The sequence below is a fragment of the Microtus oregoni genome, unplaced genomic scaffold, assembly GCF_018167655.1.
Source record: "Microtus oregoni isolate MIOR12 unplaced genomic scaffold, Mior012 000005F_ref0000423, whole genome shotgun sequence".
Taxonomy (NCBI): Eukaryota; Metazoa; Chordata; class Mammalia; order Rodentia; family Cricetidae; genus Microtus; species Microtus oregoni.
Window position 1 is genome coordinate 16,999,093 of NW_024543064.1, and position 70,286 is coordinate 17,069,378.

Here is a 70,286-nt window from a genome sequence, read left to right on the forward strand (position 1 = left end):
AGAGAGAGAGAACTAAAACTAGCTTCCAAGAAGGGGCTGCCTCTCGCAGTGACCACTAGATGGCAATAGTGCTCACCCTGGGTGAACAACTGCTGACCCAGCAACCAGGCGAAGATCTCCAGATAACATCCTCAGAGGGTGGCCTATAACTCTCCATCCTCCTGCCTCAGCCTCTGCAACCACACCTAGTTCCTAGTGGTCCTGTTCAGGAAGGGACCACGTACTTCTGAAAGGATGGGTGGCCTTGCTTAGTGCAACACAGACACCCGCCAACAGACCCAGCAGGTACCCTCCTGCTTCCACTCAGCTGGAGCCCTCTGAACTCTGCTGTGAGCGTCCATCTTGGTCCGTTTTCTGTAATTAACTGTAATTAAGCCGTCACGTTTCTGTTTTTTTTGTTTTGTTTTGTGTTTTTTTTTTTTTTCGAGACAGGGTTTCTCTGTAGCTTTTGGAACTAGCTCTTGTAGACCAGGCTGGCCTCAAACTCACAGAGATCCGCCTGCCTCTGCCTCCCGAGTGCTGGGATTAAAGGCGTGCGCCACCACTGCCCGGCCCATCACGTTTCTGTAAGGAGAGAAAATCTACGCACAGGAATGCACCCCTTATTGAAGATAATACCTTTTCACAGTCTCCAGGGCTGCGTTCAGAACCGAGGCTGCCTTGAAGTCCCACAGTGCAACCCTGACTGACTTGGCCAGAAACACCTTAGAGTTTTGTACTTTTTTTTTTTTTTTTTGGTTTTTCAAGACAGGGTTTCGTTGTGGCTTTGAAGCCTGTCCTGGAACTAGCTCTTGTAGACCAGGCTGGTCTCGAACTCACAGAGATTCACCTGCCTCTGCCTCCCGAGTGCTGGGATTAAAGGTGTGCGCCACCACCGCCCGGCTGTACATTTGGTTTTAAATTCATTTTTGGTCATCCACATCCAGAAACCTTTTACTGTTGCCCCCACCCCCACCCCCGCCTCTTGTGTGATTCCCCTCCAATCAGTGACAGCGTCCCACATAAAGTCTGTGCCAACCTACAAACTGTGTGGTTTGGATTAGAACTGGCTGTAAGCACCACGAAGGGAGGCACCTAACAGGTGCAGGCACATAGTAGGTACGCAGAAAATGTCTGTGAGTCTGGTGTGATTTGTGATCCCAGCTATTCTGCAACCTGAGGCAGGAGGATTACAAATTCAAAACCAGCATGGGCAATTTTTAGCAAGACTGGAAACAGTTGGGGAAAAAAAAAGATGGGGTGCCTGAGACTGTAAGTTAGTGCTCAAATGTTTGATTAGCGTGTGAGACCCTGGGTTTGAGTCCATATTCTGGAAAAAAAAAATTGCCTGACGGGTGGCACACACCTCTAATCCCAGCACTTGGGAAACAAAGGCAGGCAGATCTCTGTGAGTTTGAGACCAGCCTGGTCTACAAAGTGAGTTCCAGGACAGCCAAGGCTACACAGAAAAACCCTGTTTGGGGGTGGGGGCAAGAGGGGAAAAAAACCTCTAGGCTAAAGGAGCAACAATCTCACCCAGTTCTTGTTTGAAACTGGCGTCCGGCCTTGAACTCATGACCCTTCTGCCTCCACCCTCCAAGGGCTGGGATTATAGGCACGCACCACCTCACCCAGCCTGGTGTTTTGTTTTTCTGGTTTGGAGTATCTTACAATTTCATTTACTAAACATCTGAATAGAGACTTCACATGACACACTCTCTCCTCTGTGGCCTCCCAGCCTTGATTTAACACAGAGCTTTGGATACCTAAGGACTTCCCAGCTGAGGCTGATGTACAGACCAGGCTGTGGCCACTCTGCAAAGAGAAAGCAAAAGGCGGGCTGGAGAGATGGCTCAGTGGTAAAAAGCATTGCCTGTTCTTCCAAAGGTCATGAGTTCAATTCCCAGCAACCACATGGTGGCTCACAACCATCTGTAATGAGATTTAGTGCCCTCTTCTGGCCTGCGGACACACACACACAGAATATTGTATACATAATAAATAAATAAATATTTAAAAAAAAAATAAAGAGAAAGCAAAAGGCGAAAGCAGGTGCACAGTGTGGACCAGGAAGGAGACTTCTGACCCCACCCTGGCATGGCATAGATGCTCCATCCATAAATGTCCAATAAATGAACGACCCTTGCTCAAGAGAGCAAAGGGGCTAATCTCACAGGCCACATGGGCAAGCTGGCTGGTTTTTTTTCTTTTGTCATGAGGGAAGGTGCAGGCAGTGGAACCCAGGGTACTATTCTTGCTCGGGCTCTGCCACTGAACTATATACCCCAGCCCAATTCATTTGTTCATTCCACAAGAAAGGTGTGGAGTTTTCCAGTAAACATGCTGACGAATTCTTGGCATCCCTATCTCAATCTTACTTGGCTATGACTTCTTTTCCTTATTTTACAAAGCTATATTTAGTTGGTCAGTTTCTTTTTTTTAATATTTTAATGGTTTATTTAACTTTATTTTATGTGCATTGGTATGAAGGTGTCAGATCCCCTGGAAATAGATCTTCAGATAGTTGTGAGCTGCCATGTGGGTGCTGGGAATTGAACCTGGGTCCTCTGGAAGAACAGTCAGTGCTCTTAACCACTGAGCCATCTCTCCAGCCCCCAGTTGGTCAGTTTCTGTTTAGGATTTGTCTCAATGCTTCAAAGAATTGACCTACACAATTTTTGTGTCTCCCTTGATGGGCTGTACACCTTTGAGACACCTGCTTAAGGCATACAGTTTGGGGGTGTTCGAGGTACTCAGAGAGCTAAGTAGGATCCGGGAGGCAGTGACACACCCCATGTGGAGTAGGGGAGGGAGGCAGGTCACACTGCAGAGGTTGGCACCGCTGACTCCAAGCACACGGGATCAGCAACGAAGGGAAAGGACATTTGGGGACTGGGTACATCAGCTGGGCAAACATGGTCCTCACTCCCCAGTCAGGAAGCATAATGGGGTTGAGGTATAGTTTGAAGGTGAACATGTGTTTAACATGTATGAGGTCCTGGGTGGGATCCCCAGGGCGACAAAAAGAAAGGACACGGAGACGAAGCTTTAGAGCTGCCATTGTTTAATGCCCAATCATCACAACTGAAGAACACGCGCTGGAGTTCAAGGCAAGACTTTGGGTGAAACAAGGAGGTAGGTGACCCACATGGAGTCCCAGCTCAGAGACCCCAGACCCCCACCCCCAACACAAACAACATCATAAGACTTCATCTCTCCCAACAACCCGAGACTGGCCAGACTTGTGGCCACTATGGTCCCTAAAGGGCCTTGTGGGAGAATAGGGTACTTAAGTAAGATGGGGCCTCTGGGCACAATGACAGAAACCAAGAAACTGATTCTCATCCACCCCGAGGACTTCAAGCACACCAGAGCCATACAACAGCGGATGCTGGTTAGCAGAAGCAAAACCCCACAATGCTAACCTGTGCAGAAGGGAGGCTGAGAACACACACGGAGGGAAAACCAAGTCACACCCCCTCAAAGCTTATAAACTCCCACGGCTCATCAACATGCCGGCTGGCCATGTCACCATGGAGGGACCGACTCATCCCGACACCTTCATAGGCGCATTTCCAACGCTATTTACAAGTTTAATTCTGCTAAGTGCTCTTGGGGGCTTGCTGCTGAGGCTGGGACACCTCTCTGAAAAAAAGCATTCACCTCAAAAGAGACTGGCATCTCTCCCACCCTAGCATGAACGTTCCCATGGGGCCTAAGAGAAATACCGCTCAAAACGGTGTTCCAAATGGGGTATACCCCATTCTTTTAAAGCACTTTAAGGAACTTGGGGGGGGGGGGTCTCAAGTATCATTGGCAAGAAAGAGGCCTGAGTTTGTTTCCCACACTAGCCTGGGGCTTGTCCTGGGAGGTCCAGCCCCTTGACCAAGCAGGATTGAAGAGAGAGCCAGGAGAGCAAGAGGCAGCTGGTGGCAAGGCCTCTGTCCATCGCTGGGCTGGGCCTTAGGCAGCTGAATTTGAATTCTGAGCTGTGTTATTAGCCTCACTCCAGACAGGAACTACAGCCCTCTTCTACCCCCAGAACCTTAGCTCTCCATCCAGAGGCCAAGGCACGGAGGTCAGGCATCTCTGTTCTTGGAGTTGTCACATGGTTAATAGCAGAGACCTGAGAACTACAAAGCTGCCTCCAGCCCAGGTAACACCCTCACCACTCGAGGGTCACCTGCAGTTCTAGAGCACAATGTGTCCCTGGTGTCCGATTAAGCCCCTGTGTTTGGAAGCAGGTATGTCCAACCTGCAGCACAGGCCACAGATAGCTACAGACACAACCCAACATAAGACTGTAAACGTCCTCAAAACATCACGAGATTTCTTTTTTTGGTAACTTAACTGTGCGGTTCTTGAGTGTGAACTTTATAGACGACAAGGTCACATCGCAAGGTCGAAAGGTTAGACACGCGATGTAAAAGTATACAAATTCCAAGTGGGGCAGCTGTGAGACACCGACCACTCCTCGGAGGGGACTAACTTGGGGGCCCAAAAAGTTGAGCTAAGGATAAGACAAATTATCCCCAAATGGGCATCAGATCATATTAGCCCAGCATTTAAACTTCAAATGCCAGTCAGTCAGCTAGAAGCTACCTGGCAGAGTCAACTTCATCTTTTAAGTCAATTTAATGCTACAAACTTACAAAAAAAAAAAAAGTGCTGCCCTACTGAGCCCCTGAGAAACCCGAGCTCCCTGAAAGAGGGTAAGACCCTCCTTCTCCTGGGTGCACTTCTCCAGAACACATGGCCTTGGTTCAGCCCAGAGCACTCTCCATCCCAGGAAGGGCAACGAACACAGCAGACTCCTGTCCCCATCTGGACCACAGGGACCCTAGATGGTCAGCCCACAGGGAAATAGGCCCAAGGCTCTCCCAGATCCCCACACCATCTCCTCAGAAGCTGCTGAGACCTAGTCTGCAGTGAAGACCACCCCACCCCACCGGTTACCCCCTCAGCATTCCACTGCAGAAGGTGCAAACCTGCCCCCAAGTTCCTGTCAATTCGGACCTTGGATGTGGAGCGAGGGTTTGGGAAGGCTGGTCCTTAAGGAATCTCTCCCTCCAACAACCGCGACCAAGAAACAAAATAATCCTCCCAGGGGAGCATGGGCAGCTCCTGGGGTGTTTCTTCTCACACTTGTCTCAGCCTCCACCTCCCAGGTCTCTGACTAGGATGAAGCAGAGGCTCTAAGGAGGGTAACCTCCAGCAGCCAAGACTCGTGCCTCCTGCTTTTCCCAGGGGCTCTTCTGGCCTAGTTCCTGAAGGCCCGTATTTACTTTCTGAGGTTCAGGAGAGACAAGGGAACCAACCAGAAGCTAACCTTCTTGGCTACCTGCTCCTAGAGGGACCTCAATGCTACCTCCCCCAAGACAGCTACTGGAACCTTCTCTGGGAGGGAAGAGATGGAGAACCCTAAGCTGACGCCTTGGCTGGGCCCTGCACTTTAATAGAATTACAAGGCCTAAGTGCAATTAATATTCAAGCAAACTGGATAGTCTCCTCAAGACCCAGGTACCACTGTGGAAGAAGGACCAAGGATTGGCCCGGGGCCCCTGGAAGCTCAGGGGTTCCCTTAGACAGTAGACATGGGAGGGCCTGTCGGAGGAGAAACTAGAACAAATCTCCCTGCTAAAACTCAGGGCGGACGAACAAACAAACTTGAAATAAATACAAAGGCATTAAGTGCTTCTTGAAAAAGCCAGGGTCCAACTGCCCCTCAGAAGAAGGTGGCAGACCCTTTCCCTGAACATGGTCACCTGCACCTGTTGTCCTTCATGAAGGGATCAGAGGTCAGAAGAGGAGGATCAGGGCCCAGTCCCCGACACACTTCCTCACTCATGTCCTCCACATCTCCCCAGCTGGCCTACACCGGAAGGAAGGCTGGAAGGGGGCCACTTGCACGCAGGGGTTGACACCTAGTGTCCAGCATCCCCCATCTGGGCAGAGAGCCTGTCAATCTGTCTGTGAGGAGGTAGAGACAGAGGCAGGACTCTTCAATTGATCAACAGGTCCCCAAGGTCATAGGAGTCAAAGAGGTCACTAATACCCTCGCCCTCATCCATGCCCCATAGGTATTCGTCCTGGTCCAAGGGCGGGGAGAAGCTGATCAGAGGGGAGTTGGCAGTCAGGATCGGGGACAGGAACTGGTCCTCGGTCTGTTGCAGCAGTGGGTGCGACAGCTCCAGCATGTTGTCAGTGGTTTCCAAGGGGACAAGGGATGGTGCTGGTGGTGGCGGGACTGGCTGGGGCATCAGCACTGGTTTTGGAGACAAAAGGACAAGAGTCATGAGTGACCCTGAGCTCTCTGACTGGCCGGCCCCTCCTCCATCTCGTCCACGCCATGGCGTGGGGATACCTCTTCAGACACCAGTCACAGAAATCTCATGTTCCTCTCTCTCCTCTCTGCCGGGTGCAGTGGCCTGCCTGCTCCTGAAGCCGTTTGCTCATTCCGGCATTTCCAGTTTTCCTGACCCTCCTCTATTAGCACAACACACACCACCCCAACAATTCCTATCTTTAAAAAGCATCCTTCTGGGCTGAAGAGATGGCTCAGAGGTTCAGAGCACTGGCTGCTGAGTTCAATTCACAGCTACCACATGGTGGCTCGCAACCATCTATAATGAGATCTAGTGCCCTCTTCTGGCATGTAGGCATACATGCAGGCACTGTATACATAATAAATAAATAAATCTTTGAAAAAAAAAAAAAAGCATCTTCCCAGGCTGAAGAGGTGGCTCAGTGTTCTGTTCTTGCAGAGACCTGAGTTTGTTTCCCAGCGTCTACACCTGGCGGCTCACAGTGGGTAGCTCTAGATCCAGGAGATCTGATGCCTTCCTCTGGCCTCCTTAAGGCACCTGTATTCATATGCATGCACATGCCCACACACAAACAAATAATGAAAAATAAAATAAATCTTTTTTTTAAATGTCCATTAGTGTTTTGCCATGGGAAGTTTCGGTTCTCCTGAAACTGGAGTTACAGGCAGTTGTGAGCTGCCATGTGCGTGCTGGGAGTTGAACCTGGGTCCTCTAGAAGAGTAGTCAGTGCTGTTAGTTCCTGAGCCATCTCTCCAGCCAATCAATCTATTAAATTATTACAGAAAACCCTAGAATAAAAGTTTTGTGTCAAGGACTTCTACCCCTAATTCTGGCCCTTGGAAGGCACCCTAAGTTTGTTTGGTAGCCCATATTACTAGTGTGGGGTACAGAGCAAAATCCTGAAACAAAACAACAACAAACAAGGGCTGGGGAGACAGATTAGTGGCTGAGACCGCTTGCACTGCAAGTAGGGGGACCAGAGTTCAAATCTCCAGCACCTACCTAGAGGCGGGCATGGTTGCGAGTGCCTATAACCCTAGAAGTAGAAGACAGAGACACGTGGATCCTGAGAGCTCACAGACCAGCCAGTTTGGCCAAGTAATAGCAAGCTTCAGACCCAGCGACTCAGTCTTATGGCTACAACTCAGAGGGTGATGTCCTCCTCTGGCCTCTGCACATGTATGCATAGCCACACATGCATATGCATGCAAAACACACATACACACAACACATCAATTACAACTATCACTAAAGCTTGGGGCAACAGAGTATTTGCTTAGTGCACATAGGCCCCAGGTTCGACCCCCAGCACCCCACAATTTTAACACGCTGCTGAGATGACAGTCCGGGGCCTGACCGCAGGAAGAAGAGTGTGACCGCAAACCCCAGCCCTGCTTGTTATCAGCTGTGGACTCACTGTCCCAGCTTTCCTAGGAGGCTAAAGTAGAAACGACTCAGAATTTCGGGGAGTGGAAACTGAGGAAAGGCCTGTGGAAAACATGGGGTAGGGTGAACCTTGCTCTCCTTCCTGCTGCTGGGCATGGCCAGGCCGGAGCCATCCTTTGTAATACCTTTTGTTCCGTCCACTCTGAATAGCTCCAAACTACACTAGACCCTGCAGGGGTGAGGTGCTCAGTCTATATCAATTGTTTATAAAAACCATAGTCTGATAGTGTCAGCCCTGGGAATGGGGCCTGCAACTTTCATGAGAGAATCTTCTTCTTCTTCTTCTTCTTCTTCTTCTTCTTCTTCTTCTTCTTCTTCTTCTCCTCCTCCTCCTCCTCCTCCTCCTCTCCTCCTTCTCCTCCTCCTCCTCCTTCTTCTTTTTTAAGCCAGAATGCTACCCCTGAGCTCCACCCCAGCCTATGGGCTTCAGGTCTCACACTAGAGAGCTGCTGGGAAGTCTTTACCACTGTCTCCCCTAGAGGACAATGAACATGCAGGCAGTACTAACTTTGGAGAGCCATGTCACGTTGACACGCAGCCAGTACTAACTTTGGAGAGCCATGTACACGTTGACATGCAGCCAGTACTAACTTTGGAGAGCCGTGTACACGGTGACAGCTGAGTGAAGAGGGTAGAGTAACAGGAGGGATGACAGGGTGGGGCACAGGTCTGGGATCAAAGATAGGGCCTGGGGAGGTGCCCAAAGGGACAGATGGCTGGCACACAGAGAAGCTCTGGTCCCTGGGTGACACATACAGGAGGGATCCCCAGAGAAGAGCGAGGAGTCTGGGCTCTTGTCCCAGCTCTATCATCAACTTGTGAGACCTTAAAGCAGCCACTCTCTCTCTGGGCATTAACTTAATCCTGTAGAATGAGCCCGAGATGAATAAACTTCCGTAAGGGCCGGGCAGTGTTTTAGGTTTTATGGGACACATGTGGCCTCTGTGACACTGTGACTCTCTATCCAACTTGTCTTAAAAAAAATTTTTTTTTAGATTTATTTACTTTATGTGTCTGAGCATTTTGTCTGTAAGTATGCCACGAGCATGCAGTGCCAGCAGAGGTCAGAAGAGGGCATCAGATCACCAAAAACTGTAGATAGGAAGTCACCACAGGGGTGGCAGGAACAGAACTCAAGTCCTCTGCAAGAACAGCAAATGCTCCTCACAGCTGAGCCCCCTCTCTAGACCCCTCCCCAATGCTTGAAAAATGTAAAAACCAAGATACCAGCCGGTGATAGGGTGTGCCAAGTCCTGGGTTCAGTTCCCAGCACGACCATGAAAGACAAAGAAAAACGCGAGTTCAAAGCCATCATTAGCTTGTTGACCATACAAAAACAAGCCAGTTTTGACCTGCAAGGCTGGAGTGTGTCAACCTTTGCATCAGAGAAACAGAAGCAACCTATGTCCTGTAGAACAGCCACACCAGGCCTTGTCACTAGGCTAAGCTCAGTTCTGCCTTTCTTTAGACACAAAGGCTCTTGGGCTAAGCAAGATGGCTCACTGAGACAAGGCGCTTACAGCAGAGCCTGGTGACCCGCGTTCAACCCAGGACCTACATGGTGGGAGGAGAAAAACAACTCCTCCAAGTTGTGGGTGGCACGTGTACCACCACCAATAAATAAATGTAAAAAAAATAAACAAATAAAAAACTACCAGGGTTCTGCTTAAGGAAATCTGGATCCAAAAAACCAAATATGGAAGACGGTCTACAGACACTGAAAAACCTGTTCATGTGACCTGGGGCAGAATCCTAGCAGAAGGCAAGGCCATCAACTCATTAGCTGCACCCACCACCCGCTCCCCCACCCCTGGGCCAGGTGTGGGCCCTCCAGCCAGGGGCCCTTCCTGCTTGATCCTGTGCCTGAGGACACCGCCCTGGGCCCCTGTGGGCCAAGGGTAAAGTCACTGTGCTGTTCCCAGCTGCCTGTCCTTGGCTAAACTGCATCAAGTCTCCCTCTTGGGTTTCCATCACTAAACTCGTAGAGGTGAGTGAGACTCCTTCCAAGACGTGCTATAGGATGCCAGGGCCCAATATGGAGTCCTGGTGCAAAACAAAACAGAACAAAACCCTAGCTACTGTTAGCAGAGGAAGTGCTGAACGTCTTCTGGGAATCCAGAGTTAACCAGGTGTGGTAATCCTATCACTGGGGAGGTGAAGATAGAGGACTTCAACTTCCGGATCAGCTTGGGCTAGAGCCCTTGTGTCAAACAATTAAAATGACCTGGAGCCAGCAACATGGCTTTGCAGGTAAAGAGGCTTGCCACTAAGTCTGACCATCTGAGTTCAGTCCCTGGAACACACATGGTAGAAGGAAAAAAAACAAAACAAAATCCCCCAGGCACGGTGGCATATGCTGTTAATCTCAACACTCAAGAGACAGAGCTGGGCAGACCTCGTGAGATTGAGGCCAGCTTAGTCTACGGGTACTGAACAGAGCTAGAAAGGTCATCCTGTTTCTAGTCCTCTGGTTTTGGTGGTAGCTAAGTGCACAAACACATTCAGTGAGGAATCGAACGGGAAGCTCACAGCTTCAAAATGGATGTTTAAAAAAATTATATTCAGGCCGGGCGGTGGTGGTGCACGCCTTTAATCCCAGCACTGGGGAGGCAGAGGCAGGTGGATCTCTGTGAGTTCGAGGCCAGCCTGGTCTATGAGAGCTAGTTCCAGGACAGACTCCAACAGCTACAGAGAAACACTGTCTCGAAAAACCAAAAAAAAAATAAATAAATAATATTCGTGTTATGTATATGAATATTTTGCCTGTATGGATGAACCCGCATCACATGGGGCGTGCCCAAGAAAGGTATTGGCTCCTCTGGAACTCAATTACGGATGGCTGTAAGCTACCATGTGGGTGCTGGGGACTGCATCTGGCCCTTTCGTTCTCTTAGCCACTGAGCCATCTCTCTTTGGTCTTGGCTACTCAGTCCCCAACCCCCCAGTTTTGGTTGTTGCGTTTTTGTTTTTTAATGAGACAGGGTTTCTCTGAGTAGCCCTGGTTGGCCTCAAACTCGGAGATCCAGTTGCCTCTGCCTCCTGAGTGCTGGGATTAAAGGCATGGTATGTGCCACCACCACTCAGTGGCCTTGGCTATTCTAACAGTATAAAACAATATAAAAGTATATTGAGATATATAAACTTTGGATCTGGTTAATTTCAGTGTGTAATGTTTTTTTTTTTATTAACAAACTCTTTATGATAAAGTTTTAATTAAAAAAAAAAAAAACCACCCAGAGGCTGAGGATGTGGCTTGGGGTGAAGTGCTGGGAAGCATGAGCGTGATGTCCCGGGTTCAGCTCACATAACACATACGTGACATGACTTACTGTGGCTTATTGAGCGCCACGTGCTTGGCTGTGAGCCAACCACATAGCAATTGTGGCAGTAGAAATGACAGTAACAGCTTTTGCCAGGTCAAACACTCGGCTCACCTGAGTTCACTAATCCTTTTAATAACCTGAGAGTTAAACATTAACTACTCTTTGTCGAACCTACAGATAAGGAAACTGAAGCAGAAACTGAAGAAGGGCACACAGCAGAGGGATGAATGGCTGACCCCAGAGCAGCCCGGGCTCTCCCGGTGAGACAGGGATGCAAATACGTTTCGCAAAGCATGAAGCGCAGTTATCACACGTGGGGACACCGGGCTTATCTGTGGGGGATGCTGGGTATCCACCAAGTGCAAGCGGGGAAGAATTAGAGTCACTGCTCTGCTCACCTCCTCTCCCAAGGAACAGAGGGCCTACCTGAAGACGCTGTGGTCTCTGTGATCCCAGGGTCAGTGCTGCAGCTGGGCTCGGCGAAGTCAGGGATGGGGCTGAGGGTAGAGGCGGAGGGGAGGGCCTCCTGGGCAGGACTGTCTGGCTCCTGCACCTCCTCCGGGCACAGGTAGACTTCAATGGGCCCTTGAGTACTCTTTAGATATATCTGCAGGTTATCCTGGAGGAGGAAGAGAAACCATCTCACGATGCTGAACACAGATCCTCGGGATAGCCAGGATGACCGTCCATTCATACAGGTACATACAGGTAGTGCTACCCACGCAAGCAAGCTCAGCCCCTGAGCCTGGCACTGTCCTCCCTGACCTGCTGGGAAAGCATCACCAATCCATGGAACCACTTGCAAGTCCCCTTGGAGGGAGGACACCTTGATTGTCCCTTGGGTAAATAGGCCTGCCTTTCAATCCCTGCAGCATCACTTTCAAGGCAGCCAAGAGAGTCCAGGGTTACGTGGCTCCCTCAGGGTGTCACATGGCTGAGCTGCGGACACACGTGCTACTGCAGGCGGGGAGCCCACTTGAGAAGAGCAGAGAGATGTGGGCAGGGATAGAGAGCGCTGGACAGATGGGAAAATGGGAACCATGATTTGTGCCCCCGAATTAAACTTTGTCTCCAATCTCCAAAATCCTGGGCTTGTCACTTGGTCTCCTCACCATAGGCCTAAACAAGTTGGGCTTGGTTTCTCCACCCCTATCCCTTCCCACTGGATCCCTACACAGGCCACACACACACACACACACACACACACACACACACACACACAGTCCCAGGTCTCCACATAGCACTTCGCCCGGCAGGAGCTCTTGTAGTCTCTGAGACTCGGTTTACCTGTTCCCCCCCAGGATGCTTCCTTTGTCCTTTACAGAGATTTTCAGTCAAGAAGTAATAAACCCATTGCCGAGGTCCGGGGCTGAGGGGTGGGGCTTTCATTCCCTCTGCAGTATGGGTTACTTCAAACACTTCACCATTTCTGGGTCCCTCAAATATGTGCCACACCCTGACAGAAGTTGAGCAACTCATTCCTCTGTAAAGCATAAAAGCCTAACCGGGGCCCCGTCAGGCTCAGCTGGTGGAACACTTGCCTAGCAGGTAAGGCCCTGGTTCCATCCCAGCACTACCTAAACTAGCGTTCTCAGCATGCCTATAATCCCGGTATTACGGTATTCTGGAAGTAGAGGCAAGAGGATTCAATTTTCAAGATCATCTTTGGTTGCATAGTGAGTTTGTAAGGAATCCTCTCAAAGATAGGCCAGAGAGCTGAGATTTAGTGTGATTTAAAAAAAAAAAAATGAGAGAGAGAGAGGATCTAGTCTGGGGTTGAGGAAGGAAGTGACTCAGCCTTAGCTGAAACCTGAGGATGGCTAGCAGATCCACCAGGGATGAGGAAGTGCATTTGGCCTAGAGGGGACAGCGTGTGCAAAGGTCCTGCACCAAGGACCGAACTCACTGCAGAGACTGCAGACGGGCTGACGTGGCAAAGGGCAGGGAGATGAAGGGGGCTCAGAAGAGGGATCAGGCGGAGTCCTTTGGGCTCAGAGCACCAAAGGCTTTAGAGGGAGTATTACGGTTTTGGTTTGGAGTTGGAGACGCAGCCCAGTGGTTAAGAGCACTGGCTGTTAGCCGGGCGGTGGTGGCGCACGCCTTTAATCCCAGCACTCGGGAGGCAGAGGCAGGCAGATCTCTGTGAGTTCGAGACCAGCCTGGTCTACAGAGCTACTTCCAGGACAGGCTCCAAAGCCACAGAGAAACCCTGTCTCGAAAAACCAAAAAAAAAAAAAAAAAAAAAAAAGAGCACTGGCTGTTCTTCTAGAGTTAAATTCCCAGCACCCACACAGTGGCTCACAACCATCTTCCATAGGATCCAATTCCCTCTTCTGTCTGCCGTACAGGCATGCATGTTTATAAAAATAAACATGCATTTATTTATAAAAATAAATAAATCTTTAACCAGAAAACAAAACTTTTTTTTCTTTTATAATTTGATCTTATGTCAGGAATGGTGATGCCTGCCTCTAACACCAACATTTAGGAGGCAGAGGCAAGAAGAGCATGAATTTGGGGCTAGGCCGGGCAACACAGTGAGTTTAACACTAACCTGACCCACAGAGAGGCCCTGTCTCAAAAAGCCAAGGGTACAGGTAGAGCTCAGTCGTGGAGAATGTTCTAGCACATGCAAGGCACCAAGTTCCACCCTCAGCACTGAAGAAAAACCATTTCATCTTTCACCTTGTGCCTGTGAGAACATGGTCAGCTTGTAAGTAAGTGTTCTTGGAAGCCCTAATCTGGCTTCTGTGGGGACATAGTACACGCGCACAGTAACCCCTGAAGAGGGAATGCAAAGAAAAAAATCTCTGCCAAACCAGAGAAGTCCCCAGATCCAGAATGGACCAGTGCAGCTGGGGCTGGCAGTGCCAGGCAGACTCTACAGAGCTATCCAGGGACTTCCTACCCTGTCCTCCACCCAATGTTTCTCTTCTCACCTCCGCCCTGTCCGGTACTTCCAGCCTTGTCTGTGGAGGGGCCTTGACTGCGATCACCGTCTGCTCCTTGAAGTTGCCCACAGCACGAATGTCCTGGTAGGTCACATAGGCCAGTGTAGGGGCAGGAAAGTTAAGAAAAGCGAACACCTTGTCAAAACGCACAATCCGCCCAGCCTGCCAGGAAGCTTTTATCTTCTCTCCCAAGCCTCTGAATACCAATCACCTCCTCACACGACATACCGTTCAGAAAGACTGCAAGTGACCATAACCTGTTCTTTGACAAGCACAAGCGACCTTCCATCCCGAAGGAGAGAAAACAGGCTTCTAGTGTGGAAGACTGCAACCACAGGAAACCGGATCAGCCTAGATGCCCGTCAACAGACGAACAGATCCTGACAATACGGTACAGACGCAACAGAATAAAGGAAAAGGAAAATAGGAAATGTAGGAAAACAGTACATGAAGCCCCATAACCCAAACTTGGAAAGACAACACTGGCCAGGCAGTGGTGGTGCACGCCTGTAATCCAGCAATTGGGAGGCAGAGGCAGAGGCAAGTGGGTCCCTGTGAATATGAGGCCAGCCTGGTTTACAGAGCGAGTTCTAGGATCCAAAGTTACAGAGAAACCCTATCTCAACAAAAAGAAAAAAGAATAAAAACAAGAAAATAAAAACTGGGATGCAGTTCAGTTGGTTAACTGCTCGCTTAGCATACATGAAGCCCTGGGTTTGAACCCCAGGGCCACATAAATTGGGCACAGTGGTTAACACCTTTAACCCTTAACCCAACACAAAACAAAACCTACGGGCTGGTGAGATGCCTCAGAGTAAGGACGCTTGCCCTCAAGCATGGCAATTTGATCTTTGGGACCTCCCTGGTAGGAAGAAAGAACCAACTCTCACTAGCTAACTGTCCTGATCTCCACACATGTGCCCCCCCCCCAAAAAATACATGCAATTTAAAAAAGAAAAAGTGTAAAAACTAAACAGAAAATCATAAGGGAAATCTAGACTGTATCCAAACACCCATTCTAGCCCTTATCAACACGGTAGAGTGGGTACCAGGCATGGTACCTAAACCTCTGTGGTAACATCTCACAAAAGAAAAAGCAAAACAGGCTGGAGAGACGGTTAAGGGCATTGGCGGTTCTTCCAGAGATCCTGAGTTCAATTCCCAGCAACCACATGGTGGCTCACAACCATCTGTAGTGGGATCTGATGCCCACTTCTGGCATAATAAAGTTGTTCATGCAGATTGAGCACACACACACACACACACACACACACACACACACATATGTAAATCTTTTTTTAAAAAAAAAGAAAGAAAACAAAAACAAACCTCAAATTTCCCTACTTGAGGGAGACACAGACATGAGCGTCCCCCAGAGGGAGCTAGCCCCTATAAGGAGGTAAGAAAGCAACCGAGGGTGGAAGTCAACAGCCAGCTGCCTTGCCCCCTCCCCCATGTCCTCGCAGGAAGGATATTTCTTGTTGGCATTATCTTCGGTCAGGTGCTTAAAGCTCTGCGTGCAACTCTGAATGAGCTGGTCCAAGGCCTGCTCCGCGTTCATCAGCTCCTTCAGCTCCTGCCCCAGCTGCTGCTGCTTTGCAGGTCGGGTGGGGTCTTCAAATAGTCCCCTGCCTCTGGGAACAGAGCCGCCCCCATTGTCGGTGTGAGTCCATATTCGCGGTCCCTACCGTCAGGGCTGCCCTGCACAACTGCATGAGGGAGCTAGGGAAACCCCAAGCGAGAGCAAGTCTCCCCGTGCATGTCGTACAGATCGGTGGTGATGCCTAGCTCTCTGGGAACTGCCGTGGACAAACCCTTGAAGTTTGGCGGTAGGTTAGCAATAAGAAGCCCGAGCCCCATGGTCTACCTGTAGGCCCCAGCCTCCACCAGATGGAAGGGAACTATTGACTTTAGCCCTGGCTCGGCTCCTGGGTTTCCTTTAGGGTTCACGCCAGGGTTCTTTCAGACCTTGTAGTTGTGGAGAGGAGTCTGACCCACACCTGTGCAGCTCCCAGGGGGCTTTCCAAAGAGGGGAGATCCTAGGGACCCGGGACACAGGAGCTGGGGTGTTCTCAGGCCTTTACAACCCCTAGAACTCCACTTTGCCCGGTCCTTTTGCTCTTTCTACTGTATTATTCCAGCATTTAACACCTGTCCTACCCCACTCAAACACACTGGCCACGCCCCTCCCATTGGTTGGCTTTGGCCACCTACCATCACCATCCTGTACTTGGGAGGATTGCCTGTTTCTGGGGAGGGCACTCCAAAACTCACACCTATTGGCTACGGCTCCAGGCCCCGCCCCCAACAGTGCACCCATTGGATGGTGCCACGGCCCTGGCCCAGGCACTCACACCCACTGGATGTTGTTTTTGGACTTCTTGCGGATGAGTTGGATGCCCTCCAACACGTTGGTAATGTCATAGATGCGCCGCTTCTGCACTTCCAGCACTTCGGCTGCCCAGTTTAGGTCCAGGACCCCATCCTCGGACTCACTCAGGAGGTAAATGAATTTCTTGGTGAGCAGCCCCAGCGAGGTGTCATAGCGTGTCTTCTCCCCAGGAGACTTGGGGGCTGAGGAAGAAGATGTCTCACTCACACACTGCTCCGGGGGAGCCAGCCTGGGTTCTCTCCAGGAATTCAGCTCCATTAAGCAACACTTTCTACCAGCCTTCACGGAGCACTGTCCAGCGTGCATAGCACGCAGGCAGGGGGTTCTGCACTGTGACCCAGACCTGTAACCTCGGAGGAAAGAGACTTGCTCCAAGTCTCACCGCCAGGGGGCGCTGCAGAGACCGGAAGCCTAGTGTCGCGACTCCGGGTTCACCTTTCCACCAGAGCTCAGAGCAGACTTTGTACTGTTGGGAGGGTCACTGTTCTGGGCATTTACCTTAAGCGATTGCCCTGCAAGGTTGTGCAGAAGCACAGATTTTTACTACGTAATTTGTTTGTTTCACTCAGCAAGTGGCAAACTAGTATTCAAATGCGGGCAGTTTGGCTCCAGCTTTTCTCCTAAACCATCCTCTCCTGCCAATTATACCAGGAATTCGGAATTATGGTCGGGACGGAAGGGCAAGCCTGGATTTGAGTACATTTTTATAGATCCACATTCGCCTTGCCTTTCCATGTGTAGCCCAATAATTATCCGAAGGGAATCATCTAACATCAAACATCAAATGGACCAGGTTCGTGGAAAAGATCCCTTTCTCAATGAGGCTGTGATGTTGCAATACCACATCTCAGCTGCAGCGAATTAAACCACAAAGGAACTTTTGCAATCAAATGACTTTAAGTCGCATAGAAGTTGGTGGCCAAACTCATCATGGGAACCAAGTTTTAGTCACAAATCCCTCTAGAAGGGGACTTGAGAATCCCTTAACAGAGGCCAAGCATTTGGCACGCATGTTGATTAGTCCAGTCTTGCGTCCATGGCAGACATTAATAGTAAATCTATGTCTTAGCTGTAGTTCTACTGGGTGAGCTTTGGAATCCATCAGTCTTGGGTCTAGGTAACCTCTCTAATCAGCCAGCTGAAGATAAACTTTCTTCTCATCCTTATCTAGCTGTGTCTCATCTACATGAGCTAACAGGGGTTCACAGAAAAGAGTGAACCAGTCAAGGCACATGGAGCCCTTACCTGAACCCCCAGTTCCTGACCTTCATTTCATGCCCTCACTGAATCTCTGGGGAAATTCATACACCTCCTGGACACACTGGTTTTAATTCCCAGTTTAACCAGAATACTGACTGGAAATCTCAGCTGTAGGACTTCTTTCCAGCTTAGCTTTAGGAAGGCTCTAGCTAGACAGCCCCAAGATCGTCGGGTGGCACAGGCGAGATTATTCCAAGCTTCAGCTCCCTTTCATCAATCAGGGCTGTCTGCATGTGAGAGACAGACCCTGGTGAGCCGCTGACACCCCCCCCCCGCTCCGAGCTCTCTTTTAGAAAAAGTCAGATTGACCCATCTATGAAAACTTAAAAAAATATTAAGCTCCCAAATCAACACTTGCGATGGTGGTTAGCTCTGGGGAGCGGGTGCCTGATGGATAAGAAACGGCGTGAGCTAGTCCGGTTTCCACGGACTAGCTGTGTGACCTTGGCCAAGTCCTGAGCTCTTCCGAGCTACCTCACGAGTCAGCGGGGCACAATCCTACCCACTGGACATAATCAAGTGTGAGAATACACCAGAAACCTTGGGAAAGGAAACAGCCTGAAACAGACCCCTGGGCTGGCCACTTGGGTAGAGCTGTTGCCTCCTGTCCTGTGCCACCCTGCCGTAGGTGCCCACCAGAAACTCTTACTTTTGGGGCTTGGCAAACCATCCACTCGGATGCACTTCCCCTTGGGAGTCCGGAATTCAGACACTGCAGGCCTCCCAATGCCCTCCAGGTCCAGCTTCCTCTTGGCCTTTGACAGACAGGAGAGAGGGGAAGAGGAAGAGTTAGAGAATTGGGTCTTCCTTAGCTTGTTCCCTGAACTGCAGCCAGGGCAAGGAGCCCACCGGCAGCCTCTTCCCGTGTGTTTGCCATCAGCCCTTGGTACAGCGCGGCTGACTGAACCTGGGGAGAAAATGTCAGTGCCCAGTGAAGCGCACTAGTGCCATGTTTTCTGAGGGGCAATTAAATTCCCATCTCTGTGGATCAGCCCCTGGAGGCATCTACCCGATGAAACACACACACACACACACACACACACAACGCACACTTGAAGGAAGAAGTGGGCGGGACCTAAACCACATCAGGCTGAAGACCTGCCCCTTTCAGAAGCAGCTGGCCCAGACAGACCTGGTGCCCATCACAGCCCCACAGCTGGCCCTTATCAGGGTGGGACCAGCATCCGCCCAGGCCCAGGGGACTTCCTGGCTCAGTGCCACACCCCAGGGAGGTGCCCACATTGGGAAACAGTGCAAACACTCCCCCTTGCCATTTGGGCTCCAGTTTGAGGGTCCAGGGCCTCCTGAATGGAGGGCTTGTCACTCTCTTTGCCGAGACACAATGAGTCCTTCCCCGGTGTCTTAAGGACAAGCAGCTGAGGCCCTGCTGCCCCTCCCCGTTCCCGCCAAGCTTGGGAAACACCTGCTGGGGAAACCAAACCACAACCCATCTGCTCCTTTCTACCCAGACACCACCCACCACCACCACCACAGGGTTACATTCTAGCTGCATTGCCCGGAAAGGGCCTCCCTGATGGTTAGGGCTGGGCAGGGGTGGGGCAGAGGCACTAGGGCACTGGGGCACTGGGCAAAGAGCCAGCTGGAATCTCCAGCACCTTTGAAGGCTCACGGTGTGACCTAAGGTCATGTGCCACCATAGCTAAGAGCCTCAGTTTCCTGCTCCATAAAATGGGCAGAACACAGTGACCCGGAGAACTATGGCAAGGACTTGGAAGTAGCTTCTGTGGAGTTCCCAGGATGAGCTACCCAGTAGGGGCTCAGGAAATGCAGTCTATTCCCCAAACACGATCTCAACATCTTCCTGGACACACCCTCTGGGGCCATTGAGCCTGTTTCCTTCCTAGCCTGTCCCCCAGACACCCCCACCCACTTGAGAGATCTGTTTTAACACTTAGCGGTGAGGTCACGCTTGGTAGGGCTGAGCCTTCTAACTGCTGCTGAGCACAGCTGGCCTGACAGGTGTCGGCGCCCCCCCAACTCCTGCCCCCTCCAGGAAGTCTGCCTGGACTGGTGAAAGAGTCCTGCTCACTGCTCCCAGGAGCCCAAATACCGCTTCTCTTCCCCGCCCCATACCAAGGCTCGGACAGAATCCAAACATTTCCCTGCTTGTTCCCCTGCTGGTGTCTCCTGAGTAGCCCTCATCAGAGAATGGCCCAGTCAGTCACCCGCTGAGACCTCAGCACAATCCAAACCTATCTCCAGTGCCTGGCTCTAAGTGAGCCCCCAGCACTGCTAGCGCCCATTGCGCGGCCATTGTAATCAAGGCCAGGTGGGTTCCACGGACTTTGTCTTGATCAAAACGGTTCGCTCCGACCCCCTCCCACCATACACAAGGGCAGGGAAACAAGGAGATTGGTGAAGCCAAGTTCCAGCTCACCCCATCCTCCCAACCCCGCATCGGAAGGTCACTTGCCTCCTGCAAGGCAGGGGGCAGGAGAGAGCCCTGACCAGCTGATCACACTCTCAGTCCTGAAGTGGATCAGCACTGGCAGTCTGTCTTGATGGACAAGTGGATCCAGAGAGGTTAAGTTGCAGAGACGAAAGCAGAGCCAGGGCTTGAACCCGGATCTGTTCCAGATTAACACCAAAGTCACGGCCAGGCTACAAGAGCAGAGCATACACATTCCTCAGGAATGGCTAGAATGTGGGCTAAGGCCTGGCTGTGATCTGCTTCCATGACGTCACACTGTCTCTTCTCTCACTACGTCCTACACTCACTGCACTTCCCCACTAAGGACACCAGCCTAAACACCTTTGGTTGCTATCATGTGACTGGGTTGAGCCTGCAGAACCAGGTGGCAGAGGACAAGCACCAGGAGAGGCTGAGGACAGGCCTTGGGGTCAGACGGGGTCAAAGTTAGGCTTCTCCCTCCCCTTAGTCAGGTGAGCTGAGACCCACCTATAGAATTGGGCCAGTCTGCTCCAGCTGAGAGTCAATAAGCGTACCCTGTCCAGGCCCATGCGGGGCCTCCCGCCACTCAGGCATGGGTATGGGTGAAGTTCAAGGGTGAACGAAGAGGAGACAGCAGGGGCTAAGGAGAGCAAAGGTCTGTGACCACACCCAGAGGCCAGTGTGGGTCTAATCTGGACCCTTTGAAGCAGCCCCTTTTAAGTCCACCTGCCAAGCCCTTGAGGACAGAACACACCCCTTGCTCAGGCAGCCTTAGTGGAACAGAGGAGCCCATAGGGCAACCAAGTAATCATACCAGAGAGGGAAGTGACTTGTTCAAGGTCACACAGCAGGGGCCTGGGTCTCCTTTCCAACCTAGTCAAGCACTGGAGTGAGAACAAATTTAGGGTTCACTTAGCTGTCGGCTCCAAAGCCTGGGACTTGCCACCCTGTCCCTGAGCCTATCTGTCATATTCTGGCCTGGTGTCAGCAGAGTGTACACACACACACACACACACACACACACACACGCACGCATACACACACACACACACACGCACACACGCACACACACACACACGCACACACACACACGTACACACACGCGCGCACACACGTACACACGCACACACACGCACACAGTCCAAGCTATTGGAGAGGCTGAGGCAGGAGCCTGTTTATCTTGAAGCAGGGTATCACTATGCAGCCCTGGCTGTCCTAGACTAGGCTGATCTCAAACTCACAGAGATCCACCTGCTTCTGCCTGTGGAGTCCTGGAATCAAAGACCTAAATAAGCCACCACGACCAGCTGGATCCGGAATTTTCAACAATCTTTCTGCCTCAGTTTCCCCAGTGCTTAGGACGACGGGAGTGTGTGTTTACTCAGCCTAGCTGGATCATTTGAGCCTAGGCATTCAGGACCAGCCTGGCAATAGTGAGACCCTATCCCAACAATAACAACAACATCAACAAGAGTCAGGCATGGTGGCGCACGCCTTTAATCCCAGCATTTAGGAGGCAGAAGCTGGCAGATCTCTGAGTTCGAGGCCAGCCTAGTCTACAGAATGAGTTCCAGGACAGTAATGTGGACAGAACAGACAAATTAAGAGGCAAAGAAGAACACCAGAGAGCCCCCGCTGTCCTCACAGAAGCCAGTTTGTAGGGCTGGCCAGAGGTGAGACCCCACAAAGGGGTGACCCTCGGCCTTTTCTAGAGGACAGCAAGAACAGTGGCCTAGAAGCAAGGAGACCTGGGTCCTGGCCTTACTTCTGCAACCCAGCTTGGTTACCATCCCTTTAAAGGCCAGCTCCTCAACAAATCTTGCTCAGCCCACACTTTGCAGCCACAAAGCAGAAGGCCACACCCAAGGTTGGGTTTGGAGCAGCTCCAGGTCACACCCTTGTAAAATGAGTAAGCAGGGGGTTAGGCCTGCCCACGGGGCACTGGGGCCCCAGCATCTGGGGATGGACCAGAGATGGGCTCTGGGCCTGGCAAGCCTTTACTGAGTCTGATGCAAGGACACCCCACTCCTTGGCTTGTAACGTGGGCAAGTGACTTTACCTCTGCTCACTTTCCTTACCTGCAGAGTGCCTCATCCCGAGCATCTTAACCAGGATAACTGGTGAAGAGTGCCAAGCAGTACCTGGCATGCAAGAGCTGCTCTGGCTAAGATCCCTGAGCCCGCCCTGGGAGGGTAGAACAAGACAGATGCAAAGTTGGTGGGGAAGGCCCAAAGCAGCTCAAAACCCCAGCTGTTACTGACACTCTACATCCAAAAGCAGGTGGTCAAAGGAGAGACTAGCCTGCCACTGAGTCCCCTTTCCTGGGGCCACCTAGCTCCAAGACTGCATAGAGAGAGCTCACTTGTGGGTCAGATCACCAGACCCATCTCCCTGTATGACCTCTGACCCTCAGTTTTCCACCTCTACAACACAAAGCTTCTTCTTCAATCTGCTTTATAACCTACACAGATAAATGCATTGGGCCGGAAAGTGCTGAACATCAGACAAGGCAAGAGTTATCCTCATCATCTTGACCTGTAAAACAGGGATGACAACACAGCCCAGACACTTCCTGCACTCATAGGAAAGGGATCTGGGAAGGGAAAACACGGCTTGGCTCCAAAGGCTCTGCCTGTAGCCAGAGAGCTCCCAAGATTACTGAGCCCTGAGTTCGTCCTGGGAAGGCAGGACAGATGCACAGGTCACCCAGCAGGCCCAGGGGACATGGGGTGTTCTTATCCCCGTCCCTAGACTTATCACACACTACAAATATCATCTCCCCTCCCTGGCACCTGCTTCCAAAACCTGAGCTGGAAGCGACAGAGGAGACAAGCCAGGGAAGGTGCATTTTCTAGAAGAGGAAACATCGGCTGGCAAGGTGGCTCAGTGGGTAGAGGAGCTTGCCACCAAGCTCCCCAGCTTGAGTTTGAACCCCAGGACCCACTCAGAAGTAAAAAAAAAAACCCGACTCTGAAAGCTGTCCTCTGACCTCCACACACAATGTGGTACAAAGAGCACCCTCCTCCACAGGGATGTAAACTTAAAACTTTGGAAAGAGGAGACAGAGGCCCTGACTTATCCAAATATACAGTGAGGACCAGCAGCTGAAACGAAGCTCTCCAACCCTCGCTCCAACCCCCCAGGCCTTCTCCCACTCCACCTCCACTCTAAGGTTGCTCCTACTCCTATCGCGGGCGCCCTACCGCCCAAAGCCACCACACCGGTCCTCCTTGACAACAGATCCGCAGGTCTGAGGAGGACACAGTCCAAGCGAACAGGAACTCCGACAGACTGACTCCATTTGCATCTGCTACTGGCTATTTCGGAGGATGACCAGGCCGTGGGGAGGACCTGAGGACAACACTTGAGAAGGAGCTGGCTAGACCACTTTGTCCATACCAAGCCGGCCCAGAGACCTATGAGACTGTCAAACCAGGAAATCCCGCAGGCCAAGCCCCTGGCCTGACATAGCAGGTGCTGGTTTCTGGCATAAACAACGAAGAAATGAATGAGTTTTAGCAATGTCTATGCCTTGTGGACTCTCAAGGTCACACTGGCTCCGTGGACACTGGGCTGGGTCTCCAGGCTACAGTCCAGTGCCCATCACACTCCACAACAGCAGGTGAGATTATTTCACGCAGTAGGAAAACACAGCCAGTCACACTTCCCCACCTCAACCAGCTGTACTCAAAGTGAGCCCCAGGCGCCCTCCTTCCTTTTCCCCACCCAGACACACAGATGGGAAGCACCAGGGGGTCTCCAGCATTACCGGCAGCCGGCCTGCGGGCACACATCGCACAATCTGGCCCTCGGGTCCGTGGGGAGTGGCGTCGAGGCAGGTGCCCAGAGCCGCAGTGGAAGGCACCGTCTGCGTGCAAAGCGAAGTGTAGTAGGTGGTGGTGTTGGCCGGACAGAGCTGGGGGCTGCTGAGACCTGGAGGCCACAGCTCGGTGGGGTTCAACGCGGGCAAGCTCTTTGTGGGTTGCGCGGCTGTGGCCGGAGCCAGGATCCGCGGCGCGCGCAGCATGGCGAGTGCGGCGCCCCCTACCCACCCGGGTCTGGCGCGCGCGCGGGGCACCTGCGGGCTTTGCAGCCGGCTGCGCCGCGGACGCCGGGAGCAGCCGCCAATGGACGCCCGCGGGGCAAGGCCGGACCCTCCCCTCCTGGCCCGCCGCCCAGCGCTGCCGAGCTCGGAGATCACCGCTCGGAGATCGCGTGGCGCGGGTGACACTGCCAGGGGCTGGCCCGGCCTGCGCCCCGAATGTCTGGGCACCCGGGATCGCACCGGCGCGGGAAAGCGTCCCGGGAATCCCACGGACTCCGCGGACACGCGTGTGCTCTGACCCGCGAGGGGTGTCCTGCACGCCCTGCTGAGCTCTCCGCTTGCCCTCTGGTTCCCGGCCCTTGGTCGGTCTCCTTTTTTTTCCCTTTCTTTCTTTCTTTTTCTTCCTTTCTTTTTTTTTTTTTCTTTTTCTTTTTTTAGCGCCAAACTACGTGCCGCCAAATTCGGATCTCCCGCGGAAAATGCCGCGCTTCGATTGGCTGCTACAACACATTCAGGCTCCACCCACCCACCCGCCCCCGGAAAGGCGCTGTTTCTCAGTTTAAGAAACAACGATTACAACAGGAGCTTACAGGCTTAAAGGGGCCGCGACATCTGTTGACTGCAGCGCCCTCTTGGCTCTAACAGCCAGCGAAACTGAGGCGGGAGGTGCACCTGGGACTCCCAGTATTGCGACCGACAGAACAGTGAATAGCGCAGAGGAATGGGCCCCGGTGCCTTGAAGGCGGGGACCAAACACTGGAGGGAAGTCAGAGACTGAACCTGAGTCTTGACCCTCAGTGCCTTTTCCTGGCCACAGGAGCTTTTGTTTGTATTGTTGCTTAGCTAGATTATATTCATTTATTAATATATTAATTAATATAGCCAATATATCTCCCTTTCTCTTCAAATGAAAGCCAGACACCTGTTTCTTTAATTGGCAGAGGGGCAGAAAAGAAAGGGTGGAGTCTCCCTTTTATATTTCTTCAGGAAGAGCTAACTAACATCTATGGAGTGCCTACTGTACCCGGTACAGTACACCAAGATTAGACTATAACCTGTGTTATGTTGTTTAATTTATCCCACCAATCCTGAGCAGGGGGATAGGTAAGACTAGAGAGTCGGAGGGGCGGGGTAATTTGCAGTTTGCCCAGGGTCATTCACAGATTTGCTGATCAAAGTGTTGGCAGTCAAATCTAGGGCAGTCCAGCTTGGGTGTCCTTGTTTGTTCTAGAGAAAGCTCGGCCCGGACTCTCCCAAGCTCTGGTGTAGCCCTGGCAGGCACAGCGGGGGCGAGGGTCCAGAGTCTGCTGGTGGGGGTGGAGAGGGGACAATCATTTTCCCGGAACCCAGCACTCTTACTGGGTTAAACACCTCCAGGTTTCTCCTGAACATTTATTTCACCTCAACAGTCTTCCTTATTCATAACCGTGCCTTGCACAGCTCACATCTCTCCAGTTGAAGAGGCTGAGAGAGTATTGGATGGCTAGTGACAGGGGCATCAGCAGGTGCTGGCCTATTCAAGGTCAGCTGTGTGGGGTTTTTTTATTTTTGTTTTTGTTTTTAAGTTTGGCACTCAAAGCCCTTCAGAGTGAGTCTCCAGATTAAAACATCGTTCAGTCATCAGGAATTAGGCAGCCCAGGTTTTGTCCCCAGCTTTCTGAATTTCACCCCTTTAACCCTTTGCCCAAGCTGTTTGACAAGATTTCTCAACTCTCTGGGTCTTGTTTTTTCATCCCTAATGATACTTCATAGGATCACAGAGAAATCTCAGGAGAAAATGTGCAGACTCTTCTGCACAGGGCCTGCCCCACAGAGCCTCAGGAATCGGCAGCTGTGGCTACATCAGACATTGTCTCTGGAACACAGACATCTTTAGTCCACGGCGGTATCTCGCCGGGCACTGGTGGCCCATGTTTCTAATCCTAGCAGAGGCAGAGGCAGGCAGATCTCTGGGTTCAAGGCCAGCCTGGTCTACAGATTGAGTTCCAGGGCAACCAGGGCTACACAGAGAAACCATGTCTTGAAAAAAACAAATAATAATAATAATAATAATAATAAAATTTTAAAACATTCTAAGTATCTCACTGGTCCTTCCATGCCCAGTTTAAACCTCTCCTCCTCCAGGAAGCCTCCCTTGCCTGTTTCCTCTCTTTCATCCAGAAGGCCTTTTACTTTCAATGTTTATTATGTTCTGCCTCAAGCAAGGCTTCGCCTTCTTGCCTTGTAAATCGTATTGTAAGCACTTGCAATGATCACTGTCAAATCTCTCTTTGAATGGGACTTGGTATGACATGCAGAAGGTAAATAATAAATATTGATTATGACTTGTTCGTGTTTCCGACAAAGAGAGGCAGTAGTAAGATTTGAACTCAGAAAGTCTGGGGGCGGGGTCGCTCACAAAGTCCTGCCCCCTACTTCCTGCTGAATAACTGTGGGCAGCGTTGCCCGACCCCTCAGAACTCCATTCCTTCAGCCACCGCGTACAGATAAAGCTGCCACTCCCACTGGGCTTGTGGCTAAGGTCTTCAAAGGCACCATTCATCAGACGTTGGTAGCAATGGTCCCTGGTCTGTCGCTAGAAGTCACTCGGTACACTTCACCTCAGCGTCTCCTCTGGTCCCCGCAGCACACTGCACTGTTATTATCCCCATTCTACAGATGAGGGAACCTGGAAGGAATTGTGGCTGAGCAGGTTTGAAACAGAAGCGAGCCCCAGGGCCAGGGAGGGAAGTGGAGGTGGCAGGGTGGGGCTGGGAGAAAAGGAGGGAGCCAGCAGCCAGAGAGGGGGGCCGAGAGCCAGTTCTCTGTGGTGGAGTTTCGGGTAGTCAGGGCTGGCTTTGGAGTTTCACTGCCTGGGAACGGATGGATTCCTGCGGGAGGTGTGGGTGCTGAGCTCAAGCAGGTCTTCCTCGGCTTGAATCCTTGCCCTAGCTATGCTTCAGGCTGCCATCTCGGTCAGGATGCTGGCCCTCCCAGCTTTGCCTCTTACACCTTTGAAGCTGGGGACAAAGTGGCCCCTCCATTCATTTTCTGGGACACACCATTGGTTGAATACGGAATCCACAGAATGGTGTCCGGTGCTCAAACACCCGGCTGTGCGGTGCATAAACACCGGGCTGTGTGGCGCTTACCTGCTTATTTTGTTGTTTGGTTACGGTGGCACTTTTGAGATAAGGTCTTGCTTGCTATGTAGCCCTGGCTAGCCTCTAACTCGCCAGACAGACCAGGCTAGCCTTCCACTCAGAGATCCGCCTGCCCGCTGCCTCCCAAGTGCTGGGATTAAAACCGTGTGTCCTCAACCAGGCAAAGTGGTCAAAGCCTTTAACCTCAGCGGGTGGCAGGCAGAGGCAGGTGGGTCTCAGAGAGTTCAAAGTCAGCTTGATCTATCTAGTGAGTTCTAGGACTGCATTGTGAGACCCCGTTTCAAAAAATAAAACACAAAAAAGCATGGTCTACCATTTTTGTTTAGCAGAAGCCTCCCAATTACCTTATAACAGGAACAATATGAGCAAGTGAAACTGAGGGTGAACGCTGTCAGTCAGGGGTTCCAGCCTTCCTAGTGCTATACCCTTCAGTAGAGTTCCTCGTGTGGTGGTGACTGCCCAATCATAAAATTATTTTTGTTGCTACTTGAAAACTAATTTTGCCATTGTTATGAATAATAACATAAACATCTGTGGTTTGCAGTGGTCTTAGGTGACCCCCGTGAAAGGATCGTTTGTTCCACCCCCAAAGATTGGGAACTGCTTAGTGAAAAAAGATTTGACAAAAAGCTGCTTAGAGACGAAATCGGTGCAAACTTGAATCTCTGTCTCCCAAGGCACTAAGGTCTTTCTTTTTAAAGATGTATTTATTTTATGTGTATGACTGCTTTGCTGGCATATATGTCTGTGTGCCACGTGCATGCTTGGTGCCCAAGGAGGTCAGAAGAGGGCATCCGGTCTCCTGGAACTGGAGTTACTGATGCTTGTGAGTCTCCATATGGGTGCTGGGAATCGAACCTGGGTCCTTTGCAAGAGCAAAAAGTGCTTTTGACCACTGAGCCATCTCTCCAGAGCCATACACGAAGGACACTGAATGAAGCTCCTGTCTTGGAAATCCTTGCCTTGCACATGAGCCAGGGATCCCTGGGCTACAGATGTTGCTGGCAGTGGAAAGCATGCACGCAGGCCGGAAGTGGTGTTTTACATCTGCAGTCACAGAGGATGGAAGGTGGAGGCAAGAGCCGTGATTGGGGGCAGCCTCAACTACATAGCTTTAGGCCAACCTGGACTATATGAGACCTTGCCAAATAAATAAACAAATAAATAAATATGCTCACAACTGGGTGAGTCCAGGATGCTTCGGGCCATTTTCCAGGTGGTGAAGGGTGACTCCTGCATGAAGGACTGCCTGAGACACAGAGCTGATAACGAAGTCCTTTTCCCAGCCAGGCACAAAGAGCCTTGGAAAATTCCCCAAGCCAATGCAAACTTCCATTCCCCACATCTGTCATCCCTGGTGTGTCTTCTGAAGAAATATCTCTGACAGATGCCTCTGCTCAAAATCCTGTTTATCAAAGCCTAAAATAATTGGTGCAGGTTTCCCAGATTCACACCTGCAGTCCTGGCACCCAGCAGGCTAAAATGGGGGGAGGGGGGCTTGTGTCAAGGTCACCCTGGGCTTCAGAGCAAATATCAAGCTAGCCAGGGCTACAGAACAAGATTCTGTCTCTGTCTCTCTCACTCACACACACACAGAGAAAGCATGAGCGAGATAAACAATGGAATTGGAGAGATGGCTCAGTAGTTAAGAGCACTGAGTGTTCTTGCAGTGGACAGAACTCAGACTTGGTTCCCGTCATCTGCACGTTGGCTCACAACTGCCTGCAACTCCAGTTCCTGTATGCACATGGTACAAAAAAAAAAAAAAAATCACACAGGCACACACACACATATAAATGAAAATAAACTCAGGAGGCAGAGGCAGGTGGATCTCTGTGAATTTGAGGCTAGCCTGGTCTATAGAGCAAGTTCCAGAACAGCCATGGCCACACAGAGACACCCTGTTAAAAAAAGAAAAAGAAAAAGAAAAAAATTGTTAGTCCCTCGGTAGATAGCGAACTGCTATGACATTCTGCTTCCCACTGGCATGGCCATCTTGAGAGAGATGGACACAAGCAAGTGTTGGCCAGGAAGTGGGGAAATCCGAGCTCCTGCATGGCTGGAAGAAAAGAGTTAGTGCAGCTGCTTCGTAAACAATTTGGCAGTTTCTCAAAAAGCCACACACAGAGAGAGAAGGCCTGTAATCTCAGGACTCAAGCTCCACAGTATGTCCAGGTCTTATTCCACCAAATCCATACATAGATAGACAAATAAAACAAAGTCTGGGCATGGTGGCATGCACCTTTAATCACAGCACTTGGGAGGTGGGTAGATCTCTATGTGTTCAAGGCCATCCTAGTGAGATTCAGGCCAGTCATGGCTACATATTGAGACCTTGTCTCAAAAACAAAAAAGCAAAATACATATATGCAAACAACTACAGTATGATCTAGTAATAGTAATCCTGCCTCTAAACTTCAGAGAATTGAAAACCCTGTTAAGATCATGATGTGCGCTAGGCAGTGGTAGCAAGCATCTTTAATCACAGCTCTTGGGAGGCAGAGACACGCAAATCCCCAAGTTCAAGGCTAGCCTGGTCTATAGAGTAGGTTTCAGGGCTACACAGAGAAACCCTATCTCAGCCGGGCGGCGGTGGCTCACGTCTTTAATCCCAGCACTCGGGAGGCAGAGGCAGAGGCAGGCGGATCTCTGTGAGTTCGAGACCAGCCTGGTCTACAAGAGCTAGTTCCAGAACAGGCTCCAAAACCACAGAGAAACCCTGTCTCAAAAAACCAAAAAAAAAGGGCTGGAGAGATGGCTCAGTGGTTAAGAGCATTGCCTGCTCTTCCAAAGGTCCTGAGTTCAATTCCCAGCAACCACATGGTGGCTCACAACCATCTATAAAGACGTCTGGCGCCCTCATCTGGCCTTCAGGCATACAGACAGAATATTGTATACATAATAAATAAATAAATATTTAAAAAAAAAAGAGAGAGAGAGAGAAACCCTATCTCAGAAAAAAGAAAGAAAGAAAAAGGAAGAAATGAAGGAAAGAAGGAAGGGAGGGAGGGAGAGAAGGAAGGAAGGAAGGAAATTGCCTCTCTACACAAAAGCGTATTCACAGACTAGACCTGTGGCACATGTCCTTGGTTCTAGCCTTTAATTCTAGCACTCAGTGGGACAGAGACAGGCAGGTCTCTGAAGTTCCAAGCCAGTCGTGGCTATGTAAGTGAGACCCTTATGTGCACATTAGTGTTCATAGCGAAGGTATGTTTAATGACTCCAGAGTAAAAATAACCCAGGTGTCATCAACTGATAAGCAGATACATAAAGAAAAGTTGTAGTCTTACAACTGGTGTATGTGTGTGTGCGTTTCTCTATATACCTCTCTGGCTGTCCTGGACTTCACTCTGTATACCAGACTGGCCTTGAACTCACAGAGATTCGCCTGCCTTGCCTCTGAGGGCTGGGATTATAGGCGTGGGTCCCCATGTGTGGTCTATGCTTTTTGCCATAAAAAGCAAAGAAGAACCAATTATACCCCAACATGGATGAGCCTTGAAAATATTTCGCCAAGTGGAAGAAACCAGATACGGAAGGCCACATATTATAAGATCCAGTTTATGTGAAATACTCGAAGAATCCCGGCGTGGACAGGTCTATATAGCGCAGAAAACCAGCCTAGCATTTGCTGGGGATACCTCAGTCTCCATTATAGATAGGGAAGAGGAGCAGATAAAAGGCAAATGGCCCTATGCCCACCATTCTGAGTGATTTTAAATCTTTGCTTTCTCGGGTGCAAGGGCGATGCTCTGCTGAGGACGCCTCTGTGAGCACGGTGAACTTGCTCGTAAGCAGTGGTGATTCAAACCCTTTGGCGCCAGACTCCGTTCTCTCGGCCTCTGAATGGAGGCTGCCGGGGCGAAAGGGAAAGGGTGCCATCTAGAGGTCAGCTGGCGCATCTGCCGCGGAGCGTCTCATCGATCCCCTTGGCGCGTGCGTGCTAAGACAGGGAGCAAAGGATGCAGCCCTGGTGGGAAAGCCTAGGCGACCAATTTGGTCAGATTCTTTCCAGATGTTTCTAGACGCTGAAGATGTTTTTCACAGATGCTGGGACCTGTGAAGATGACCCCACGTGAAAGGGTACCATCCATCTGCGGGTATAGCTCAGTTATAGAGGCCTTGGTGAGGTGTTTGCTACAATCTCCAGAATTGAGGGGAAAATGATGTTCTGGGGCGCGCGGGGTGGGGGTGGGGCGGAGTGGGAGGACAAGAGTGGGAAGTAGATAAAAGAATGGGAGAAAGGGTAATCAAAAGGCATAACATACATGCATGAAATTATCAACGAATAAATTTAACTTAAACATTAGCTAGGGGCTGGAGAGATGGCTCAGAGGTTAAGAGTACTGCCTGCTCTTCCAGAGGTCCTGAGTTCAATTCCCAGGAACCACATGGTGAGTCACAACCATCTATAGTGAGATCTGGCGCCCTCTTCTGGCGTTCGTTCAGGCAAACATGCAGACAGAACACTGTTTACATAAATAAAATAAAATAAATCTTTTTTTTTTTTTTCTTTTTGGTTTTTCGAGACAGGGTTTCTCTGTGGTTTTGGAGCCTGTCCTGGAACTAGCTCTTGTAGACCAGGCTGGTCTCGAACTCACAGAGATCCGCCTGCCTCTGCCTCCCGAGTGCTGGGATTAAAGGCGTGCGCCACCACCGCCCGGCTAATAAATCTTTTTTTTAATATTTATTTATTTATTATGTATACAATATTCTGTCTGTGTATATGCCAGGAGGCCAGAAGAGGGCGCCAGACCCCATTACAGATGGGTGTGAGCCACCATGTGGTTGCTGGGAATTGAACTCAGGACCTTCGGAAGAGCAGGCAATGCTCTTAACCTCTGAGCCATCTCTCCAGCCCCTAAAATAAATCTTTAAAAAAAAAATTCAATTTAAAATCACCTTTAAAAAAGGAGTTGGGCAGTGATGTCACACACTTTACAGTCCCTGCACTCCGTAGACAGAGGCAGACAGATCTCTGTGAGATTGAGGCTAGCCTGGTCTACAAAGTGAGTTTCAGGACAGCCAGAACTGGTACACAGAGAAAAACAAACAAACAAACAATAAAACATTTACTGCTGGTCTAGTACAGTTCCCCCCCCCCCCCCCCCCGCTGGGTTTAGTGGCCCATATCCATAATCCCAGCACTTGGGAGGATAAGGCAGGGAGGAGGATTGCCAATAGCTCAAGACCAGAATAGAGGAAGACACAGAGAGAAAAACACTGGAGGTATTTAGGGCAGTTTGGGGGAGTGCCACCCATATCAGTTTTCCCCACCTATTCCCTAGGGCACCCTGCCTTTCACTCTCTGGCTAAAGATCCAGCAAGCCGCACCCCTGCCCTCCAGCACCTCTAATCTCCAGTCTCTTCACACAGGGGCCTAGAGTTCTGATCAACACGGCTCTGCCTGACCCCTCTGCTCCCCGAGGACCCAAGGTGTTCTACTTAAATGTCCTTCTTCAACTCCTGCCCCGGGAAACCATCCTGCTTGCTTCCCCCCCCCCCCCCCCCCCGCAACTCTCTCTCTCTCTCCCCCCTCTCTTATTTTAAGATAAGAACTCAGGTAGTCCAGGCTGGCTTCCCATTTTCTCTGTAGCCAAGGACAGCTGTGAACTCTTGATCCCTCTGCCTCCATCTCCTGAATGCTGGAATTACAGGTGTCTATCACCAAGCTCCGTTTCTTGGTTTTTGGATAAGGCATCACTGTGAAGTCCAGGCTGACCTCAAGCTCAGCCCCTGCCCTGAGCACTAGGATACTGGGATTACAGGTAGCTTCACCAGGCCTCCTCCCTTTCTGTTAACCAGTTAAGTCACTGAGAATGACATGCATTCTATATTCATTCCTGATTCAAAGAACTCCCAATTAAAAAAAAAAGTGTGTCTTAATGCTTCAGACCAATAGAAGTGAAATTTTGGAGCAAAGTCAGGAATCCAGACTAAGCTGAGAAGTAATGGCAGGAAGGTACCTTAGGCAGACCTGCTAAGAGGTCACTCCACACAACAGATCTAAGGTAAGAGGTTTACTGGGGGAGGGAGGAGAGCAAAAGGCAATCTTGGAGTGGGGACATGAGAAAGACAGAGACAGGCAGACAGAGAGACTAGGAGACCAGAGAGCAGGAGGGGGGTCGTTTAAAGGAGATCACGTGACCGGGCAGAGTCTGGCAATAAAGCAAGCAGCTGCATGCTGCTGTCTCTGAGCGCAGCATCTAATTTACAGCAGCCTGGCCCGCACAGCGCCCCGGGACGGTGTCGAGGGACGGTGTCGAATATAGCATTTGCCTCGGCAGACCTTTGTGTTGGCTCTCTACCACAAAACCAAAACGGACCTGGGACCCCAGTAGCGCTTGGTCTTAGGCAAAGGGCTCAGCAGGGCTTAGGTCAAGGGTTAAGATGGGAAAACAAGACCAGAGCCCTTTGGTTTTAAACCAGGCATAGTGTTGCACACGCTTCATCCCAGCCCTTGGAGGTGGAGGTGGAGGTGGAGGCAGAGGCAGGCAGATCTCCGTGAATTTGAGGTCAGCCTGGTCTACAGAGCGAGTTCCAGGACAGTGGGTCTCTGGAATCTTGCTGGTGTGGGGTGGTGACGGCTGGTGTCCAACCTCAGCTGCTGACTTGACCCCAGTTCCTGCCATCTCATGTCAGTCCAGCGTCAACTCCATGGTAATCAGGACTGTTTTTACTCCCCACCTGCCCCGTTGGATTAAAAGTGCTCCTTGTCCAGCCCGGAGCCCCTGAAAGGGTTAATCTCCATCTGAGGTGTGTGAAGTCCTTGGCCGGTCACTCGGCCCCTCCCTGGGAACAGTTTCAGGCCACTGACACAGTCTCTGGATCTTTGTGTCTGGGGAAATCCTATCAGTGGGCTGTGAGGTCAGAGAGGTCTAGGTCACCTCAGAGGCTAACACCGTTCCCTTTGTCCTGCCCCCCCCCCCCCCCCCGAGAAAGAAGCATAGCTTTTCCCTCCAGCCCACTTCCCCCTTGTACTCCTCCACTCAACGTGGCCATTTCCTCTCACCCAGCCAATCAGAAACTTATTTCTAATCAGTAAGAGAGATAGAGTGGGAACCTCGTGCATGCTGGGCAAAGCTTTGGACACTGACACTATCACCATGATCACAGTGGTTCTTCACCTTCCTAACGCTGCAACCCTTTAATACAGTTCCTCATGGTGTGACCCCCCCCACCCAGCTGTAAAATTACTTTCACAACTGTGATTTTTTTTTTTTACTGTTATGAATCGTCATGTAAAGATCTATTCAGGATACCTGATGTGAAACCCCCCAGGAAAGGGTCATTCAACCCCAAAGGGGTCGTGACCCACAGATTGAGAACCTCTGCCTACCAGGACATTCCAACACCAGACCCATGTGATAAGGTGCAGTCAAAGTGAAGGTCCAAGGGTTGAGCTGGGGGGAGGGAGGCAGCTCAGTGACACATCACTTGCCTAACAGGTAAGTCCTGTTATACCAATGAACTTTATGTTTAGATTTGGGTCCCAGGGGCACGCTATCTCATCACGCATATACAAATATGCTTACGTGGTGTGCTATCCAAGCGTTTTGGATAAGGGATGCTCTACCTGTGATCCACCCAGAAGCTCTCCAGAATCAAAGCAGCCATGTGACTCGAGGCCAGGGAACGCTCAATGAAACGCCCCAGGATGCGTTTCCTCTCTACACATGCGGGTCAGCTTCCTGAAGGCTTAGAAACATCCACCTGTGGTCTTCCTGATTCTTATAACACCATAATAAATGGAGAAATGAGGGGGGGGGCTGGAGAGTTGGCTCAGCGGTTAAGAGCACTAGCTGCCTTTCCAGAGGACCTGGGTTCAAACACTCCCAGCACCCACATGGTAGCTTACAACTGTCTATAACTGGATGGGGAAATCTAACACTGTCACACCAATATGCATAAAATTAAAAAAAAATATTTATAAAAAAACAGATGGAGAAACAGATTGAGAGGGTATGCTGGCTAGCTTATGTGCCAACTTGTCTCAACCCACAGTCACTTGGGAAGAGGGTACTAATGAGGGATTATCTAGGGCTGGACGGTTGGCTCCGTGGTTAAGAGCACTGCCTGAAGGTCCTGAGTTCAATTCCCAGCAACCACCTGGTAGCTCACAACCATCTGTAATGGGATCTATGCCCTCTTCTGGATAGCAGGCATACATGCAGGCAGAACACTGTATACATAATAAATAAATAATATCTATTTTTTAAATATTTATTTATTTATTATGTATACAATATTCTGTGTGTATGTCTGCAGGCCAGAAGAGGGCACCAGACCTCATTACAGATGGTTGTGAGCCACATGTGGTTGCTGGGAATTAAACTCAGGACCTTGGGAAGAGCAGGCAATGCTCTTAACCGCTGAGCCATCTCTCCAGCCCTAATATCTATTTTTTTTTAAGGAGGATTATCTAGATCAGGTTGCTGTGGGCAGGTCTATCAGGGATTGTCATGCTCGCAGGAAGAAGCAGCCTACTGTGGGCAGCACCATTCCCCAGGCAGGGGGTCCACAGTAGTCTAAGAGAAGAGGAGAAATCTCACTGAAGGCAAGCAAGCAAAGAACCATGCATTTATTCTCTCTTTGCTCTTGACTGTGGGTATGATGCTTCAAGTTCCTGCCTTGACTTCCCCAAAGTAACGGTCTAACCTGGGGTTGTAAGCTGAATAAACTCTTTCTTCCATAAGTTGTTATTTTGGTCATAGCAACAGCAGTGAACAGAGAATTGAACAGAGTTTGATCATTTCCCCAAGGCCTTGAGGCAGATGATGGCAGGTATTTTGAGTTAATGCTGCCTAGGTTAGCCCTCCTAACAGCCGGCTTTTTTTACCTCGCGATGTTCTCTGGAAGCCTCTGCTTAAGCATTCCTAAGTAGGATAGGAACTCCCAACAAACAGGGTGACGATTAGTTAGAACATGCGCGAGCATGTGAAACACAGTAGTTACATAGCCAGGAAGATAGTTCTCTCCTGCAGTGCGGCAGCTGACAGTTGCAGCAACTGGCCACAAGAGGGCAGTCACATGCCGAAAATCTGCGCTGTCACTGTTTCTACGGTGGCGGATTCTCTTGAACCTTTTCTCCCTTGACCCTGGGATCAAGGGCATTTTGCAACGCCTAAGAACCTTAAACTGACCTGCCAGGTTTAGAGCTTAAGGCCTAGGGACCCTTTAGCAGTTTCAGTTCTGTTGGAGGAGGGGGTTTAAGGGTGATCCAGCTGTGTCCCATTTGGAGGTGGCAGTGGTTGGGGAGGCGGCAATTACCAACAGTTCCCCTCCCGCTGGGGGCTGGGACACAGCTGCAGGGTGTGTGTGTGTGGGGGGGGGTTGACGGGAGGGCTTTGGAATTGTCTCCCTAGGGGTTTCCATGGCTACAGATTGATGCAAGCAGCCCACTAGGCTGGGTCCTTTATCTATATTGTCTCTGGGGTAGACAATGGGCCTTGGGGGTTGTTTGGCTGTATGTATAGATCATGGCTGCAGCATGCCCTTGTGTGCCCTCTGCGTGAGCCCCCTGACCCCAGATGCTGAGGCTGAGGGAGGTGGGTGAGGGGGGCAGTCTTGGTAGTCAACCTTGCTTTGGGGTGCCAGATGGAGGTTCCCTAACAACAAAGCCCAAAGGCCTCCAGGCACTAAATAAAAGGCTGGAGGGAACTAGCTTTGACACACTCCTGCCGCTGTCCCTTCCTGGCTGTGTGGCTTGGGCAAGTTATTTCATCTACCAGAGTCACAACACCCTCAACACATGAAGACACCTGTTTTATTAAATTGCTGAGGAAGATGTCAGGCCAAAAGCCCACATACAAGGTCCTCAGGGTGAATGAGCTCAGAGAAGTTGAGGCATGCCTTGGGACGTGGGCCTCAGGTGCCCATCTGTGGCTTGCAGACTTAGAAAGGATGAAATGTAATGATGAATTTACAAAAAATTTTGGACAGGCGGTGGTGGCTCACATCTTTAATCCAACACTTGGGTGACAGAGGCAGGAGGATCTCTGTGAGTTCGAGGCCAGCCTGGTCTATAAAGCCAATGCCAGGACAGCCAGGACTTTACACAGAGAAACCCTGCCTCAAAAAAACAAAAACAAAAACAAAAACAAAACAAAAAAATTCTTAAAAGGTTGAAGATGTAATTGAGTTTCAGATTGCCTAGCAAGCACAAGTTTTTTGTTTTTTTGTTTCGTTTTGTTTCAAGATTTACTTGTTATATATACAGTGCTCTGTCTGCATGTATCCCTGCAGGCCAGAAGAAGGCAGATCTCATTACAGATGGTTGTGAACCATCAAGTGGTTTCTGATAATTGAACTCAGTATCTCTGGAAGACCAACTACTCTTAACCTCTGAACTATCTCTCCAGCCCCAAGCACCAGGTCTTATTTTGATATCCAGCAACAAAATAATAGCAATAATGTTCGTTGAGGCAGGATTTCTGTGTAGCCCTGGCTGTCCTAGAAGTCACTCTGTAGACCAGGTTGGCCTCGAACTCAGAGATCTACTTGTCTCTGCCTCCTAAATGCTAGGATTAAACATAGGCATGCACCACCACCACCACCAAACTAATTTCTCTCTCTCCCTCCCCCCCCCTCTCTCATCTGTCTCTGTGTGTGTAGAGGTCAGTGGTTGACAATGAGTGTTTTTCTCAGTCACCAACATTTTTTCTTAAGTTTTCGATTTTTAAGTTGTATTTGATGTGTGAGTGTTCTGCCTTTATGAATGTATGTGCATAGCATGAAACTTGACGCCTGCAGAGGTCAGAAGAGAGCGTGGGATCCCCTGGAAGAGTTAAGAGCTGACAAACTCAGGTCCTCTGCGAGCACAGCAGCGACTCTAAACCACTGAGCGTCTCTCCACCCACACACATTGGTTTTGAAAGTGAGTCTCTCATTGAACCTGGAGCTCACTGACTCTGTCGAACTACAGGTGGCCACCAAGCTCCAGGGACCCCCAGTGAGCCCAGTGAGAAGACAAGGGTGCTGCCCTGGCCTTACCTGGGTGCTGGGGATTGAATTGGGTCTTCATGTTTGCCCAGCAGGTGCCTGTCCAAATGAGCCATCCTGTCAGTCCAAGTCTGGTCTGTTTGCTGGTTTGTTTTTATTTCTTTTTCTCCTTCTTCCTCAACAGGGTATCACTGTGCAGCCTGGCTGGCCTGAAACTCACCAGTCTGGTTTCACACTCATAGACATCCATCCTCCTGTGCTCCTGAGTGCTGGGATTAAAGGTGAGTGCCGCCACACCCTGATCTCTTAAGTGTGTGTGTGTAATTGTTTTAAATCATGTGAATGTGTCTGTGTGTACCCACAGAGGCCAGAGGTTGGCTGTTGAGGTACAGGCAATTTCCTGTGAGTACTGGGAACTGAACTCAGGTCTGCATGAGCGGTAATGGCGCTCTTGACCACTGAGTGATCTCTCCAGGTTTCCGTCTCTGTCTCTCTCCTGCTTGGTACTAACAAGCTTTACACGGCATTGGAAGATGCAACACATGGTCAGGGCACCACGGGACGCTCATAGTGGTCAAGGTGCTCACAGTGGTCAAGCCTTCGGTGACGTGGAAGCTCAGGGACCTTTTTCTGAAGAGGGTGGGCTTGAGCAGCTGGTTGAGGGTCTCAGAATGGGGGAAGCATTGCAGAAGGAGCTGCAGCGCTGTGTGAGGGAGAAGAGCAGTTCCAAGGGCTTTGTCCCTAGCTGACCAAATCTCAGAGGGTCACTGCTCCCTCTGCAACAGATGGTGCATGAGAGAGGAGGGAAGGAAGAGTGGGGGAAGCTATTATCACTAGGACCCATTTCTGGGACTCCATTATATGAGGCCAGTTGATCTTTAATCCACGTATAATAAGGATGTACAGATGTGTCAGTGGGATGCTGAATACGAGCTGGGCAAGCACAGCTCCTACCACACGGCCAACCCACACTGCCATGCTGCTTTCCAGCTGATTTGGCCCCAGATGCCTAAGGATCAGAATTAAAATGACCTCATCTGCATGTGAGAAACACATAAAGAAAAAGTAGAGGGGGCTGGAGAGATGGCTCAGAGGTTAAGAGAACTGACTGCTGTTCCAGAGGTCCTGAGTTCAATTCCCAGCAACCACATGTTAGCTCACAACCATCTATAATGAGATCTGGTGCCCAGAACAATATATATATATACATAATAAATAAATTTTAAAAAAGTAGAACAGATATTTTTTGTATTTAAAAAAACAATACAGGGGCTGGAGAGATGGCTCAGTGACTAAAAGCACTGGCTGCTCTTCCAGAGGACCCAGGTTCAATTCCCAGCACCCATATGACAGATCACAACTGTCTGTAACTCCATAATCTGACACCCTCACACAGACACACATGCAGGAAAAACACCAATGCACATAAAATAAAGATAAATAACTATATATAAAAAACCAACACGATACAAATGGAGCTTCAGTGTTTAGGGAGCATGAATGAAGCCCTAGGTTTGATCGTCAGCACTTCATAACCCTGTGGTGTTATAACCCTGTAATCCCAGCGCTCCTGTACAGGAAGGAGGATTAGAAGTTCACGGTCATCCCTGACTACACATTAACTTCAAGGATAGCCTAGGCTACGTGAGCCTCTGAAAACAAAACAAAAAACAACACTGCAGGAAGTGGAACATGGTGATGGCTCAGACCTCTAATCCCAGCAATTGAGAGTCAAAACAGAAAGATTGCTGAGGATGAGGCTAGACTGGCCACATAAGTTCCAGGCTAGCTTAGACTCGAGTGAGAACCCGTCTAAGAGAAACAAAAGCAGCCTGTGGTGGTGCCTGCTCACACCTGTAATCCCAGCACTTGGGAGGTGGAAGCAGGCAGGAGGCCAGCCTGGTCTACAAAGCCATAGAGTTCCATAGCCAGAATTGTTACAAAGAGAAACCCTGTCTCAAAAACCAAACCAAACCAACAACAAAAACACACAAAAATATTTTAGATATGGAATCAACCAAGAACATTTAAATGCTTCCCATTTAAAGATAAAAGACTTTCAAGAAAATGCTCTCAAAGTTCACTGAGCATCCTTAGTTTCTGAATATCAATTTGGTTGTTGTGACAATGCACACATGAAGGGCAGAAGACAGATTTCAGGGGGCTTTTCTGTTCTTGGTTTTTGTTTTGTTTGTTTGTTTTTTGTTTTTCTAGACAGGGTTTCTCTGTCGCTTTGGAGCCTGTCCTGGAACTAGCTTTTGTAGATCAGGCTGGTCTCGAACTCACAAAGATCTGCCTGTCTCTGCCTCCCGAGTGCTGGGATCAAAGGCGTGCGCCACCACCGCCTGGCTTTTTTCCTTTCTGTTCTTTCATTGTGGGCTCTAGGACTCCAACTCAGGTCATCAGGATGGCACAGCAGGCACACTTAGGATGGAACCATGTTGCCAAGCCCAATGTGTGTGTAGCACAGATCTTGTACAACAATGAATGTTGCCACTGTTAGTGTTATTGAGTTTATCACTACACCACCAACGCTGAGGCCCAAGGGTAAGCAACCATGTCCTATCTTTGAGAATGTCAACGTGTGTGTGTGTGTGTGTGTGTGAGAGAGAGAGAGAGAGAGAGAGAGAGAGAAAGAGACAGAGACACACACACATACACACACACACAGAGAGAGAGAGAGAGAGAGAGAGAGAAAGAGAGCTAGAGACACACACACAGAGAGAGAGAGAGAGAGAGAGAGAGAGAGAGATAGAGATCTGGCTTGTCCCACATCTTTACATATACCACCTCAGTGAGTTCTCAAAATAATCTTGGTTTTGCTTTGCCCTGGTTGGTTGAGACAGATTCTTGCTACGTAGCTCAGGCTAAACTTTTTACTGATCTTCCTGCCTGCAACCTCTGAGTGATAGGATTGCAGAGTGCACAGCTGTGCTGGGTTCAGAATTACTGGGTGGGGGGCCACTAGGGTGATAGCAAGCACACCAGAGTCCCTGGGTTCAATTCCCAGTACCATAGACAACAAAATAAAAAAAAAAATACGTAAAGTTATTAGCTATTTAATAACACACACACCCCTCAGGAGAATGGTCCTTCTCTTTTTTGTCCCATGTTAGAGTGAAAACCCAATCTCAGTGGTCTTCACCCTTCATTCTCTTGTCCACACATACTTAATCTCTTATTCATATTTGAAGATGAAATAAAATAAGTTTATAGGGAAAGACTTTCATTGGCTTAACTTGGGTGTTAAAAGGTAATAAGTAAATCTATTTATGTAAGGCACAAAGGCTTTAGTTCATTTCCTTAAAATGATTTTTACTCAACAGAAAACAAGCCGGGTGTCTAAGAACTCTCATTGCTGGACACTTGGCAGTAACGCTCTTTCAGAAACTTTCTACACTTTCTGTAGACTTTGTAAGAACCTGGAAAGGACTGGAGATGTGGCTTGGTGGAAGACACTTGCTTAGCATGCACGAAGCTGTGGGTTCAGTTCCCAGCACTATACAAAGAACCCCAAAATGTAGAGATGCTGACCCCCTTTCACAGGAGAGACGAGAAAGCTGAGTCTGAGGGAGGTGATGATCTCTGCAGAGTCGCAGGGCAAGAGGGGGACCGAGCCAGGACTGGTGGTGGTCATGCCTCCCTCAGAGCCTGCTGGGGAGAGTGGAGAGCAGCCTTCAGCTCCTTGTAGCCCCTTTCCAGCCCTTCTGGAAAGAAGCCATGGCTTGTGTGCTCACGTAGGCACATGTGTGGCTGGGTGAAGCTGGCGTGGTGCCTGGCCTCACAAAACCATGTGATAAAAATCTGGTACATCTTCCTGAGATGTCAATTCAACTTAAAGAACAAAATAGGAAAGAGATGCCACATTTTTACACGAAGGCACAGATGCCTACAGAATGTACGAGAACAGTGACTTCTCAGGGCACATGGGGATGATGAGGGACAGCTAGGTGGCGGGAGGGTACCACATGCTAACTGATTCTCAAAACTGTCCGTGGGAAAAACCACTGTCGCTCCCATTACATAGCTATAGATGCTGGGGCCAGAAACAGTTAAGTCCAAATCCACATAGCCAGCGAGTGGGAAAGCCTGTAACTCACAGGCGTGTAATAGGCGGATATTAGAATATCTGTATTAGCCATCACTTGTTCAAACGGAAATTTTACCAGAATCGTGTATGAGAGTGATCATTTAAAGCAGAGACAGAAGGAACAGTTGGTAGAGCGCTTGCCTAGCAACACCCAACATTGTACACTAGGCACTGGGCAGTAAGATGGCCTGTCACCAAGACCAATGCCTTGAGCTCAATCCTTAGGACTCACTTGGTGGAAGAGAACTGACTTCTGCAAGTTGTCCTCTGATGTCCCTCCACAGGCTGTGGCCTATAAGTGCCCAAAATGCACACAAGATTTTGATAATAATAATAATAAATTATGACATTAAAGCTAGGTGTGGTGGTACATGTCTATGATTCCAGCACTTAGGAGGTAGAGGCAGGAGGGTTAAAAGTTCAAGGTCAGGCCACAAAGATGGTTCAGCTCTTCCAGAGGACTCAGGTTGGATTTCTAGTACCCATGGGGCAGCTGAAAACCAGCTATAACTCCCATTTCAGGGGCTCCGTCGCCCTCTTCTGGCCGCCTCAGACACTACATGCATGTGTTGTACAGACTTACATGTGGCAAAACAGTCATACACAAAAAGTAAAAATAAATAGGCCTTTTTTAAAAAGCTCAAATTTAATCCCGACACTAGGGAGGCAGAGGCAGGCAGATCTCTGTGAGTTCAAGGCCAGCCTGGGCTACAGAATGAGTTCTAGGAAAGCCAGGGCTACACAGAAAAACCGTCTCAAAAAGAAAAAGAAAAAGAAAATGTTCAAGGTCAAAGGCTACATAGAAGTCGGGCGGTGGTGGCGCCTGCCTTTAATCCCAGCACTGGGGAGGCAGAGGCAGGCGGATGTCTGTGAGTTCGAGGCCAGCCTGATCTACAAGAGCTAGTTCCAGGACAAGAACCAAAAAGGCTACGGAGAAACCCTGTCTCGAAAAATCAAAAAAAAAAAAAAAAAAAAAAAGGCTATATAGAGAGTTGAAGAGCAGCTTAGAAGGAAAAAAGGGAAGGGGGACGAGGGAGGGGAGAGCAAGACAGAGAGGAGGGACAAGTGGCCTCTCTTGGCCTCCCTTTGGCTAGATAGATAATGGCTGTCCACAGAACAGTCACCTAGACCATGCGACCATGCACGCTGCTGCTGTGTGACCCCTAAAGTTGGGCTTTTATTTTTTATTATGTATACAATATTCTGTCTGTGTATATGCCTGCAGGTCAGAAGATGGCACCAGACCCCATTACAGATGTCTGTGAGCCACCATGTGGTTGCTGGGAATTGAACTCAGGACCTTTGGAAGAGCAGGCAATGCTCTTAACCTCTGAGCCATCTCTCCAGCCCGGGCTTTTTTTTTTTTTTAAAGGAAGATTTTTATTTTATTTTTGGTGAACTTTTTTTTTTTTGGTAAGCTTTACTTGTTTATTATGTGCATAGTGTTCTGCCTGCTTGTATGCCTGCTGGCCAGAAGAGAGCACCAGATCTCACTATAGATGGTTGTGAGCCACCATGTGGTTGCTGGGAATTGAACTGAGGACCTCTGGAAGAGCAGCCAGTGCTCTTAACCTCTGAGCCATCTCTCCAGCCCCCCAAGTTGGGCTTTTTTTTTTTTTTTAAGACAAGGTTTCTTTTTTTGTTTGTTTGCTTTTGTTTTTGTCTTTCAAGACAGGGTTTCTCTGCAGCTTTGGAGCCTGTCCTAGAACTTGCTTTGTCGACCAGGCTGATCTCGAACTCACTGAGATCCACCTGTCTCTGCCTCCCAAGTGTTCGGCAAGTGTCAGGAGTCTGGCTTTTTATTTCCAGGTCTGTGAGTACTTCTTTTCCATATGACCTTGTGTAAGTCACTTCTCCACCCTGGGACTCAGTTTCTTCTCGCAGGATGGCAGAGAGGAACCACAGACACAGAGACGTTAAGAGGTTTGTCCATGCTGGCACTGCTGAGGAGCGGAATCCAGCCTGAGGCTTCCCTGCACGGCTCATTCCTTAAGTGCCAGCGTGCCCTCCTGGATGGGCTGTGAAGAATACAAACACCGGGTAGGTGGTCCCGAGGTGCTGCCATGTGCTGCCAACGGTAGTGCCTAAGAACCTGGGAATGTGACACTAGGCCTAAGCAGACTCCCCGGTGGGGGTCACCCAGGGCCGAGCCAGTGCCAGGAGCTTTACACGTGTCATCAAATGTAATCATCATGTCAATCCAGCGAGGCTCGGGGAGGATAAACGGCTTACCTGTGCTGGCAGAGCTGATAAATGTCAAAGCCTGGGTTCCCGTCAGCTGTGTCTGCTTCCCAGACCCACACAAGCAAAACCAGCTCCAGGAGAGCTGCTGCGGCTGGGGCCATTGTGGGCTGTGTGGGGCTGGTATGTGTTCTCAGGGGTTTCTCTCTGTATGTGTGTGCCCAGGTGTGCACAGGGCCCGTAGGCGGGTAAGCCAGAGGCCAATGTCCACCATCTTCGATTGTTCTTCTCCGTGTATGTTGAGACAGGGTTTGTCACTGACTCAGGAAGAATGACTTGCCGGTAACTCCCAGGATCCTCCTGTCTCCCTCCCCAGCACTGGGATTACAGACATGTGCTCCTGCACACAGCCTTCTCAGGCCCTCATGCCTGCAATTCAGGCTCCTTCCTAACTGAGCTGCCTTCCTCGTCTCAACGTCTTAAGTAAAGCATTCTTTTCCCTCTGCTTGAAGATGCCAGGAATGGGGTTCAGGACCTAACACACTGTGCTCAGCTATGGCCCCAAGCTGTGCAAAAGTTCCTAACGTGGCAGATGGCAAACACACTGGTCACTCTAACTTAGCTTTTCTTAAGACCCCTAACAGCTTAGGGTCACAGGACTGAGAGAGAAGACCCCTCCCTTCCAGACGGTGTGGCCCTGTAGGCGCTGCGCATTTTTAAAGGACTCATCGGAACAAGATCTTGCTGCTCTTGTCTATGCAGATGATTGACAGGTTGTAGGACCCCCCACCAGGATAAGTCCTGGGAGAAAACCAAGAGCTCATGAATGGTGCAGTTTGTCACACATGTGGACCCACTGACCAATCTACAGGACCTCTGGCCCCAGTGAGAATGGGGGACAAGTTGGGGAGAAAGCAGTTGTCTGTATTGGTGGCCCCCGAGGCTCCTGAATAACTTACAGGGGATTGGAACAGGGTACAGGGGCCTTTTTCTCGAAATTGTTTGGATGCTAGAAAGAACAGAGACTGAAAACTACACAAGGCTTAGCCGGAGCCAGGGTCAGGGAATGGGAGACACATCCTGGGGAGTCAGCTGGGCCTTAAGCACCTCCTGCCACAGAACACACACTTTGCGCCCCAAACCCATCCACTGCCAGCTGGCCAGCGACCACCTTGATGTAGGGTAATGGGTTCCGTATGTGTCTCTAGGAACCCAGTTAAGCTGCCCCAGCAGTTCTCAGAGCCTTCTCTCCCTCCCGGCTTTCAGCTCCTACTTGGTCACCCTTCCTCCATTTGTTCCTGGCAACGGTGGCAGGGAAGGGATTGGGCAGGGACAAGAGACAAGGCTTCCGGGAGGTGCCATCCCAACTGCCCTTTTCCAGAGCCTCTGGGTAGGGCTGTGCTTTCCAGCAGTCTCTGTGTAAGAGCAGTGGGTGAGGTCTGAGGATTGGCAAGACTCCAGCCTACCCCATCCCCAAAGCGGGAATAATACTCCTGCTGGCTTCGGGAGAGCTCAGTCGGTGAAGAGAGAATGAACGCGATGGGAATCCAGGAGGTTTAAGCTCAAACTTTGTCTTTTACGTTTAGATATTTCAGTTTTTCTGTTTATCTGCTGTTCTTCCCTAGCATTTTGAGATGGAGTCTAATGCTGCTCAGATTGGCCTCCAACTTCATAAAATTTCTTTTTCTTTTTTCTTTTTTTTTTCGAGACAGGGTTTCTCTGTAGCTTTGGAGCCTGTCCTGGCACTAGCTCTTGTAGACCAGGCTGGCCTCGAACTCAGAGATCCGCCTGCCTCTGCCTCCCGAGTGCTGGGATTAAAGGCGTGCGCCACCACCGCCCGGCTTCATAAAATTTCTTATGTGTGTGTGTATGGGGGGGGGGTGCACATGCATACTGCAGTATGCATGTAAGGACAACTGTGGAAGTCCCTTCTCTCCACTATGTAGGCTCTGGGGTTTGAACTCGGGTCATCAGGCTTGGCACAGCTACCTCCATTAATTTTCAATGTAGTGGAAGATCGCCTTTGAATTCTTGATCTTTCTGCCTCTACCTTCCAAGTATAGGGATTACATACAGACAGGTATTTGCCACCATGCCTGGCTCCATCCATCCATCCATCCATCCGTTTAGTTTTGAAGACAGGGTTTCTCGATGCAGTCCCAGAACTTGCTCTGCAGACCACACTGGCCTCAGAGATTCCCCTGCCTCTGCCTCCTGCGAGCTGGGATTATAGATATTTGCCGCCACCACCAGATCCACCCATTTCTTTTAGAGATTATTTTCATTGTTTTTATTAGTGTGTGTATGCCACGCGCATGGAGACCAGAAGTGGGCACTGGAAGCCGTGGAACTGATGTGGGTGCTGGGAACCAAACTTTGGTCCTCTGGAAGAGCCACGGGTGCTCTTAACCTCTGAGCCATCTCTGCAGCCCCTTATCCAGTTTTAAGACTAGTTCTTGCTATGTATCCTAGGCTGGTCTCAAACTCAGGATCCTCCTGCCTCAGAGTCCTGAGTACAAGCACATGCTATCACACCCTACTTACGAGTCTTGTCTTGACCACTAGCTTGCTGGATGTCTCTGAACAGGCCACATGTGTGAGGCCTGGGGGGTCCTCCCATCCCTGACAGGGGATTTGTGAACAAATGGGAAAAGGTACTGGGAGGAACAACAGCTCTCTGCTAAACACATTTGGTTCTTGGGTGCTGCCCCTCCCTACCCTGGCCAACATGGGTTTCTATTCACAACAGGGCTTCAGGCCCAAGGAGGCTTCTGCCTATGACATTTGGCTCAGAAGAGCAGAGTGCTGGTGGAAAGTGGGTGTCTCCAGCAGGAAGGCTAAGATGATGGTGAGGCCCCCACCCGGGAGGGATGTGTGAGCTGGGGGAGGGGCTTACAGAAAGCTGCCCCTCCTTACAGAGCTTGTCAAAGGCAACCCCCAAACCTTGGTCTCTAAGTCTCCTTATCGTGACCCCACATCTAGTCCATGAGGCCAGGAGACAAGTAAAGGAGACTAGTAAGGAACCCCAGTTCGGGCCATGCAGCAGACCGACCCCATCATAATTTCACAACGACCTCCTAGCCTTGCCTCGGACTGAAGTCTTAACTGGAGGGAGAATAATCAGAGAACTCTAGAGTAAAGTAGGGCGTCACCGCCAGCTTCGGGCGGGGTGGGAAGGGAGGGCAGGGAAGCCTGGTGGCTCGAGGCCACTCTCGGAAGGTCGGCGAGGCCTTGTGCAGGGCACGTCGCAGGCACCCGAGGAATGCGCGTTGCCTGAAAGAATGAAGGAAGGAAGGAGCGGGGTGCGAGGCAGGCAGCCGCCGGGCCGAGTCAGGAAGCGGGGTGGGGGCGCCGCTAGGCTGCAGCGGCCCGAGCGCCGATGGGGGCAGCGCAAGAGCAGTGGGGTCAGCGACTCGGCCGGGTGTGGGGGGGCTCACCCAGGCCGGGAGGTTGGGAGCTGCAGGCCGCGCTGCTGGCAGAAGCGGCGGGGGCGCCGCGAGGCTCCGGATGGGCTACGAGCCCCGCCCGCAGGCTGCGGAGGGAGCCGGAGCCAGAGTGGAGCCAGAGCTCAGACATCCGGGCGCCAGCGAACACCTGCGAGCGGCCCCCAGGGCCCGCGGGGGGCGGGAGAGCGCGGGCGCCCGGCCGGGGGTGGGGCCGAGCTAGGGGCGGGGCCTGGAGCTCCGCCCTCCCAGGCCCAGGGCCACGTGGGTCGAGACTGTCTGCCCTGCCCAGGCGCCGCGAAGCCGCTTCTTCTTGCCTGGAGGCCGGCTTTGGGGTAGGGGAGGGCAGTCTTATGGGAATGTGATCGACAGAAGTTTTAAAGGTGTAGCCGGGGGAGCCTGGGGGAAAGAGTGGCGGCCAGGGACAGCTGTAACGATTCGGAAGACAAAATTGAAGAGTGTCCCACGGTGTGTAGAGAGTCAGGTGAACTGCCTTCTTGGAAGGCCACCAAGTGTCAAGGATATGAGTTTGAATCCCTGCTTTGTCACTTAGAAACTGTGTGGCCACGAGCTAATAGAGAATATATATATATATATATATATATATATAGCGCAAATGTTTGTGCTTCAGAGCTAAGAGATCAATCAGCTCAAGACCCTCAAATGTATATATAGCTCAAGGAGCCAGGGAGATGTTTTATGTGTGGTCTTTTGTCCGAACCATAAAACTGCAAGGGAGGTATGTACCATCATCTTATTTCCTACAGAACTGGGGTAAACCTTCATGTTTTGTTGTTTGTTGTTTTTCCAACAAGCTCTAACTGGGCTCCAAATTTGTGCCCCACTCGTGGTGTGGCAGGGAAAAGAGAAGTCTGAAGTAGAGGTGAGGATGCGGGCTTTGAAGCTAGAGGAAGCTGAACTACTTAAACTTCTTCTCCGACTTCCATGCTGTGACCTTGATAAACCTATTCCCAGAGACCCACCTTGCTGATTAGAAAAAAAGATTAAGACGAGCTGGACTCAGCGCACCTGGTAGGCACTCCCCTTAATGGCTGCAACAGCAGACTTATTCCAGAGGTTTCTGACCTGGGGCTAAATTGCTTTCACTCTCTAATGACTAAGGGATTGGCGGGATGGTCTAGGCTTTTGTCCTGGCCACCTGAACTGCTCAGCCCTGGGAGTCTTGACAAGCAATTTCCTTGGAATTAGCTTAATAATGCCTCGTAGGTGTGTGATGCATTTCAAAGAACTTTCCCATCATTATCTTTGGTCCTAGCGAGGCAGCTGGGCTCAGAAAGAAGTGGCTCGCTCCAGGTCACAGGGACACAAGCCTGCAGCTTTTCCTCCTATGAAGAAGGCCGACTACTGGGCTAGGAAGTAAAGGCCCCTCAGAAATGCCTGATACGAGTGGAAACTGAGGCTCCCTGGAGGCACAGTCCGCAGCCTGCCGTGCTCGGCAATCAGGGATGCTCATTTGTATCCAGAGACCATATCACAGCCTAAGGCACGCTCCAAGGTGGATGTGACCAGAGAGTCCTAAGTTTGTTTAGGGCAAGGGTTTCTCACATGGGAGGTGAGAACCTCCAGAAGGTGGGAGGTTTGCTATTACTCTGCAGAAAAATCATGTGTTCTTTCTGAAGGATGCTCTTATCTTCCATCAGCTCATCAGAGGAAACCAGGATCCTGAACAGGTTAAAACTGTTTATCAGACTGCAGGATGGTTGGCAAAGGCAGAGGTTGCTCCCCCCCTCTTGACCCTGGTTCACCCCAAAAAGCTTACTAGGGTTAAGGCACAAAGGGTAATGACATGCCCTGCTTGTTATGAAATAGAAGTAACTCATGCCAAGGCCCAACACACAGATGGGATCATATAAACAGGAATTCAGTGGGGCCAGGAGCCTGGTGGATCCCACCTGGGGAAGGGCAATGATGGGCGTAGACAGATGGAGCATGGGTTGATGTCTTATCTCTTTTCCCACTCCCAGGCCTGACCCCATAAAATGGCCAGTCTAAGGTCCTAGTCATGCCCACCCAAATCTTAGTCAGTCTTCCCAACTTCCCAGGTCAAAGTTTACTGAGCGTTAACGGAACTTGCAGCTTCACTTCACAGCTAGCCTGCATTCCTGAGCTTGAGAGTGGCTGCAGATTTGAGGAGACCCCGGTTTCGGCTTGGTCTTCACTATGTAGCTCTGGCTGTCCTGGAACTCAGTACCTAGGTAGGCTGACCTCAGATGCAGAGAAATGCCTGCCAGTGCCTCTCAAGTACTAGAATAAAAAGGTGTGCTGTATGCCACTATGCCCAGCAACCCTGAAGCTTGGAAGTCTAGGAGGAAGCCAGACCAGCAAGCAGGAGAAATGAGACGAGGCCCACCAGTCAGTTGTTCACCTCTGAAATGGGACCACCCTTGCCAGATCCCTTGCTAGGAGCCAGGAAGGTATCACCAATAATTTGTAGCATCAAAGGGCTACTTCCAAGTTTCAAGGGACTGAAAGAAAAACTCAGCCTCAAACTTGCTGGGTAGCTTGTAGCAGGGTAGGATTGCAGATCCTTGCTCTCAGCCCCAATGGATTTGGGGATTCCCATTCTTAGCCCTTTCAAATATCCACCCCACAATATCCCTCATCTTCAGCTGTTAAATTCAATCAACCCTAAGAGGGTATGCAAACTTGTTCCTCCCAAGATCCTCAAGACAGCCAGGTAAGATTTAAGAGAAATGGGCAGACGGCGCATGTCATACACAAAGTGTTCAAAAATGGTTTATTATGCAAAATGTTAACTTTTATAAAAAGTTTAATATACATCACATGATTACAGAAAGTCACCTTCCTGTAAAAAAGGTACAAAAGCTATATACTCTATTATAGAGTTCATAATCAGGGCAGCAGAGCCGTTCTCCAAGGAGATCAGACAACCAGCTCTCACGCTGCCTTGGCAGTGTGCAGGGCAGCCACTCGCCCCCCTTCTCGACACCCCCATTCTCGGAAAAGCCAGTCCTTTAAGACTTTGGGAGTCAGGGTGGGGACAGGGTGACGTTGTCCAGCTGCTGACCAGCGCTAGCTCTTCAGGCCACCCAAGTTCAGTCCCTGGCTCTCGGGTTCCCGATCCAACCTCGAGGCAGGGGTTTAGGGGAAGTGAAGAGGGCTGGGCAAGATCGAGGCTCATCCATGCCCTCAGGCTTCCGGCCGGAGAGAGGGTCCCAGTGTCCCAGGGTCCCAGGAGGAACGGGCGCCAGCACCTGCGTTCTGGGCGGGGGAGAAGAGAAGAGTGAGGGAGCAGTTTCCGCCGAGCGCGCCCAGGCGGAGGCCGCCGCAGACTGGCCGGCGCCAGGGAGGAAACTCGGTCTCTACCTCCAGCTGATAACTCTGCACCCGACACAGCCTCCACCCAGTTGGCGCCAAAGGACCACAGGCGGAGCCACCACTCCCCCTCCCGCTTAGAAAAGACACTAATGGAAAGGGGGCTTCCTTTAATAAAAGACTATTTGGTGCGATCCGCGCGCCCACTTGCCCAAGGCTTTGGCCACCCTGGATGAGCATAGGCAGCGTGCTTTAGGAATACACGTGATATTGACATTGGTACTGTCGTTTACTCTAAGTGACCACGGATAAGCCTCTTGTCTCTCTCTGGCTTGGATTTCCCTAAACGGAGGAAACCCTAAACCTTGCAATGTTCTGTCAACCTCAGGACTTTCCAAGCAAGCCTCCCTCTCGTCCGCGTCAGAAGAAAACTTACCGGGAGGTGCCAGGACCGCCAGGTCAGTGGCAAAAGCTCCTCTTGTCGTTGGAGATCACAAGTTCCGGAGTAAGTTCAGCTGTCTGTGAAAGGAGGATAAGAAGCGAGTTAGCCAAGTTATTCGGGGACTCGGTGAGAGACCCGCAGCATCCCAGCCCGCACGATCAGCTCAGCCCCGCCTGGTTCCCCGCGCACCTGGATCGGGAGATGCGGACCGTCCGGGGGTCCAGGCGCCGGCTCTGCCAGGACCACCTGCAGGTCGAGGATGTAGTCTATGACACGCTGCAGGATTTCCACCTGGCTAAGCTGAGTGCCTCTCGGGACTCCCGGCACCAGTTCCCGCAGGCGCGAGTAGCAGTGGTTCATGTCGTCCAGGAGGCTAAGCGGCTCCTCGGCCGCCGGGCTCTTGCCGCGGCCCCGAGCGATGGCCAAGCTGCGTTCCGACAGGCAGCACACTGCTTCGTAGCAGCCGCGCACCGGGCTCAGCGCCTTCATGTTGGAGAGTGAAGGTGGAAGTGAGGGAAAGACCACTAAAGCAGCAAACAGCCGGCCCACGCCTGCGGCAACCGGCTCTTATAGAGTCGAGTCTATGTCACGCCCCTTTATTCAAAATAGCCCGTCCAGGCTCCACCCCCGTCCGCCCTGAGCACCGCCTCTCCGACCCTGGGCGTTCACAGCGAGTTTAAATTGCTAACAGGCTTCCTCCGGCTGGTCTGACGCCGAGGACCGCTGAGCCGCGGACGCGAAGAATGAGGAAGCGCTGATACTGAGGAGAGGCGGGCCTCTTGAGCCAGCAGAGATTTGAAAAAAAAAATCACTTAAAACCATTAACTTTAAGATTTGCCTTTTCTGGCGGCTCACAACATCTTTGAGCTCCCCTGCCCTCTGCCCAACACTGGTTCGAACCCACAGCTCCGAGGTCATCATAAATCCCTGAAGGACAATCTCTCTCTCTCTCTCTCTCTCTCTCTCTCTCTCTCTCTCATTTTCAAGGGAAACTTGTAAGGAATTAGTGCCGCCTTGTTCCCCAATTTGCTGCTCGTCTGACCTCCAGACTCACTGGCGTCGGGAATTATCTTGTGACCAGAGGGGAAAAAAATTAATTGCGGTGAAGCTGAGGTTACAATGAAGAAAACAGATTTGGGCTAGGCGCTGAGATTGCAGAAGGAGGAGGGGAGAGGAGGCTTGAGCAAAGAATACTATTTATTTGAGCAACAGGGGGAAAGGGGGTAAAAGAGAGAGAGAAGAAAACAGCCTAGATCCAAGCCTTTTCCATGGAGAAAGAAAAAACATGGACCATTGTCATATGAGCTCCTTAAGGAACTAGATATGTGCCCACTTGTGCTTTGGCAGGGAGTTTGATTAGAAGTCTGGACAAGGTTTCAGATAGGGAGGACTAGAAGGAATCACTTCTGCACACACCCTTTTAGAAGGTCCCCTCCACGCACATACAGCATCGGGTCAGCAAATCCCTTCTAACTCTTGCTTCCTCATTTTGTACAGCCTCCCTTCCTCCCCACACTTTTCCACATTCGGTGCAGAAAACAATAGCAATTTCAGCGCTCGCTCCCTTGTCTGTTCCCTTCTGCTGTGGAAGGGCAGCCACCTGGACATGATTATCCCTAGTCCTGCTGAAGTAGCCCCATCACCGTCTGAGAGATCAGGAAGAGCCAGCAGGCAGGCAAGGGGACACATTGCACCCCCCTATTGCAAAAGGACAGTGCACTCTGTATTCTTTGCCTGTCTCCTCTCCATTTCCCAGACTCTGAATACTCTGTAGTTCCAAGACTCTGGTTTCCATCTTGGAAAAGACCAGGTGAGGTTCTCCCAGCCAAGATTGCTGTCTTAGTCAGCCTAGTGAATATTTATGGAGTTGCTTCACATGAAACAGAGGGCCCTGCTCTCAAGAACTTCACAATGTCCGGGACGAGATTAACACAGGAAACAATTAAGTGTTCAGTAGTGTGTGGCACTGATCAACAGGACAATGGGACCTCTGAGCTGGGACAGTTCCAGCAGCGGGAAGGACTAGGAAGCCAGAACCCTGGGTTCAATCAGCCGTCTCTGCTAACTGTTGGTCATCTACATATAATCTTGAGCAAAACCAGCAACGCTGGCTTTGATTGACTTCTGAGAGAGAGAGAAGAGAGAGAGATGGCTCTAAGGGATTGTTATACTTTCTGACTCAAGAAATCTATGCTTCTGTGACAACTGGACAGAGCATGTGGGGTGGCAAGGGGCTGGGGGGGTGGCGGTGAATCATGTCCAGTGTCACATCACAGGTGAAGCCACTCTGGAAGCCTCGTTCTTTCCCATCACTCCGCAGGGCCCTGTGTCCCAATAAAAGCCTTGGGAAGTTTCTCCTGGGAATATGAAAGTTCTCAAGGACAGCTCTTTCAGTTCCAGAAAAAGGGAATCTAACCTGTAAAAACACAAATCAGTCCCTATATGCTGAAGAAGTTACATGCCAGCTATTGGTCAGGAGAAGGGAAATCTCCGAGGCTGAGACTCCCGAATAACTAAACAGAAGACCCTTTCTTTGGCTGTCGTGAAGACTTCTGTATGTTTGTGCAAAATTCTCATTCCAGAAGCTTCTGGAAAAATCATGGCCTTCATTGCCTGGCAGACGTATGTTCAAATGCTTTCACAGTGTGAACTTGGAACAAATTATTCTTTGTGCCTCACTTTTCTTGCTTGTTAAGTGGAGTTCATGAAAATGATGCCGTGTGTTTGTTTGTATTTATTTGTTTATTTTTCCTTTTTTTGAGTCAGGGTTTCTCTGTGTAGCCCCTAGCTGCCCTGGAACTCACTCTGTATATCAGGCTGGCCTCAGATGCTAGTGCTGGGATTAAAGGGGTGTGCCCTTACACTCATTTATAAAAAAAAAAAAAAGGCCTTTAATCTCAGCACTCAGGAGGCAGAAGCAGGCACATCTCTGTTAGTTCAAAGCCAGCCTGGTCTACATAGTGCGTTTCAAGACAGCCAGCGACTACATAGTGAGACCCTGTCTCAAGAAAGAGAAGAACCGCACATGCTTCCTCCATCCGCGTTAGTTCTGCATGGGCCAAGTGTGGTAAGTGCTTAGAGCTTAGACCACCCAGGGTCTCAGGTCCTCCAGTACCTCTGTTGCCTCTGGCTTGGATAGCCGGTTTACTGGGTTTAAGGTTTGCAAAGTACCTTCAAAGCGTTTATTATTTCCTCTTGATGCTTCCCAGCTGAAATGGCCATAGGCTGTGTGGGATAGGGCAGAAGGGTGCAGTGGGGTTATCTAGCCGCAATCTGTCCTTTTCTTGCCAAGAATTTACCTTTGGAAACAAATCCTTTCTTCCCGGACCTTACTGGGGGGGGGGGGGGAATAAAAGACCTTTAAGGATCTTTTCTGACCCTAAGGGTCTAAGTGTCAAAGGAATGGTTTTCGATTAGGTTGGGAACATTGAATAGAGTTTAAACCCCAAAGACTCCTCTCTTCCCCGCATAGCAGACTGGCCGGCTCGCCCCGGCCTTCTGCAACTTGTTTAGCGGTGGCGGGGCCTCAGCCTCTTACTCCAAACGCCTCTGAACTTTCTGTTCCCAGTTCTGCTCCTTTTACCAGCTTTTTCCCCCCTCTTGCATTTTTTATTTTTATGAAAGGATGTCATTAAGGCTTTTGTCTGCGCTGTTTTTGTTTCAGAACTTTTCCCACAATCCTATTTTTTGTTGAGGAATCCGCTCCTTTGCCCAGCTGTGGGTCCGGGTCCCACAGCTGTGTTGATCTAAGACTCAGCCCCAGACAGCCTGGCGCCAGGGTGGGACGTCATGCGTTCACACAGGGATGCGTGTCCCAGGCAACCTTTCCTCGGGCAGTCACCGGCCGGCGACTGCCTCTTCCACCAATGAACGCCCGACACCCGAGATAGGGGCGGGGCCTGCGCCACCCCAGCCGGCGAGCAGCTTGTGAATCGCAGATTCTGAGACCTTGATAACGTCCCCTGAATTGAGGCCTTTTAAAGACCCCCCTTTCTCTTTTAGTTCTTTTGTTTATGCCTTTTCTTTCCACCTTCCTCCTTTCTATCTGTATGCAGATAAATTTTCTTTTTACTTTTCCCCTCTTTTAACTCTCTCCTCCTAGTGTCAGGAATCATTTTGTAAGCATTTCCAGGAACTGCATCTTCCTCTGCCAAAATTATAAAAAGAAAAAAAAAATCAATGTTGTGCTCTCTGACTTTTTTTTTTTGAGGAGCTGGCAGAACTGTAAGCTATTACTATTTTGTCTTTAGAAATTTAAGACGTGGTGGCAGTGGGGTCTCTCGGCTGTGAATTTCAAAGTCAATGTCGTGATGATGAGGATTGCAGATGTCTTGCTTAAACTGGGCTTCTGTCAAGCTAGCTCGGTATCTTTTCTCCATGTGTAGATGCGAGGATCCAGGGACCTTAGAACCTTGTCCAAGGTTATGTTGAACGTCTGTGACTGACCTGTGGCCAAGATCCAACCCTTCTGCTCTCCTGACTCCCTGACCTCTCTGGCCCTAGTTCTCATAAACATTAAGTATTCTATGTTGGTTTAAGGTTCCCAGAATTTGCATTTTTTTTAAATGTGTGTAAGTGATGTATGTATATGAAGGTATGGGCATGTGTCACGATGTGTCCATGCCACAACATATTCGATTCGAGGAAATCAGAACACAGCTGGTGGGGGGGGGATCCAGTTCTTTCCTTCTACTGTGGGTACCGGGATGAAATGCAGGCATTCGGGCTTGCAGGGTAAGCATCTTTATTCACGGAATCATCTTGCCAGACCATGCGTTTTCTGATATCTACCTGTTTGTTCAGAAAGTGGCCGTAAAGATGGGCTGAGCATTTCCCAGCTGTACACTGAGAGCTTAACCCTGCTTCTCTCGGCAAATCTGAACCCCAAGGTACAACCCCACATTCAGAGGACATGAGGAAGGCATATTCTAGAGTCGCCTAGGCTATCCACCCTTACTCCTTCTCCCTTACCACCTCTATAAAAATGGGGAGGAAATACTATTTACCCACCTGGCAGCTGGGAGGACCATAGGGGACGGAAGATGGGAAGTACTTGCTTTTATGTGATATGATGTGTCCCTTGAAGTTAGTGCTTCCTCTAGAGGCAGTTCCCAGAAATGTGAGCAATACTGAGAAAGGCGATATAAGAGGCATGGGGACCTAAGTCCTTCTAAAGGTGGACATTTTAGGGGGCTTTGAGATGGGTTCCTCTACACTTCAGAAATACTTGAAGCTGTCACTGCCTGCCGCCTTCATCACTGTTGAGTCCTGATTGACAAGCACTGTTTACCTAATCTTTGCTGGTTTGGTTTGGTTTGATTTGGTTTGGTTTTTACAGTGCTGGGGATGGAACCTGGGGCCTCTGAGTGCTATGCCCTCCACTCTCAGCCCAGACCCTGGCCCTGAATTTTCTCATTAACTCTTCTGAGACAGAGTCTCCACCTTGTAGCCTGAGCTATCCTCAAACTTGAAATCCTCTCACTTCAGCCTCCCGGGTAATGGGGTTACAAATGTGCTCCCCCATGCCTAGCTTCACTGACCCATTTTATGGCCGCATAAGGAGCTCAGAGAGGAGATTTCTACCAGGTCATACAACCATTCAGTGGGAAAGCCAAAATTTTCATCCTGTCTCCAAAGCTTCTAACCATCTGCATATATTCATTTTTCTCTACCCTTCCCAAGGACCTCTCAGAAATGACTGTCATTGCATTTATTTATGTATTTGTATGTGTGTGTTTGTGTGTGTGTGTGTGTGTGTGTGTGCATGCGTGGTGGCCAGAGGTCAGTTTTACAAAAGTTGCTTCTCTCCCTCCACTGTGTGGCTCCAGAGGATCAAACTCAGGTCCGCGGGCACTGTGAAAAGTGACTTCACTTGACGGAGCCATTTCACCAGCCCCAGAGGTTGTAATCCATCAGGTTGGGAAAAGTTAATTGGGCCTATTAGGTAGTGTGAGAAGTACAAGGCTCGTTTAAGTGCTAGAGACAGAACACACGAGTCTTGCACAAGCAAAGCACACTGTACTATCGTTCCAGCTGCCCTCCCAGTGTGACACTTCCTCTGACCCTCACTACGTGGTGACTCCTGCTAAATTAGAGTCAACTTGGATGCCTTCTCCATCTTCCAGCCACACCAACCGAAAGCTACCGAACCTCTTATTTCACCAATGATCAGTGACCATGGGTGCCCCAGGCCTCGTTTTGCCCCTGGCATGGGGTAAGCCAGAGGGGGTATTTTCTGAGCACCTACACTGTGTGAGATTCTCTATTGAGGAGAAGCTGTGGGTGTTTTTGAGACAGAATCTAACTGTGTAGCCTAAGAAGACCTTGAACTCATCTGTGTTCCTTATAACTCCGGGTACAGATAACATTAAATCCTGCAGGCCAGAGCCTGGTGCTATAGACTTACAATTTCATCACTCAGGAGGCAGAGGCAGGGGGATCTCCACAAGTCAGTGTAGTGAAATACTTCAATGGATGAAGACACTTGCTGAGCATACCTGATGAACTGAGTTCACTCTACAATCCATGCGGAGACAGAATGAAAGAATCAGTCCTACAAAGTTGCCCTCTGACCTCCACGCTGGTGCTGTGATGTGCGTAACCTTATATACATCATATATACCCACACACATTAATTGTTTTGCTTTATTTTTTGAGACAGGGTTTCTGGGTAGCCCTGGCTGTCCTGGAACTCACTCTATAGACCAGGCTGGCCTCAAACTCACTGATATACCCACCTGCCTCTGCCTCCCAAGTGCTGCGATTAAAGGCATGTGCCGCCACCACCACCACCTGGCTGCTGCAAGAATTTTTAATACAGCATGCTTCACTAATTTTCAGGTCTTGCTCAGAGGCCATGCTAATCTTCCCTGTACTGTTCCAACTTCAGTATATGTGCTGCTGAAGTGAGCACACACACACATAAAAAAATAAAATAAAATAATGACAACTAAGCTCAGTTCTACCCCAGTCATCCTAAGTACTTTTGGGACACCACCACTTAGAGGCAGGATTTGGGTTTCTATTTTTGCTGTTGTTCTTTTGAGTCAGGTCTTTGTACCCTTGGCTCGCCTAGAACTCATGAGTAGACCAGCTTAACCTATAACTTGTGATGATCCTCCTGCCTCGGCCTCCTGCGTGCTGAGATTACAAAGTATAGATGGCCAGGCCCTGGCCTGCAGGATTTAATATAGAATCACTGTGCCTGGGGGATGAGGGTGGAGGTGTAGCACAGAGGTGATGCGGCCCTAGGATTTGATGTCCAGCACTGCAAACAAAATAGAAACTTAAAATTTAAACTCGGGTTGTCCCTTGGTCCTGTGGCTCCCAACTTCTCTCTCTATAGCAGAGAGTTGAGTTTGGGCTTCAGGAAAGGCCCCGGAAGGATGGTGAGGTCCAGAGTCCACAGCAAGGAAAGATGAAGACAAAAAAGACCTTGAAGAACAGTGTCCACCCTGCCCAGACATTGTCCTGCTTTGGCCTGGGGCCCAGCTGCAGTTCAAAAGCTGCCAGGGGAAGGAGATGGGAGGGGAGGGGAGGGATGGGCCTGGCGACAGGGTTGACCCTGCCAGAGAGGAAGGGATCTCCCACCCCCAATTGGGCCACAACTCTGCAGAGTGCTGGGAAGTCTGGGGTGCCAGAAGGCAGAGGCTGGGCTGGAGCTCGCAGGGAGCCTCCTGCAGGCCACACTGCTCCTGAGGATAAACTGTGAGTCACCAAGCCGGCTTGAGTAGCAGTGACTTGCATAGCAGCCATAGCGTTTGCTGAGTGTCAAACACTAGTTTGACATTTCGTTTGTTTATGTTTCAAGAGACGGTATCTTGCTATGTAGCCCAGGCTGTCCTTAAATTCGCCATCCTTCCAAACCCAACTGAGCAGGCATTTTACCCGTCAGCACCCTCAACTCTCACACTGACTGGGGCGCAAAGAGGTGAGGTCAGCTGACCAAGGTCACACAGCTAGCTGTCGGGAGGTAGGAAAGGGAGGGCTACAAACTAACGCTTTGGGGATGGAAATCGAAGGAAACACATTCGAAAGCCCCACAGAACTTTGGCGTCAGGCAGCGTGTGTGTCTTTGAATACGAGCGTGGGTTGTACCCACTTTCTGGAGTGAAGCTGCCTGGGTGTGAGTTGAATGCCTGGGTCCCAGGTGAGGACTGCACGCAGCCGGATGGATTTAAGTGCAAGCTGTCTGGCTGAGGATGTAGCTCATTGGTACAGTGCTTGTCTAGCATGCAAGAGACGCGGGCTCTATGCCCAACCCATAAAAACCAAACATTAATCGCGGTCTGTCCTTTGCAGGGTTTGCAGCCCCAGCCTGGGCAGAATTCTATACACCCAGCTCGTATGAGTCCATCTTCCTGCAATCTCCTGGCCAAGGGAACAATGGCAAGAGGACTCCCTTCCCTCTCCATTGCCATCCTCCCTGACCGCACCCCGGCCGTCCCTACACTCTATAGTTCCAACCCACCTTCATGGGCAGGCCCAGCTTGACGTGCACCCCGGGGCCAGGCTGTCTCTACCTCCCTGGCCCACCTTCCCGGACGGCCCCAGCTCGGCCTGCACCCCGGCAGCCCCCACCCCATCGTTGGCGCGCAGCTGCGGGACACACAATCGCCCGTGCCTCCTCCCCGCCCCCCGCGCAGCCCCTCGTTCAACAAAAGCCGCTTTCTTTTCCCACAACAGATTAAAGACCAGGAGGGGGTGAAAAATAGCTTCTCCAGCCAGTGGCGGGGGAGGGGCGCGGGAAAAGCTGGGGCTTTGGGGACGCTTTGATGGCGAATGTGTGGGAAACCCGGAGGAATGTGGCTGCTCCGACGGCCGCAGCGGGGCCAGGCGCCACCAGCAGGGTCCGCCCCCGGGGACCTGGGACCCGCGCCCGGCCCCGCGCGCCTGAGTCTCCTGCCAGCGCTGTCTCCATCCTCCACCCCTTTTCTCAAACTCTGACTTCTCCGTCTTCCCCCTCTTCTCTCTCTCTTTTCTGGTTCTCCCGTCTCTTTCCCTCGTTTCTGGCCCCTTCGTCGCTCTCCCGAGGCCTTTTTCTGAGTCTCCCTCTTTGTCCAGGGCATTCTTTCTGGGCCTTTGTTTCCGAGCCTTTCTATCTCAGTGGCGCCTTCTCAGCCTCTGCCTGTGGCTTCCGGGGTTCGGGCTTTTGATGGATTCAGCATGTCTCTGTTGCCGTTTCTCCCGCCTCATTGGACAGGGCTGGGAAGAGGGCACCGGGGAAGTAGGTGGTTGTTTCAACACCTCCCCACCACGTGTGAGAGCAGATGGGGGCAGAGCTGTGAGGGCCAGGCCCACCTCGGAAAAGACGCTTAGGAATACTGAGTCACCTAAGTCGGGAGTGAAATGAAGCAGTCGGCTCTTGGAGACCTCCAAAGGTTCACAATTATTTTCGTCTCGGTTTAAGTCTCTGAAAGGAATTTCTGGCCCAGGATCGGATGGTGGCCTTGGGATCCTGATGGGAAGTGGGTTGTCCCCTTCCTTGCTCTAGGCTTTGGGACAATCTTAAGGGAGGACTCAAGAAAAGGGCTTCCAGGTGGCTGGGGACAGAAACCTTCCTCGGAAAGACTAAAATCCCCAAGGATCCCACCCTAGGATTCCCAAAAGCACAACTCCAAGGACTGCCAGCATAGAGGAGCCCTTGGTAAATTCATCCTCCTGCCTGAGCATCAGCTTCCACACTTGTGAGATGAGATTCTTGCTCAGATCAGTGGTCCCCGTCTTTTATTTCATTCGCACATCCCAAGAGTCAGTAAAAAGCAATGTATTGCTTATGGTAATCTGTTCTCTCATTTTGTCTTTATGGAAGACCAGCGTTCAGCCTGGGTTCTGATTAGATTGATTCGCTATCGCTCATAGCTGGTCTAATCAAGTACACTCCGGATCTACCCTGGGCAGCAAGGTCCCACTGAAGAAAGACTTTGGAGTCACAGAACTTTGGTTGGAAACTGGAATCTGTGAGTGCCCAGGCGTGACCTTGGGCAGGTCACGCTCTCCCTTGGATTTACTTCTTTGTAAAGAATAGATAGTCACAACATTCACCCCACGGGAGTGTAGTGAGCCTTGTGTCAGAGATCAGCAGGCAAGACGACATTAAAATGTAAGACATAGGGCTGGAGAGATGGCCCAATGGGTGAATTCCATTTTCAGGACCCACGTGGTGGAAAAAGAGAACTGATTCCCAAAAGTTGTCCTCTGACCTCCACAAGTGCACAGTAAACATTTCCTGTCCACATATGAACCAGAAATGTGAGCCACGTATGTAACTAACTTCACATGGCTTACTGGCTACATTACAAACAATCAGGAGGGCTGAGGAGGTGTCCCTCAGTGGAGGGTACCTGCAGAAGGGCCTGTGTTCCATTCTTAGCAAATTGAAGATTAAAAAGGAATTTTGGCTGTCTTTTAAAAAGGAAGGGGAGCCGAGCGGTGGTGGCTCATGCCTTTAATCCCAACACTTGAGAGACAGAGGCAGGTGGATCTCTGTGAGTTCGAGACCAGCCTGGTCTACAAGAGATAGTTCAAGGACAGGCTCCAAAGATACAGAGAAACCCTGTCTCGAAAAACCAAAAATAAAATAAAAAATAAATAAATAAAAAGGAGGAAAGAGAGAGAGAGTTCTGTGGTTAAGAGCACTGGCTACTCTTACAGAGATTCTGAGTTCTGGTGGCTCCCAACTGTTTGTAAGTCCAGAATGCAACACTCTGACACAGGCATACATGAAGGAAAAACACCAATGCACATGAAATGAAAATAAATTAAAGAAAACAGAGGACACGGTGGGGTGTGGTGGCGCAGGACACCGTGGGGTATGGTGGCGCAGGACACCGTGGGGTGTGGTGGCGCAGGACACCGTGGGGTGTGGTGGCGCAGGACACCGTGGGTTGTGGTGGCGCAGGACACCGTGGGGTGTGGTGGCGCAGGACACCGTGGGTTGTGGTGGCGCAGGACACCGTGGGGTGTGGTGGCGCAGGACACCGTGGGTTGTGGTGGTGAGGACACCGTGGGGTGTGGTGGCGCAGGACACCGTGGGGGTATGGTGGCGCAGGACACCGTGGGGTGTGGTGGCGCAGGACACCGTGGGGTGTGGTGGTGAGGACACCGTGGGGTGTGGTGGCGCAGGACACCGTGGGGTGTGGTGGCGCAGGACACCGTGGGGTGTGGTGGCGCAGGACACCGTGGGTTGTGGTGGCGCAGGACACCGTGGGTTGTGGTGGTGAGGACACCGTGGGGTGTGGTGGCGCAGGACACCGTGGGGTGTGGTGGCGCAGGACACCGTGGGGTGTGGTGGCGCAGGACACCGTGGGTTGTGGTGGTGAGGACACCGTGGGGTGTGGTGGTGAGGACACCGTGGGGTGTGGTGGCGCAGGACACCGTGGGGGTATGGTGGCGCATCCCTCTAATCCCAGCATGTGGGAGGCAGAGGCAGGAGGAGCAGAAATTCAGGATCATTCTTGGCTATGACTGTTTCAAGAAAACAACAAACAAATGAATAGATAAATGAATAAATATTTTAGAAAGACAGTGGAATTGGCTTCAGTAATATAATAATAATCTCATCTGACCTTATTATCCCAAAATAAAATGATATAAAAATCTATTCTTTGGCAGGGCGGTGGTGGCGCACACCTTTAATCCCAGCACTCGGGAGGCAGGTGGATCTCTGTGAGTTCGAGGCCAGCCTGGTCTACAAGAGCTAGTTCCAGGACAGGCACCAAAAACTACAGAGAAACCCTGTCTCAAAAAAAAAAAAAATCTATTCTTTGTACACTATTTTCCACAGTACATTATTAAGATGTGGTAAGTGGTTTAGGTTCAGCCTGTCTGGGTTTGATCAACCACATTTCAGGGGCTCAATGGCCACCTAGGACCGTGGTTACTGCCTGGACAATGCTGAAGTAAGAAAGTCCAAGAGGGCTTTAAAAGACACCGAGGAAGATGAGCAGAAAATGTTGTGGGGTAAAGTTCATCGGAGAGAATGGGCAGAGGTCAAGCAGAGGAAACTACTAGCCACGACTGGGTAAGGAGATGGAGGTGTGGTGCCTGGAGAATTTGGGAAACCAGGCTGAGGGGCATGCAAACAGATAAAGAAGGGGTCCCGACAGGTCAGAGGAACTCTCTGGATGGGCTCCTCTTTATTAGGCTGGGGTGTAGCTCAGTGGTAGAGCTTTTGTCTAGCGTGTACAAGACTTTACATTAAATCCTCAACAGTGGAGAAGAAAAGAAACTGAGAGTGAGGTAGAGGAGAGAAGAAGAAATGAAAGGAGAGGGGAATGGAGGGGACAGAGGGGGAAGGGAGGGGAGAGAGAGAGGAAAGAGAGGAGAGGAGAGAGAAGGGAAGGGAGAGGGGAGGGGAGAGAAGGGAAGGGAGAGGGGAGGGGAGGGGAGGGGAGAGAGAAGGAGAAGAGGAGAGAAGGGAGAAGAGGAGAGAGGAGGGAAGTGAGGGGAGAGAAAGAGGGAGGGGAGAGAATAGGAGAAGAGAGAGGGGAGAAGAGAAGAAAGAGAGGAGAGGAGAGGGGAGGGGAGGGGAAAGAGAAGAAGAAGAGGAGAGAAGGGAGGAAAGAGGAGAGAAGGGAGGGGAAGGGAGAGAGAGTTGCTTTTTCAGGGAAGGAAACAATAATGTTCTGGTAACTCTGTCTAACTCTGTTAGACCCTCACTTTGGGCTGGATCCAAAGTTCACCTAGGCCCTGCTGGAATTCCTGGGTTTAGGTCAGAGCAGGGAGAAAAAACAGAAAGAGGAGAAAAGAAAGGAAACCCCTATTAGTGTTGGCTGCCTTTTTAAAACAAAACAAAACAAACAAAAAACTATTTTTAACTATTTTTATTTATGTACTTTATGTATATGGGTGTTTTGTTTGAGGGCATCAGATCCCATGGGACTACAGTTACAGATGGTTGTGAGCCACCCTGTGGTTGCTGGGAATTGAACTCAGGACCTCCGAAAGAGTAGCAGTGCCCTTAACTGCTCAGCCATCTCTCCAGCCCTAGCTGCCCGTTTTTTATGAAAACAATCTTTTTTTATTCTACATACCCATCCCAGTTCCCCCTCCGTCCCCTCCTCCCACTCCCCTACCTTCTCCCTACCCCACCCCCATCCACTCCTGCTGCCCATCTTTCAAGATCTCCTATAAGCAGATGCCATTCTAAGCTTTTGTACTAATTTTCTCAATAAACCCTCATACATTGCTGACCAGAATATAAAACCTTGGCAAGGGGCTGGAGCTATAGATGGCTCAGTGGCTGAGGATGCCGTTCACTGCTCCACGAGGACTTGGGTTCTATTCCCAGCATCCCTAGAAGGCAGCTTACAACTGCCTGTAACGCCAGTTCCTGCACACACGTGGTACATATTAACTTGTGTGTGTGTGTGCTTGAACTCACACGTGGGTACACACACTTTGAAAAGATGGACAGTTGTTTTGTTGGGTTTTTTTTTTGTTGTTGTTGTTGTTGTTTTTAAGTTAAACCCAAGTTTGTTATTTGACGCAGCAGTTTCCTCCCAGATATCTGATACCCGGGAGAAACGAAAGGACTTGGAAGGGACGCTCACAGCCATGTTTTTCCGTAATCACCAATAAGCAACAGTGACTCAGATGCTCATAATGGGTGACTACATCACCAAAGAATGAGACAGTCACACATGGAATATTATTCAGCCATAAAAAACTACTGAAACATGGAGCATCACGGACGGACCTCCAAAACTGTACCTAAGTAAAAGAAACAATGCTCACATGGCCTCATAATATATGGCTCCATTTATGGGAAATTCCCATAAAAGGCAAATCTAGAGAGACAAGTAGATTAGTGGTTGTCTGGGGCTGGGAAAGGAAGGAGATTGCAGATGGGGATGGAGTTCATGGGGATGGTGAAAATATTATCAAATTGACGCAGCGATGGTCGCATAGCTCTGTAAGCATGCAAAAAAAAAATCACAGTGTCCTTAAAGCAGATGATTTTATGGTATGTAAATTACAGCTCAATAAAGCTCTTAGGAAATAAAAGAAAAATCTGCTCATCATAACACAGACCTACCACAGACCTCTTGTCCAAAAGGAGGCTGAGGCAGGAGGATTACCTGTATCCACAAGTTTATACCCAGCTGGGTCAAGATCTCGACTCTGAGAAAAAAGAAGGGGGAAAAAAAAGGTTTTCCCAACACCTTTTGGCATATTTGGCATTATTATGTTATCCTTAGTCATAGTTTGCTCAGAAAGGGGACATCGCTTGTCACAAACTGCGGGGCTCCTAACATCTCACGTCCTGGGACTGTGTCCTCTATGCCTCTGGGCCCTTGAACTTACACATTTAAACAACTTATTTGCTTGCTTATTTCTGTATTTATTTCTTTATTTTACTGCTTTTTTTTTTTTTTGAGACAGGGTTTCACTGTGTAACAGACTTGGTTGTCCTGAAACTCACTCTGTAGACCAGGCTGGCTTCACAGAGATCCACCTGCCTCTGTCTCCTGAGTGCTGGGATTAAAGGTGAGTGCCACCATGCTTGGCTCATTTAAACTTTTTTAATTACAACTTTTTTGGGGGCAGGGCGGGTGAGGGACAAGATCTCATGTAACCCTGGCTGGGCTCATGTTCCTTAGGTAGCTAAGGACAACCTTGAATACCTGATCCGCCTGCCACTACTTCCCTACGTACTGGGTTTACAAGTGTCTGCTATCACAGACTGCTTATTTGGTGCTCAGGATAGAACCCACACACCTGGTACTAGCCGGGTTTTCAAGTTGCGCCAAGTGTTCCTTAGAGCAGGCAGAAGTCCTGGGGTAAGTTTGAGTTGCTGGGAAAGCCTCCTGAGAACACTTTGGTGGCAGCTGGTCCAGTCATGTGTAGCATGCTCCTTACTCCCCCTCCCTCGCACTCTCCTCTCCCAAGGGAGGGAGAGACTTGGCTCCAAAACTGAGACCAGAATCTAAGCCAGAGCCCTGACCTGATCCCTACCCTTGGAGCCTCCTAGATCTGGGAGCATGAAGGCAGAGGTCTGACCGCCAACAAAACCAACAAACCAGAACTAACAAACCCTCCTCTGCCTTGTGACTTGACTTATTCTGTAGGACAACCTCGAGCTGAAAGTCCTGGAAACCCAATTCATGCTCCATGTTTCCGTTTCCCTCTTTTCTGCCCCTGACATCACTCCCCTCAGGTCTCATGAAGCCCAGGCTAGGCGCCAATTCACTTTGTAGCCCAGACTGCCTGGAACTCACTATAATCCCCCTCCGTCATCCTCCTGACTGTACCTTGGAAGCCTAGTGGTCTCCAACTCCAAACTCAGCGTCAAGCAGCAACTTGCTGATCTATTCCAAGTCTTGTTTCCCTGTTTAGGAAACATCAACATTAGGGGCTGGAGAGATGGTTCAGCAGATCAGAGCACCCGCTGCTCTTTAGAGGATAGAGACTATTCCCAGCGCCCACATGGCAGCTCACAACTGTCTCTAACTCTAGTCCCAGGAGATCTGATGCCCTCTTCTGGCCTCCGTAGGCACTGCACACACAGTGCACAGACACATACATGAAAGACCACATACCCATACATATGAGACAACTAAAAAACAAAACAAAAAAGTAAACACTACTACTCCCCTCAGATTGCTTATAAAGATTTTGATGCAAGCAGTGAAATTCACTTCATTTTCCCATGCTCCATAGGTCGCCTTCATTACACCGTAAGTTGTTAGGGTTGGGGGTTTGTTGTCAGACATGGTCTAGTTATTAGCCCAGGCTGATTTTGAACTCATGATCCTCCTGCCTCTGTCTCCTGCATCCTGGGCTTACAGGCATGTGTCACCAAGACCTGCTTAAACTGTCAGCATTTAAACAGTCCCCCCATTCATCGTGAAAGTTCGGAGAAAAAGCCAGCCACATGGCTCAGCGAGTAAGAGTCTGGGCTGCTGAGCTGCCAATCTGAGTTCAGTCCCCGGGGTTCCATGTGGTGGAAGACGAGGACTGACACCTTCAAGCTGTCCCCTAACCTCCACATGCATGCTGAGGCACATGTGTGAATACACGTGTACACACACAAATCAATACTGCAGGGCTGGAGAGAAGGTTCAGCACCTCAGAGCTCTGGTTGCTCTCCTATAGGACCCTGGTTCGATTCCCAGCATCCACGTGGCAGCTCACAACTGTCTGTAACTCCTGTTCCAGGGGACCTGATGTCTTCTTCTGGATTCTGTAGGCACTACACGCACGTGCCGCACAGACATACATGCAGGCAAAACACCCATACACATAAAATAAATAAATAAAAACTAAAAGAAAATACTTGCAAAATTAAAATAAATACAGAAAAGATAAAGATGTTTGAGAAGGCCAGTGTGGTGACATGTTCCTGTGCTCTCAATATTTGGGAGGCAGAGGCAGGAGGATCAGCACAAAATTGGAAGCCAGTCTGGTCTGCACAGCAAGTTCCAGGCCAGCTAGATCTACCCAGTGAGAGAGACCCTGTCTCAAAACAGAACAAAAAAAAAGGTGATGAAAATAACAAACACAGTCAATAGGAAGAGAGTGGTGGTTGGTGTCCATTGGCCACTTGACAGAATCTAGAGTCACCTGGGGGATGGGCCTCTGGGCACACCTGGGGTTATCTTGGCAGAGATAATCTTCACTGATGTGGAAACACCCATCTTAGCAGGGACTATTCCTGGGTGAGTGCTTCTGGTACAAGTGCCGACTCCACCTCTTTCTGTTTCTCGACTGTGGGTTTGATATAGCCGGCTGTTTTGAGCTTCTGCTGTCACGATGAACTGCATCCCTCTAGAACTGTGAGCCCAAATCGATCTTTCTCCCTGAGAAGATGACTTTCTCCCTGACTGCAGGAGAGTGACTCACAGGTGAAGTCAGTGTTTACGGGCCCTGCTGCCAGTGCCATTTCAAGTGCTTTACACGCATTGACTCGTTAGTCGTCACAACAGCACCGTGAACTAGGGTGCCATTATCCCTCCCATTTTACAGATAAGGAAACTGAGGCTCAGAGAGGCTAAGTAGGTGGCTTACAGTGTGGTAGGGGCAAGCCAGCTGACTCTAGAGTCTTAGCTCTGTTTCATTCAGAATGCATGAGAATAGAACTCTGAAAGCGTGAACCTGGACCGCTAGGTCTTGGTAGCATGAAGAGAAAACAGCCGTGGGTTTAGATGGTGGGCGATGGGTGCAGAGTAAATGACTCAGTTTGTGGACAGTTTCTCCCAGGCTGTCCTGAAGCGTCACACATATTGATTCATGGAAGGGTAGTAACGATAATCAGGACAACAATCTTGTCTGTTGTCTTTCCTTCCTTCCTTCCTTTCTTTTTCAAGATGGAGTTTCTCTGTGTAGCTCTGACTGACCTAGAACTCACTCTGTAGACCAGGCTGGTCTTGAACTCACAGAGATCCTCCTGCCACTACCTCCCCAGGGCTGGGATTAAAGGCCTGCACCACCATCTCCCCACTTGGTTTTATTTCTGATGCAAACCAAGGCATTTCAACTACTTGGGGGTCAGGCGTAGTGGTGTCTTCTGCTTTAATCCCAGCACTGGGGAAGAAGAGATACGTGGATGTCTGTGAGTTCAAAGCCAGCCTGCTCTACATAGTGTGTTTTAGGTTAACCAGTTCTACATAATAAGACCCCATCTCAAAATAAATAAATAATATTTTAATAAACAAAAGGATTTCAATGAACATTTAATTAGGCAATAATGTTGTTGGGTTCAAATTTTTGAAAATATTAAAAGAGCAGGGTGGTGGTGGCACATGCCTTTAATCCCTGCGTTTGGGAGTTCGAGGCCAGCCTGGTCTACAAAGTGAGTTTTGGGACAGCCAGGGCTACATAATGAACTCTTATCTCAATAAATAAATAAATAAGTTAAAAAAATAAAAACAATGATGAAGTAATTTTAAAAAATTAAAAGTTGGGCTGGGGTGTCCTCAGTGGTAGAGCACTTGTCTATTCTGTCTAAGGCCCTGGGCCGGATGCTTGCTATTCCAGGGCTGCAGAGATGGGACAACAGGGTCCCTGGGCTTTAAGACCAGTTCATCTATCAGGATCAAATGGAGTGAGATATCTTGTCTAAGAAAATAAGGTGGAAAGTTAGTTAGGAAGGACACCTCAACACTGACCTCCTGCCTGTATGTGCGGATGCTAACGTGGATGCACACAAACACACACACACACACACACACACACACACACACCTAACTAAAGAAATGAATAAGTAGGGCGGGAAGACGTTCTTTTCATGCCCAGGCCTGCCATCCCCAGCTGGAGGGTCACCAAGGTTTCAGAAGAAAAGCATCTAGCATCTCGCAGCAGGAAAGGGTCTGCTTGGCTTGTTCTGAAGCCGCAAGGCACACAGCCACCTTGCCCTGCAGGATCTCTGCAGGCTAGCCTCAGCCTGGTTTCCTCTTCTCTTCGCTGCACCGCTGCTTCCTGCAGGTGATGGCTGGTCCCTCAGGGAGATGGTTGGTCCCTTCTCCCTCAGAGCCTTCCCCTGAGGCATCCCCACAGGTACCCTCAGTGCTTCTGCTCAATTTCCCCTCCCACCTCCAGGCCTCCATGGTGCCTGGTCCCCAGGGCACGTCCCGCCTGAGATTCTTATCCTCTGATGGGTCAGAAGAGGCCCC

General features: G+C 50.1%; 2 protein-coding genes and 1 non-coding gene across 4 annotated transcripts; all 3 read right to left on the reverse strand.

Moving 5' to 3' along the window:
• Positions 1-3,038: 3,038 nt before the first annotated feature.
• Positions 3,039-24,593, reverse strand: E2f2 (E2F transcription factor 2). 2 transcript variants are annotated; one of them, XM_041653171.1, is made up of 7 exons: positions 23,860-24,593; positions 18,327-18,432; positions 16,380-16,599; positions 15,501-15,659; positions 14,014-14,128; positions 11,501-11,693; positions 3,039-6,244 (listed from the first exon to the last, which is right to left on the reverse strand). In XM_041653171.1, exons 1-7 carry the CDS (start codon positions 24,115-24,117, stop codon positions 5,982-5,984), a joined length of 1,314 nt encoding a protein of 437 aa, XP_041509105.1. In that variant the 5' UTR covers positions 24,118-24,593; the 3' UTR covers positions 3,039-5,981. The 2 variants fall into 2 exon arrangements, with proteins under 2 accessions (XP_041509105.1, XP_041509106.1); XM_041653172.1 differs by lacking the exons at positions 18,327-18,432; positions 23,860-24,593 and having other exon boundaries at positions 16,382-16,570.
• A 26,081-nt stretch (positions 24,594-50,674) lies between these two features.
• Id3 (inhibitor of DNA binding 3, HLH protein) lies at positions 50,675-52,233 on the reverse strand. Its single transcript, XM_041652451.1, has 3 exons — positions 51,862-52,233; positions 51,667-51,749; positions 50,675-51,176 (listed from the first exon to the last, which is right to left on the reverse strand). The coding sequence occupies exons 1-2, from the start codon at positions 52,159-52,161 to the stop codon at positions 51,690-51,692; spliced, it is 360 nt and encodes a 119-aa protein (XP_041508385.1). The 5' UTR covers positions 52,162-52,233; the 3' UTR covers positions 50,675-51,176; positions 51,667-51,689.
• A 6,249-nt stretch (positions 52,234-58,482) lies between these two features.
• LOC121449006 lies at positions 58,483-58,585 on the reverse strand. Its single transcript, XR_005974465.1, has one exon. It is a non-coding gene; the product is annotated as a U6 spliceosomal RNA (small nuclear RNA).
• Positions 58,586-70,286: the final 11,701 nt, after the last annotated feature.

Excerpts from the sequence above, each read along its gene's own strand:
- E2f2 (XM_041653171.1), bottom strand. The coding sequence starts at position 24,117 with ATGCTGCGCGCGCCGCGGATCCTGGCTCCGGCCACAGCCGCGCAACCC. Across the intron at positions 18,433-23,859 it reads TGCCCGCAGGCCGGCTGCCG|GCCAAGAGGAAGCTGGACCT; the intron begins GTAATGCTGGAG and ends TGTCTGTCAAAG. Across the intron at positions 6,245-11,500 it reads AGAGACCACAGCGTCTTCAG|TGCTGATGCCCCAGCCAGTC; the intron begins GTAGGCCCTCTG and ends CTCCAAAACCAG.
- Id3 (XM_041652451.1), bottom strand. The coding sequence starts at position 52,161 with ATGAAGGCGCTGAGCCCGGTGCGCGGCTGCTACGAAGCAGTGTGCTGC. Across the intron at positions 51,750-51,861 it reads GTCCGCATCTCCCGATCCAG|ACAGCTGAACTTACTCCGGA; the intron begins GTGCGCGGGGAA and ends CTCCTTTCACAG.